General features: G+C 45.4%; 5 protein-coding genes across 7 annotated transcripts; 2 read left to right on the top strand and 3 right to left on the bottom strand.

Annotated features, from left to right (window-relative positions):
* Positions 1-2,249: 2,249 nt before the first annotated feature.
* On the bottom strand, positions 2,250-3,590 carry LOC105920616 (olfactory receptor 146-like). Its single transcript, XM_012856229.3, has 2 exons — positions 3,567-3,590; positions 2,250-3,455 (listed from the first exon to the last, which is right to left on the bottom strand). Exon 2 carries the CDS (start codon positions 3,449-3,451, stop codon positions 2,510-2,512), a length of 942 nt encoding a protein of 313 aa, XP_012711683.2. The 5' UTR covers positions 3,452-3,455; positions 3,567-3,590; the 3' UTR covers positions 2,250-2,509.
* Positions 3,591-7,635: 4,045 nt separating this feature from the next.
* Positions 7,636-35,249, top strand: slco2b1 (solute carrier organic anion transporter family, member 2B1). Of its 2 annotated transcripts, XM_021312727.2 has the most exons (17): positions 7,636-7,713; positions 9,161-9,335; positions 9,454-9,524; positions 12,568-12,674; positions 13,805-13,942; positions 14,532-14,694; positions 14,808-15,032; positions 18,254-18,352; positions 23,247-23,377; positions 29,728-29,818; positions 30,126-30,290; positions 30,887-31,076; positions 31,482-31,626; positions 32,090-32,250; positions 32,867-32,931; positions 33,128-33,248; positions 34,161-35,249. In XM_021312727.2, exons 4-17 carry the CDS (start codon positions 12,606-12,608, stop codon positions 34,339-34,341), a joined length of 1,944 nt encoding a protein of 647 aa, XP_021168402.2. In that variant the 5' UTR covers positions 7,636-7,713; positions 9,161-9,335; positions 9,454-9,524; positions 12,568-12,605; the 3' UTR covers positions 34,342-35,249. The 2 variants fall into 2 exon arrangements, with proteins under 2 accessions (XP_021168402.2, XP_012711684.2); XM_012856230.3 differs by lacking the exons at positions 7,636-7,713; positions 9,161-9,335; positions 9,454-9,524 and adding an exon at positions 9,669-9,750.
* Positions 35,250-41,651: 6,402 nt separating this feature from the next.
* serpinf1 (serpin peptidase inhibitor, clade F (alpha-2 antiplasmin, pigment epithelium derived factor), member 1) lies at positions 41,652-48,757 on the bottom strand. Its single transcript, XM_012856225.3, has 8 exons — positions 48,643-48,757; positions 47,376-47,436; positions 45,413-45,608; positions 45,040-45,195; positions 43,451-43,654; positions 43,092-43,231; positions 42,794-43,004; positions 41,652-41,902 (listed from the first exon to the last, which is right to left on the bottom strand). The coding sequence occupies exons 2-8, from the start codon at positions 47,433-47,435 to the stop codon at positions 41,652-41,654; spliced, it is 1,218 nt and encodes a 405-aa protein (XP_012711679.2). The 5' UTR covers position 47,436; positions 48,643-48,757.
* On the top strand, positions 45,672-47,369 carry LOC118564486 (A-kinase anchor protein 5-like). Of its 2 annotated transcripts, none has more exons than XM_036142645.1 (2): positions 45,672-46,012; positions 46,215-47,369. In XM_036142645.1, exons 1-2 carry the CDS (start codon positions 45,848-45,850, stop codon positions 46,947-46,949), a joined length of 900 nt encoding a protein of 299 aa, XP_035998538.1. In that variant the 5' UTR covers positions 45,672-45,847; the 3' UTR covers positions 46,950-47,369. The 2 variants fall into 2 exon arrangements, with proteins under 2 accessions (XP_035998538.1, XP_035998539.1); XM_036142646.1 differs by having other exon boundaries at positions 45,672-45,988.
* A 3,493-nt stretch (positions 48,758-52,250) lies between the features above and the next one.
* On the bottom strand, positions 52,251-60,031 carry serpinf2a (serpin peptidase inhibitor, clade F (alpha-2 antiplasmin, pigment epithelium derived factor), member 2a). Its single transcript, XM_012856231.3, has 9 exons — positions 59,896-60,031; positions 57,693-57,761; positions 57,385-57,607; positions 57,145-57,288; positions 57,012-57,054; positions 56,532-56,677; positions 56,037-56,179; positions 55,742-55,937; positions 52,251-53,255 (listed from the first exon to the last, which is right to left on the bottom strand). The coding sequence occupies exons 2-9, from the start codon at positions 57,744-57,746 to the stop codon at positions 52,753-52,755; spliced, it is 1,452 nt and encodes a 483-aa protein (XP_012711685.3). The 5' UTR covers positions 57,747-57,761; positions 59,896-60,031; the 3' UTR covers positions 52,251-52,752.
* Positions 60,032-63,571: the final 3,540 nt, after the last annotated feature.

Here is a 63,571-nt window from a genome sequence, read left to right on the forward strand (position 1 = left end):
AAAGAGAAGCTTTGTGTCCCTCAGAATGGAGGTCTTTTAACAGAGCAACAGTTTCTCTCTCACATTGCTCATTGTGGGACTAGAAAGAAGAATATTATCAACGTACTGAATAATGCAGTATCTGAAGACAGCTGCAACAAATCAAGACTAGCTTTCAGAGCAGCATTGTAGATTGTAGGGCTTTCACAATAACCCAGAGGTAGCAATAACGTGTTATTATCCGTTTTAACCCACTTTCACTTTCACTTTTTAACAAAAGTCAACGTCTCTATTTCCACTATTAGAAGGCTGGAAACAAGACGGAGCCGACTGGATCCGCTGCTTCAGCCCAAAGCGAGCTCCCAGCACGAGCTGTAGTTTCTGTCGGGGAGAAATAGTTTGGACCTGCCGACTCCTGGGTCCATGTGAGCCGCTTAATGAAACGCGTTCACACAACAGAAATTACAGCAAAGTTTTCAACTCAAGTTGCTAAAATGAAAAACAATCTTGGTTTCAAAATGGCAGCGGCACAGGGATCTGCAGCCGCCGAGGTGCTCCAGGCTTTTTTCTTTGATTTTATGTTTTCACTCGTGTTATCACAGCTCCAAGCTAAGCACCCTACTACCTCATTGTCTTTATTTGTGACTTTCCTGAAAGCTAATAAAAAAAGTAAAAGTGAGTTGTTTTGCCTTCATTATGTGTATTGTGAACCGGAGTAGCCAAAGAGACATTTTGCCGCAGTAACACGAGGTGACAAATGAAATATTCTTGATCTTGGTCTTGAATGCCTCAGCTCACTGATAACCTGGTAGCCACTGTGCCAGCGGCCAGTAGCAGCAGCCATGACAGCAGCAGGGCTTAGAGTCTATCTATGGAAGGCTCATCCTAACCAACCAGTAGGGAGCAGTTGTCAACTAAGACAAGCGCCCTCCTCATTTGGATAATGAGGCAGACATGCAAACAGAAATGGAAAAAAGGATGGGCAGAAATAAATCAGGTAAAAATACCAAGGAAAAATAAAACATTGACATTAATGCATTTAAAATATAGAATTAATGCATACATTTGAAAATTATAAAAGAAAATAAATAAATAGCTATGATAATTATTACAAAGGTGGAAAAAATATAAAAGCTAATTAAAAGAGAAATATATATTTATGTTTCATTGTATAATTCAATTACTGCCTATATTTAATTATTTTAGGCATTTAATTGTGTCTTTATTTATTGCACATTTATTTATTTCCGTCCTTATTTTTAAATATGTCAGAGTTGGTCTTCCATACAAGGGAGGACCGGCATCATTTGAAACCTTAAGGTTGAATGGGATCCTGTTCCTTTCTGTGAAAGCTAGTAACCCGACACTTTTGACTATGCTCTGTCTCTGCTGTCCCACCCTGAGCAGACCATAATCCTGCTGGTAAACACAAATAACATTCAGAGGACGGGAAATCAGAGGCGGAGTGAAGGGAGCTCATTGCCACTGACCCTCCAGACAACACTCTAGTGTGTAATGACCCAGATAAATGGGACTGTCTGTCTTTATTCAACACAGAGATATCATGTTTTACATCTGAATGTGAAAGAAGAGCTCCAGGAAGCATTCTTAACCGCATAAATGCAAACAGTATTCTAAGTTTAACTGACAAAACGCCGGGATAATTTGAACTCAAATCTTGGAGCTTTTGCCTAAACTCCTGATGGGTCATCACTGGGTTTTCAGCAGGACAAATAAGACTGTTCAGAGAATAGCACAATCCTCCTGTGAGCTAACATGTTATGTTATTTAGTTGCTCTTTTTAATCATACTTGTATTTACATATATATAAAATGATAACGGAATTAAAAACATGTTCATATTACATAAAGTTAAGATGAGCTCTGACTCCTCTAGTTTAAAGGTCAGTACAGGTAGTCCTTCATATTAAACCGTGGGGTCACAGTTGGTGACTCCTGCCTTAGATGAATGCTTCACTCTGCCTTTGAAATCTGTCCAATTCACAAAAAACTGAACAAACAAAAATTATATAATAACGATCTTAGCCAACAGATCCTGCCTCAAATATAAACTGAATAATGATTCGAGGATTCATGGCATTGTCTGGCAGCCCTGCTCCAAGGCAGCTGGGAATTTTCTTTGTATTCCTGAGATGTAAAACTAGCAAACAATGTGGAGACCAGAAAATGAGAAATATTGAAGCAAAGAAGTGAGTTATGAAATAAATTACCCTCATTAAGTTTCTGCCTAAAAATCAGCTTCCTTTTTTCTTGGTTTTTAAACGATTAACAAACAGGAACTTTATTCTAAGTCACATTTTCAACAATGTTTTCCATGTTTACTGAACAAAATGATTCATATTTAGAACTAATACATCACCTGAAATTATTATTCTTAAAGGCTTAAACATTTCTATCTATAAATAAGAATGACAACAGAAGATTATTGTGTTCCAGAACCCCCAAAATAAGGAGAATCTAAGGTTAGAGGAGTGAATGTTTGAAAGCAGAGAGGAAAGCTGTGTCCATCATTATGATGACAGAACCTTTCTGGACCAGAACAACTTTGACAGGAACCTTCTGATCTCGTTTGACTGGACTCCGTATATGATGGGGTTCAGGCTGCCGGGCACGATGTGAAACAGAATGGCAACCAGCTTCCTGTAGTCGATGAACTGAGGGAAGCGATGCAGAACGATGTGAAACTTCCCACAAACAAACATGATCATGTAGACAAAGAGGTGGGTGCTGCAGGTCTTCAGGGCTTTGCTGTTCAGAGACTTGTTCCTGCTGCTCAGACACACCAGGGTGATCCTGCTGTAGGTGAGGACGATGCTGAGGACGGACGATGTGAGCAGAACCACGGTGAAGGTCAGGCCGTAGATGTTATTGATGACCACGCTCTCACAGGACAGCTTGAACAGTGAGGCGTTGTCACAGTACGGGTTAGAGATCAGAGTCCTGCATCGGTTCAGCCTTACGGTCAGACCCAGCAGAATCCCGACCAGAACAAAGGCCACCCCCCAGGCAGAGACGGTCAGCTTCAGCACCATTCTGTTGCTCATTATTGCAGAGTAACGCAGAGGATTACAGATGGCCACGTATCGGTCAAAGGCCATGATCATGAGCACCGTGTGGGACGTGGTGCCGAACAGATGAGAAGTAAAAGCCTGAGCCACGCAGTCATAGTAACTGATGAGACGCTCAGAGGGAGGCAGCAAGATGTCCGACATCAGACGAGGCACCATGTACGAGTTACCAAGAATATCATTAATGGGCAGGTTACAGAACAGCAGGTACATGGGCTGATGGAGGCTATTATCAGCGATGATCAGGACTATAATGCCTACATTGGATATCATGATGAACAGGTAGATGAAAAGGAAGAAGAAAAAGAGAGGATACATTGAAGCTGGAGTGACATTAATACCTTCCATCTGCAGCATGAAGCTGTTGAAGGTGAAATTTTCCATCAGTCTGAAACAAAAGCATCAGATTAACAGATCCTCACTGACACAAAGATGTCTGAAATAAATCAAAGAAAATCTCAAAAAGTCTTTGCAACATTTCACAGCTGGTTAATGTTACCTGAGCTTTCTGGGTTCTTCTGGGTTTACTTTGTGGTGACAGACCTCCACCTCTCCAGCTTTATGAAGGCGTCATCCATCAGAGAGTTAGCAGCAACTTTATGGTCATGGCAACAGGCCACACAGGAAGGTTGCATCATTGCTCAACTTTAGTCATTTCATGGTAAACCGGTACAACGATTCATGAATGCAATGTGTGAAATGTGTGTTTTAATCATTCTGTGATCTTTATTGATCATATTGGTTCAGATTGTTAATCACTATTAGCTGGAGAGAAGGAATTTACCAGTTAACTGTTTTAACAGTTTTTTATATTTGTAAAATGAAATCATCCAACACAATCTGGAGCGCTGGCTTCACTTTTTAGAGATAATTTTGTCATTTCTGGCCGTTCTGGTTGAAAAGAGTTTCACAGTCTTTGGACTTTGAGGCTCAGCTCTGGGTTCTGGTTCTTCAAAGCTTACTTGTCCCGTTTTATAGCTTCTCAGAGACCAGATCCCCCTCAGCTGCATTCCATCAGGTAACAGGACTCACCTGGTTCAGACGCCATGCCCAGAGAGCGTGGGGGGGGGGGATGTGGAGCTTTGTGGCTTTATCCTGCAGCAGAAAAGTTCTAATAATCTGTGAACATTTGACTAGCAGCTGCTCAGACTGTCCTGTCCTCTTGGAGTCTGCAGACGGTGTCATGAAGGGGGGTTTGACCCTGGTACAAAGAAAGGGCAGAACAGTCTGTGGATCTGCACCTGCTGGTGGATCAGACCCAGCGGTGGGGGGGGGGGCTCCTGGACAGACCTGCTAAACCCAAATACCCAGCTCCATTCAATAGATTAGACTACTGTTGAAAAGTTCATTTGTTTCTGTAACACGTCGCCCAGTAAAACTTGTTATATAGATTTATTCAACACAGTCTGATGTTCCCATGCTTTTATTCTGTTAATGAGGATGTTCTGCTGACAGCTGAAGGAACCATGGACGTTCTGCTTGTGAGACAACGCCTCCTCCACTGCTAGCCATGGCTCAGTTCTCCAGGCTGCAGAAAAGAAGGTTCTGTCACGTTTTGAGTTTTTGCCTCAGTTTAAGTTTCTGTCACAGGTTTAGGTTTTATCTGCTTTAGTTTATCTGTTTTTTACCTGCCAGTCATTCAGATCACCTCTCATTAAACATTCTGTCTGTTTTCCTGCCACGCCCCTTCTCCAGTCACCAGCCAATCAGCTTCACATTCCTCCTCCTGATCAGCTCCACCCTATCTGGTAATTAGTTTCACTCTGTTCACCTGTTCACTCCTCTACTCATACCTGCCGCTGTCAAATCCTTGTCTTTCCATCCCTAAGGGTGAGTCTAGTCCAGCATTCCCTGGTTTCTGATTGTTCTGCCTGTTTCCTGACCGCACCGATCTTTGGATTGTTGAGTTAGCCTGTCCCCAGTTTTTGTAGATAGTTTCATCTGTGACTGTTTTTGTTATTTTTGGCTTGATGCCCGTTTTTGGTTTTTGCATTTAGTAAATAAATCATCTTTTACCTACCCTCTGCTTGTCTGGCTGAATACTGGGTCCATGGTGAGGTCCTCTGGAGTCCGATCTACAAATATATGAAGCCAAAATAGACAATTTTAATTTTGACCTTAAATGTAACATGTAGTTACTTTAAAAGCTTTTAGTTATTCTTTGAGCAATTTAATGCTGGTCAACAAAACAAAAGAAAGAGGAATATTTAATATAAGGTCAAACTGAATGTTGTTTTTAAAGCGGATTTCTCTTTTTAATTAAAACAGAAAATTGTGTCTGATCTTGTATCTATAGATGAAGTCCATAGAAGCAGGTTTCATTAACCTAGTCTGCTCATAAAACGTTCTGCCTCACCATGTGGTGGACCCTGATGTTCTGTGCTGCTCATTCAGGCCAAACCAAACCCTGCAACGTTTTCAATAATATCCGGCTTTGAATGTGAGGAGCTGATCCTTCTGGGTAATTATGTCATCCTGCAGTAGTCCATCCATCCATCCGTCATCTCCAGCAGCCAATGGGTGACATGTCACCAGTCCATCACAGAGACATGCAGGACAAACTAGGGCTGGACGATAATTAAATAACAATATTTATCATTCAATAGACGTATATCAATGATAGAAAAAGAGTCAAAAAGTTCAGCAGAATAACAGTTTTCCTTCCTTTTGCATTTTAACCACTGAAAATCCATCAGAGATGTTAGACCTTCTGTTTTATAGGAATAAATTTAAACGAACGTTAGAGTTGTTGATGCAACAGCGGCGTGCTCCTGTTACGCAGCTCTATCAGCGCGGTCTGCCTCACTCTGTGGTGATTTATGGCTCTTTGAGGGGTTTGTGTTGTTGCACCTTTTCACTGGTTTTTAATTGCATTTAAATATTGTTTTGTTTGCTTTTGGGGTTCATTTTTCTGGCTGGAATTTTCCTTATTAGTTCTTTACTTGAGGGGCTTCAGTTTTGGTCTCGCCATATCTGTTTATTTTCCGTGCTTTTATTTGTTAGTTGTTTTTTTCTGTTAGTGCATTCATTTTAGCTTCTAGCTATTCTTGTGTTCATTTCTACTTTGAGTTTTATGTTAGTATCCTTTACTTAGATTATGTTCTGACATCTATTTCAGGTTTATCTGCATCTTTTGTAGCACCTGTTCCTCTGCCTTTTTATGCAGGGCCTCCACAGTCAGCTAGCGCCAGTGAGTAGATGTCCAGCGTTCCTTGTCGTTTATGATCAGGTTCTTGTGTTCTGGATCTCCTTGTCTTGCTGATTTCTGGACGTCAGCCTTCTGCTGTGTTTCTGGACCAAACGCTTTTTTCAGCCCTCTGGACCTTTCTCTCATCTTCTTTGTGTTTTCCTACGATGGAGTGGCGACCCGTCCAGGCTGGACCGCGTCTGGCCCGATTAACACTAACATCCGTCAGCTTTGCCGACGGTACCACAGCTCCAGAATAACTGGCCTGAACTGACTCTCTGTGGAGGTTAACCAATAAATGTTGAGCTTTATTTCAATTATTTCATGGCTAAATGCAACACTGGGGATACAAAACAAAACAGATATAAGCTTTTAACACATACTGACTCTAACATCCATAATGGATGGATTTCACAATTAAATATATGTACAAAATTACTTTGTTAATTCATTATACTGTGGTGCTCTTGGCCCTCAATACAAAAATATAATAAAGTAACTCATTGTTCTAATTGAAATAAGTTTTAATAGGATATTAATGGGGGGAAGACATCATCTAAGCCTTATTTGGTTTGTTCATTACAGATTGAACACATCGAGCTTAAAATAACTTTATTCTGTTTTATAAAGATTTTGAAATTACAGTTTATAAAATGATAAACAGGATATCAGAATCTTTTTTTATTGGACAATGAATGTGTATTATGTGTATAGAGTTAAAGATTTGTCTGTCAGTAAATTTGACTACAGCTTATTTAGTAAAAAGCCTTAAATCCTGAACAGAAGTCCAGCCTGACATCTGATCTGGACGGTGGAGCCCCCTGCTGCTCACAGGAGACATAGCAGTCAGATCTCTAAAGTCTGAGCACTGCTGTCTGGTAGCGTCAGCAAAGTTCATTTCAACAATTAAATTACTATAAAGTTTGGGATTGTGAACATTTGTATTTATTTTTATATATATTTATATATTTCAGTACAAAAAGCAATTTTTTTTACCACATTTGGAACAAACTGTCAGATATGTAAAAATAATGTGATTCATTTTTAATCTGCAATGGATGACATAACAGTGTTACACTGTAGCGGGTCACTGACCCAGTGACCCAGTGACTCATAAAGACTTGAGTCAGTAAAATGAATCTAATTTCCCAACACTAATCTGGAACATCTAAAGGAGATTCACAAATGTTTCTCTTTCTTTTTCTTATTGTTGGTCTGTGGACAGATGATAAACTGATTCTGGTAATGTTGTGTCTTTCTTTAGGAAAGGGGTGAACTATTAAAGAAAATGTTTTTCATGAATTGGTTGTGGGGTGTTTTTTCTTTTACATGAAATGTTCACATCAGGGAGGAGTTCCTGCCTCAAGCCGAGGCGTTTAAGCATCTCGTGGACTTCAGGGGTGGAGAGCGTAGATGGAGATGGACGGACGGATCGGCGTTTGATGCGAACGCTGCACAGGTCCGTGAAGGTGAAGGGAGATGTGAGTGGAAAGGTGATGCTCTGGATTTAATTCAATTCAAATCAATTTTACTTCTATAGACCCAATTCATGAAACATGTCATCTCAAGGCTCTTTCCAAAGTCAAATTTAATCAGATTATAGAGATCTACGGACCGGTTTACGTTCCCACCTCCACCTGTGGTCCTGACCGAAAGAACGACATCCTGGATCCAAGCGGCTGAAGTGAGTTTACCCTGCAGTCGAGCCGCTGCTCCTCCACATGGAGAGGAGTCAGCTGAGGTGAGATGGTTCTGGACCGCTCCGTCTGGAGGCGTTCCAGCCATGTTCCACCAGGAGGAGGCCCAGGACATGCTGGAGAGACGTCTCTGGTTCCCCCCAGAGGAGGTGGAGGAGGCGTCCAGGGAGAAGGAAGTCCAGGCGTGTCCCCTGAGTCTGCTGCTCTGCTCTGGATAAGTTCTGGAGAACAAGTAAAGTCCAACGTTTAAATGTGGGAGCCAGGAGAGATAAAACTGGTTCTGATGTATCAGGGTTGGTGCAGGTCGGCTCTGGTAAAAGATGGGACCCATCAGGGATCAATTCAAACTGGTCCCTTATTATCCTTTAGAGACCAAGTCCTACATTATGAGCCCGATTGGGTTTGCTGATGCTGGTTCTGTTTAGTCAACTCAATGGGTCACATGTGAGAAACCGAACAGACCAGAACGATACAGGCAGGTTCTGTTGTCTGGCTTGGTTAGCTCTCATTGGTCCTCTTTAAGAACTGATGATGGGTCCGTTTACAGGAGTCTGCTGAAGGTGCCGACGGACCTCCATCAGTCAGGGAACCGGGCCATTAGGGCCGACGTCGCTCTGACACCAGATATCAGATGTCAGGAAACTGGCTGGGGCCGCTTTTAACTCTTAAAAGTGCAGTCTGGAGAAAAGGCCGACAGGAAAGAGAGGATGTCAGCAATCTAACAAAAGCAAACAGGAAGTGAATGTGGAGCAGATACTGTTCTGCTGAGGAAGAGCCCCGTTTCAGTCTCACCGCAGCATCAAAAAGAGCAAAAGCCTAAAAGTCCTGATAAGAAAAAGGTTTCTGGGAGGTTTGAGAGATGCAGGCCACACTTTTCAGATTTTCATATGTTGAGAGCCGTGAATCATTTCCCTCCCTTTTCACGGCCATGCAGGACTTTGTGTCTCATTGATGGGTGTGTTGGGACGGGAGAATATGAGAAGAAGGTGGTTCCTCTCTTGGTTCCTTTCTCTACCATTGATGTTCTCACCTGGTTCTATTTTCAGCAGATAAACCCTGCTGATCACCAGCAGTCAGTACATCTGTCCTCTCCTGGTTATCCCCTCCTTCTACTGCCAGATCATCGTGTTTTAAGGTTTAATCATGATCCAGAACTTTAGGTCAATATATTGAACTTTGTCTCCATCCTGAATCAGTTTTTCTCTCCAGTGGGAAAAGAAACAGGAAACCGGAGCAGCTTGATTCCAGCAGTGAAGCAGCAACATGAAGCCAGACTGCTCTGAAGGAGGAAGCTCCTGACAGTTAAACAGGTCCAACTGGACAGGATCAGGAATCTCTGATCAGCACTAAAAGGATTTCAAACCACAGATGTGTGTAACTGAAGGTCAGCAGCTCAGAAAAGCCGTAAAGTTAAAGTTCTGCAGACTCTAGCAGACACGTAAGGCTCTCCTTTAAACTCCTCAGCCCTGACTTCCTCCTCTCTCTCCCCTCCCCTCCTGCAGCTGGATGAGCTGGTTGCTTCACTCAGAGGAGCTCAGAGCCAGCTCCGCCGCCGCCGCTGACACAGATCACAGTAAGTCTCCTTCTGTTTCCCTCCGCTTCCCCACAGCTGCAGGTGTGGGTCTGCTGACCGGGGACCGGGGCTGGACGCCGGGGACCGGGGCTGGACTCCGGGGACCGGGGCTGGACTCCGGGGACCGGGGCTGGACCCTGGGGACCGGGGCTGGACGCCGCGGGACGTCCTGCCTGCAGCTCTGCTTCATGACACATGGACGCTCTGCTGCCTGTCAGACTGATCTGTAGGTCTGGGTTCTGCTGCTAGAAAACATCTGTTTGTGAGTTTTAGGGGAAAATGTAGACCAGAGTTCACTGAAAGGAAAGAGGAAACTTCAGTGTAGCAGCTTTCTGAGTCAGGGACCTGGAGGAGGTTTTTTCTGAGAAGCCTGAGGCTTCAGCTCAGCGCAGGCTGACATGTCAGCCTTTATTTCTGCTTTCACCGATGAATCAGATCCACATTCTTCTCTAATCATCTTTAATCATCAGCACCCAACAGCTCATCAGGGGAAAACGCTGACTGGCTTAATGGATTTATTACACAACCAGATTAACTAACTCTGGTTCTGATCCGCTGGACCTTTGGAGTCCGGCTGCAGATCATCTGGACGGAGGAACCAGATCTGCAGGCAGCTGGAATAAAGACGGCAGCGGGTTAGAAATATTTGCCACACCTGGTTGAAGGTCTGCTGTAAAACACCTGATATCAGCTGGAGTCCCGGTTACTGATTGATGCGAGCAGGCGGAGGTCCGGTACCAGCGGCACCAAACAGGGAAGGAAATGAGAAGAGGAAGATCTGTTGATTGATCGAGCTGATCCAGGATCAGTTTATTTTATGAAGAGTCATTACGCTCCAGACTTTAAGATTTAAAAAGCACCTTCTGGGACCCGTTTTAACCCGGCCGTCTGTCAGAACATGACAGAAAATCCAGTTTGATCTGAGAGATTAGACCAGAGAGTCCCCTGAGAGTAACAGACGTGTTCAAAGGAGAACGAGAAATTAACCAGAAACTACATAAAGAGAAATGAAAGGAGTCCAAAGAGAGGAGAGGTTTAAATCTTCAATTCCAGAAGCTTTTAAATTATTTTATTTTTTACCAGAGACAAAATTACACCCCGCTGGTTACTTTTATGTTCTGCTAACAGCATTTAATCTGACCTCAAAAGCAAAAAAATACAACCCAGAACCAGAACCTGATATGCTGATGCTCGTTATTGAACAGAGTAGAAGTCAGACGTAGAAAAGCTGCATGTGAAAAACCAAAGTTCACCCCTGTGGTCCAGAGGACTGCAGAACCTGCTTCAGGTCCGTTTTTATGCCATAATAAAAGGAAAGCAGTTAATCTGCAGATAAAACGCTTCTCAGAAATCAGGCTGATCCATTTGTTACAGTAAAAGCGCTGAGGTTCTGCTTTGTGGGCCCAGAGATGTCTCCATCAGCAGCGTTCTCCGGGTCCGGGATCTGATTACAGAACCGGGTGTGCGACCGAACGAGCATCTTATCTCTGAGGCGTGGATTCAATCTGTGGTCCATTCATGTGACGCCACCGTTACAGATTTAAATCCATGCTTTAATTAGACGACTGCGACACATTTTACTTTGAGCTTAGCAGAACCTTAGTGGCTCAGCTACAGCCGGTCCAAACAGCTGCTGCTTTTCACTGGTTCTAAAAGAACAAGAGCACATTTCTCCTGTTCCAGCAGTGAGTCATTAACTACCGGTTCCTGCTCAGATCGGTTTTAAATGTTTGGTTCTGCACCTCTTCAGGATTTCTGGAAGAAAGACCAACAAACCTGAAAAACCCCAAAAGGCTCCAGCTTTCTGAATATTCCTAATTAAAACATGCAGAGAAGATGCAGAGTAGTCAGAGGATGCGGTGGTGCTAGCATAGCTCACCACCGTCAGGGTGTGAACGACTGCAGTGTGAAGCAGACCAGTGAAAGCCATTTACCATTTAATAATACATTAAAGAAATATGAAAATCATCACTTAATCAAGGGACCACGTTTGGTGTAGAATGAACCCACAACCCATCATAGAACCAGACCAGAACCTGGTTCTTTGTGTCTGTAATACTTTATCTGCTGGTTCTGCTGTTCTTTATCTCTCTCTGCAGGTATAGAAGCAGAATCAGAGGATGTTCTATCACTCTCTCCTCTCCTCTTTCTCTTTCACCTTTTCTCCTTTTTAGCATTATGTTTCATCTGTTTCTTTCCAGGATGGTGCAGTGGGTAGCACTGCTGCCTTGCAGCAAGAAGGTTCTGGGTTGAAGTCCTAACCTTGCCCTGGGTCTCTCTGCATGTTCTCTCTGTGCATGTGTGGGTTCTCTCTGGGTACTCCAGCTTCCTCCCACAGTCCAGAAACATGTTAGGTTAATTGGTCTCTTTAAGTTCTCCTTAGGTGTGTGAATGGTTGTTTGTCTCTGTGTTGTCCTGACAGACTGGTTACCTGTCCAGGTGAACCCCGCCTCTCACCCACTGACAGCTGCAGATAGGCACCAGCAGCCCCTCATGACCCCAGCAGGGATAGATGTTTTTGATGTTTCTTTTCTTTTTCCTCTTCTACCTGTTTCTGTGTCCCTTTAACATGAAAAAGTCCCAGCATATAATCTAATAAAGCTTCTTACATATTTAAATCAAGCGGAGCTCTATGGAGAAGGCAGTTCTGCTCCACTTGTGAAAGTAAAACCTGTTGGGCTCTTATTGGCATTGAGACAATTCTTATTGCCACATTAGCAGACAGGACTCAGAAAACGGTCCCTTCAGTCCATCCCTTCGGTTCTAAAGGACATTCTTTATGGAAACACATGAAGCCCCCTTGTGTACGTTTGTCTCAGTGTTCTGCAGGGTTCTGCTCAGTATGTGTGCTGCAAGCAGCTCACTGGAGGTTCTGGAACATCCTGTTCTTTGTGCTCCTTTTGGCAGCAGGGAGCGATTGTTCCTTCGGTTTCCCAGCAGCTTTAACTTCTGCCTCACTCTGCAGAAATGTGATCTGTGAGCAGAGCAACAGTGAAAGGTCCAGATGTTAACGCTCCACTCCATCATTGTTTGTGTCTTCCAGGTTCTGCTCCTCTGTCTGGGTCCGGTTAAAGATAAAAGATGGTGGCTAACGTCAACATGAACCCCGCTGGGTCTGGCCGCCGGTGGAGCCCCTTCAGCAGTATCAAGGTCTGCTGCAGATCTTTAGTGGTTGTTGGTGCTTCTGAAAATGGGTCGTGTCAGATTGTGATTAAAGAAACATTCACTATTTAAAAAGAGGAACCTAGTTGTTAAGCTGTTGAACTCTAAACTGGACTCCACGCCTGTGATTGGTCGGTATCAGGAGAGAGGGCTCTATGGGAGCAGCTCCAGGCTCAGTTCGCTGTACAGCAAAGTGAAACATCCTCCTGTGTGGCTGTTTAGCTGCTGAGTAAATTTACATAAATAGATTTAAAGGAAGAAATGGGAACTAATTTACATACGCAGCAGGTTTCCATTTATGTAAATGACTTGTTTCCATTTTTGTTTTGTTTTTACTTTTGATTCACTCCTACTGTCAGTATATGGTGGAGTAAAGGTTGCCAGATCCACAGTGTTATGATACCTCAGGACAGGTGATGTTACCTGATCATCTAATGAAGGTTCAACACCTGCTTCACAGTCCAGGAGAGCTTTAAAGCAGTCAAATAATAATTAGACAGGTCAGAATCATGCCATGATGAGCGAATCTTCATCAGCGCAAACAGAGTGTCTGCAGAGCGTATAAAGAGATAATATAATCGTTTAATTTCTGTTTTTGGTATGTGCAGTTAATACCATGCCTAAAATGTTTGAGCCTGAGTTAAACAGAGATAAAATGACACATGGAGCAGCATCAGATACACAGGAACAGTTATTTACCTGAAGTGACGTTTCTTCCTGTGATACTGAAGCACAGGGCTGATGGTGGCCTGAAAACCTTTCTGCTGCTTTCTAAGACCTAACGGGGATTAATGAAATAGTTCTGAGCTTCATCTAGTGACTGTTCTCATCATGTCATGTCAAAGTTTCAGATAAAAGACCCTGATGAGCTCTGTGCATTTTGTACTTGTTTTCATGCTCAGACTCCTGATCCAGTCGTCATCCTTTCTATTTATCCTCCAAGCTGCTAGACTTTCATGTTCTCCAGATGTTCTGAAGGTTTTCCAGAGGCAGGAGGGAAAATATAAAGCTATGAGGACTGGATCATTTAAGCTCTTCTGTTGGAAGAGACGATGATCAGTGCAGAATAAACGCTGCCGTGCTGATTCCTCAGTTCTTCCTGCTGTCTGTCTCTGCAGGTCTTCGTGTTCTGCCACAGTTTGCTGCAGCTGGCTCAGCTTTTAGTGTCAGGCTACATGAAGAGCTCCATCTCCACCATCGAGAGGCGCTACGGCCTCTCCAGCCAGAAGTCTGGCATCCTGGCTGCCTTCAACGAGGTCGGTCCAGCAGCTGGGAGACCAGTCATGTCGACGTTAACTGAGATTTTCTAGTAATCTGAACTGAAACATATCTTCTGACTTCACTTATTAAACAACCAATAATGCCTCACCATGCAGCAAGAGGTCCATCCAGGAACGTCCTCTTGAACTGCTTACATCATTACAAAGTTAATTTAAATCTAATTTCTGAATCTGAGGCAGGTCAAAGTGCTCTTCCACATTTTGTGCTTTTCTAACAATAAACATCAGTGAATTTTATCTGGCCAGCATTGCAGTAAGAAGCTGATAAATCAGTTTAAACTTTCATAAAAACAGGATTTTCTATCTGTTACATCTAGATAAAGTCTTTTCTAAAATATGTATTTATCTGTGGGATATTACCTGGATAAACGAAGGTAAAATTAATAAAACGTTTTATAAATTCAGCCTCTATACTCTTACACAAATTCGTGCCACTCTTTGCTTTAAACCTTCCAGTTCCCTCATCTCTGGGCTGGTCTGTCGAATAAATCACAGAAACTGAAAAGATGAAACCAAATGTACGGATGGTGGCTGTTACTCATTGTTCCTGTGTTCTCCTGTCCAGGTGGGGAACACTGTTCTCATTGTCTTTGTGAGTTTCTTTGGGAGTCGTGTCCACCGGCCGCGGTGCATCGGCGGCGGAGCTCTGCTGGCGTGTTTAGCCTCGCTGCTGATGGCGGTGCCTCACTTCCTGAGCGGAAAGTACCAGTACACGGGCCAGATCAGCTGTAAGACGTCCTGCTGCGCCCCACATGCTGCCAGCCGCCTCTTATCTGGGCTGAAGCTGAACTAGATTAGATTGGTTTGCTGCTTTAAGATAAACTCACCTGTTTCTCAACAGCCTCCAGTGACAACAGCTCAGGTCTCTGCCTCTCCTCCTCCTCCTCCTCCTCCTCTTTCTCCAACCAGAGCTGCCAGCAGCAGGGAAGCGCCGCCCAGCAGGTGGTCTACCCTCTGCTGCTGCTGGGGCAGCTGCTGCTGGGCATCGGAGCCGTTCCCATCCAGCCCTACGGCATCTCCTACATCGACGACTACGCCAGCAGGAAAAACTCTCCGCTCTACCTCGGTAGGAGACAGAGCATCAGTCGGCAGAGTTTAAACTCAATCATGTGAACTTTAAATGCCGAGAAGCTTAAAAAAGTGCAGAAAACTTTATGAAGCATGAGCCTCACTGTTGATTTAAGCCAGCAGGTCACAGCTGTCACTAGAAACATTAGGGCTGGACCATATTTAAAAGAAAGCATATAGATAAAATAGAAATCATATTTATCGATAATTATCAACAAATTCAAAACATTTATTTTAAGTGCGGGCCTGGCTATTTTATGCTGTTGCTTAGCAACATGTTTTTAGATAGAGACAATGAATTCAAACTAAACTCTTTGTTCAACCAACAGGTTTTTAAAAAAGAAAAATTAATGTGTGCGCTCTGAACTCTTTGAAGGGGGCGGAGCTTGGTTGCTGGGTCTGCGTTGTGATTGGCTGGGAGGATTTAATAACTGTAATATTAACCTACATGGCTAGAATGCAAAAGGAAGGAAAACTGTTATTCTGTTGAACTTTTATTTACCTTTTTTCTTTCGATCGATATATATTTCTACGTAATTATCGTCCAGTCGGCTCAAACCAGAGAAGCTTTGGTCAGGCAGGCAGGAAGTTTCCAGCAGATCTGAGTTAATCTGACAGCAGATTCAACCCAAACACAGCAGCTGCAGGTTCTCTATGAAAAGTGCCATAAAACACCCCCAGAGTCAGACTCTGCAGAGCAGACCTGGTCAAAACTGGGAAATCAACAAACCTTCAGCATCCATGAAGCACAGGTGAATCTGACTGGGAACTGAATGAAAGACGCCCGGTCCAATCAGCTTTCACCTCCGTTAGAAAACCACTGCAGTCAAAACCACCAGAAAGTTCATCAGTTTGCTCACCGTTAATGTTCGCTCCTGTTTGCTCCTAAACGGCTCGCTATGACCGCGGCCTTAGACGACCGCCTGAGGTTTGGTCTTTTTGTGGCTCAGCAGGAAAAGTAGTCTTCAATCAGAAGGTTGCAGGTTTCTCATGTCTTAAACAAGCATGATGCTGAGCGGATGATTGAAAACTGGAAGGATGGTGGAAGAAATGTGGTCAGAAAAAGTCTTGGATTATTGGACTGAGCAGAAAAACAGAAGAAGTCACAGCAATAGTGGTTCACTAGTGACAGTAAAAGCATTTCTACACCCACAGCGTGAAAACGCCTCAAGCAATTGGGACTAAACAGAACTTAGCTGTAAAAAAAAACACTGATCCGTTGAGTTTCAGTTTGCTAAGAGCCATAAAAAACTGGACTCTATGCAACAGAAGAAGGCCCAGATTCAACGTGTTTCAAAGTGATGGGAGCGCGGGGTTAGCAGGGAGGAGCATGAGGTGACGCCGCCGTCAGGCCTGGTCCCTGTGGACGCCCAGATTACAGCATCAAACACAAAACATGTGGTCAGCCAGAAGATCCTGAATGACCAGGTGGGTCCCTCCCTGTGTTCCTGCTGATCCGAGCGAGTTTCAGCACGACAGTGACGGCACTCACTGGGTTCAAACTGTGCAAGAGTGAGACGTGGATTAGAAACCAGCGTTCAGACCTTAATCCCTACCAGAGCTTTAGGGACGTAACGGAGAACAATTTACTCAACTGTCCAACTTTCCCATCGTCTCTGAGAGCTCAGGGGAAAATGAATACAACACTGGACAACAAACATATGAGAGATTTCAGAAGTTTATTGAAGCGATGCTACAGCAAATGTTTGCTGTGATCTAAAGTAAAATGTTGGAGTGTGAGGACACGGACTGTAGATTTTAGGTTATTGGTATAAACGTCGGTCCCTCTGTAAAGATAACCTTGGTGTTATTGACTAGTGCTCTGGGATTTAAGGACTATTCATATTACCACATATTGCTAACATACCAGAGGGCCAGACATCATTATCTATTTGATCACCAAGGTGTTGCTTCAGTTATTGTGTTTCACAATACGTCCTGCGAGGATCCTGGTCCACCCCAACACGCCTGAATGAAGGCAGGAAACTGAGGGAGCGGGAGCGAAATGAGCAGAGAGGGAGCAAACATGGGAAGAAATGCCAAAATTATTCAAAAAGAACAGAAAGAATCCATTAACTCAGGCCAGAAAGTAGAAATAAAGGATAATAATCCAGGAACTAAAAGAACTGGTCCACAACAGACACATAGAGAAACTTTATGGACCACAGATTTTATATCACACTGCGAAAAGGGAACCAAACGGACGGAAGGTTTTCTTGAAATGAGTGTATTTGTCCGTGATTTGAGCAGCTAAATAAGATTATCTGCCAATGGAAAGAGTATTTTACCCTTAGAATAAGATAATTAGATCTACTGCACTTCAGTTGTTCCTATTTTAAGTGTTGCTGCAACCTGAAAGACTGAACTCACTGAAACTCCAGGCTGCAGCCGCTCTGCTTATATAACTGACCTACTTTAGCTGGTTTCCTGGAAATACGTCTTATTCTCAAGAGAAACTATGAAAACTGCAGCTCACCAGTTTTTTGTCTGCTCAAAAGCAGCTGAATAAAAGTCCATTTGCTGTTCATAACAGCTCGGCTGTTTTAATCCTGTTTAAAGTTGGAGGACATTAAAACACTCACGATCTGAACACTTTACTGGTTTTTAGTTGTGAGATTTGGATAACATGCCATGTCGGTATTTACCACATATAGGCTAGAAATACCTCCTGATGAAATTTGGAAGGTAAAATGTTCTTTTTTCCGTTTCATATATATCTACTGCTTAAAATACTAAGAAGGAAAAGAGTGAAGAGTTTTAGCAAAAATATGCTAAGAAAAGTTATTATTTATTATTGCTTCCATGTGTGACATCCTGGGCAAAATCAACAGATAGATGTCAGGAGGAGGTCCTCCATCAGTCTGGTTCATGTGTTCATCTGCTAAAACCATTATATGCAACTATGAGTACCATGGGTTATCATGCTGTAATAAGGGAGACGGGTTCTGTTCAGAAATGTTTGAATTGACCGCAGAACAACAGGCCTTGTAAAGACACTGGCTGAAGCTGATAAGAGAGGATGTCAGTATCCTGTACAAACATGAGCTGAAGGGCCACTCAGACAGGAAGAAGCCTGATGTATTTCTGTGAGAGTCAGTTTTTATTCTGATTGATTCTAAACAACAAAAGGAGATTTGTGGTATTTAGGTTATATCAGCAATAGTTGAGATCACTGCCATCTGTTTTTTGTCAGGTTTAAATGTTTATCCACTCCTTCAGGCATCCTCCTCGCCGTGACCTCCATCGGCCCGGCGTTCGGCTTCGTCACTGGTTCCTTCATGCTGCGCTTCTTTGTGGACTTTGACAAACTGACCAAAGGTGAGCAAACACTCTGTAAACGGGTCCCAGCTGGACTAAAGCACTCATCATTAAAGAGGAGGAAGGACTTCCTGTTTGAAACAGGAGAACAAAGGGAAAACAGTGAAAGGCTGCTTGATGGGGGCCACTTCCTTAAAAACCAGCTAAACTTAGATGATTCAAAGAAAGATGTATCCCCTTTAGTCAAGGTTTTCTTCAGAGTTAAAGGGAAATTCTCTGGGTTTTCTATTTCTGCAGAAAAATTATCATGTCTCTTATGACTACCAAAGGAGTGGAGAGAAAATATGAGATCTATGCTGAAATGAAACAAAAAGTTTCTCAGTTTGAGTTCATCTCAGTTAAAGAGGATCTACATACCAGAGTGATAAAATAGCCGCGACTTATTTTCTGGAAATTTGATCCTGCGGTTCCCATGAAAGCGTCCCACAAAAGGGACGTTTTTTGTTCAAGCTACCTTAGAGACACAAACCAGCAGAGCTGAGCCCTATGAGTGGCAAGGTGAGTTAGAGAAATAAAGTCAGAATAGATAATATAAACCTTACAGATCTGTTTTACAGCGACTGAGTTACTGGTCTATCAGTGACAAACTGCTGAACATTAACAATACTCCTGTGATTAGATACCAGGAGCAAAGATGGCTGACATTTAACATCCTGACAGGAAATTGCTGGTTGTTGGTGCAGGGAGTAAAAGATACCGATCTTTAGGTCACTTGGCAGGATGTCTATCATTAAGGATGTCACAAAAGGGTCTGTGATTCTTTAACCCAATTCAAATTTATCATTCATCAAATGTACAAACAAGTAAATGTTCCTTCAGTATCTAGCTAAAAAAAAAAATCATGAAATGCATAAAAAAAATTATCTAAAACTACTGTCCCCTCACAAAAAAACACAAATAAATGAAACCATGTTCTCAGAGAATCTGATGACATAAAAACCATAAGTTGCTATTGTTTCGGTAGATTTTAAGTAAGTAGATATTCCCATTCCTTTAGATCTCGCTGAAACACATAGATCAATTCAATTTTATTTTATCTAAATAGCGCCAATTCATGAAACATGTCATCTCGAGGCACTTTACAAAGTCAAATTCATTCATATTATACAGATTGGTCAAAAATGTCCTATATAAGGGAACCCAGATGATTGCATCAAGTCTCTCCAAGCAGCATTCACTCCTGGAGAACCGTAGAGCCACAGGAAGAGTCATCTGCATTGTACATGGCTTTGCTGCAATCCCTCATACTGAGCATGCATGAAGCGACAGTGGAGAGGAAAACTCCCCTTTAACAGGGAGGAGAACCTCCAGCAGAACCAGAACCAGGCTCAGTGTGAACGCTCATCTGCCTCCACCCACTGGGGCTTAGAGAAGACAGAGCAGAGACACAGAAAGCTCAGAAGCTCACATTGACCCAGGAGTACTTTCTATGTTAGAGAAGACAGAGCAGAGACACAGAAAGCACAGAAGCTCACATTGACCCAGGAGTACTTTCTATGTTAGATGGTAATAGAGGATGATCTGCCTCCCCTGATGATGTCACAGCTAACAGAACGCCAGACCAGGTGTACCTTCTATGATCAGAAAAATGACACTTTTCTTTCTTTCACTTTGTATTGTCTTGTACTGAATTGGGCTATATAAATAAATTTGCCTTGCCTTGCCTTGCCTTGACAGAGACCAAAAAGTTAAAAGCTGAAATAACAACAAACAATGCAGAACAGGAGAGCAGTAGGAGAACTCAGCAGAGTGAGAGAAATAGACCCTGATATCCTCCAGCAGCCTAAGCCTATAGCAGCATAACTATAGAGGTAGCTCAGGGTAACATGAGCCACTCTGACTAGAAGCTTTGTCACAAAGGAAAGTTTTAAGATTAGTCTTAAAAGTAGACGGGGTGTCTGCCTCACGGACCAAAACCGGGAGTTGGTTCCACAGGAGAGGAGCCTGATAGCTAAAGGATCTGCCTCCCATTCTACTTTTAGAGACTCTAGGAACCACCAGCAGACCTGCAGTCTGAGAGCGAAGTGCTCTGTTAGGAACATATGGGGTAATCAGAGCTCTGATACATGATGGAGCTTGATTATTAAGGGCTTTATACGTTAGAAGAAGAAATTTATATTCTATTCTTGATTTAACAGGAAGCCAATGAAGGGAAGCTAAAATTGGAGAAATATGATCCCTCTGGTTGATTTTCATCAGAACTCTTATTGCAAAGAAACCTCTGTTCTCTCTGACCACGAACGAGTCTGAATGAGATCATTCAGACGTTCAGACAGGCGTTCCTTCAGTTTGACGTCCTCAAGATTAACGGATTTCCAGTGTTTTTGCTAACCTGTTTAAACCAAAGCCTGTTTCCTCACATCGGATGGGTGTGTTTGAGGAGGAGGGTGCAAAGTGCTGCTCCATGCAGAACATCTCAGACATAACCTGTACAGCTCCCTGCAGTTCAAAGGTTTTATGAACTGAGCCATAAAATAATCTGGTCAGTAAATCTCAAAACAAGGAAAACAAATCTACATCAACCCATGAATGATTACACATTGTATATTAAACAGTAAGATTGTAGTTTATTTGTTTTTTACTTCTTAATTTATCCAAAAAAACTGAAATTATCTCTGCTAAAGGCTTTGTTCCCATATTAGTGGTATGATCAATATTTACACAATCTGGGCCACGCCAAGAAACAGAACAAACTTTATTTTGAACTTTGAACCAATAAAGAATCAAACAACTTTCCTTAATGTTTATCTCAAGTTAAATATATTCACATACCCACCCGTGTTAAAACAAGTTTAAGAACCTGAACTTCCACTTTGAAGGTTAGGACACATTGAATTATTAAGCCATTGTCTTGTAATCATTTATATTTATTAACATGCTGTTTAGCAGTGGGGTCTTATGTTGGACTAACTTCATCTTTCCTGAATATTTCTTTGACTTTTTATGTTAAATTTTAAAATTTAATAATGAATGTCCTCATAATGCAGTTATTAGCACAGGTCCCTGTAAGCACACAATGACAAGCGCGTGTGTGACACAATGCTTTCTGATTGGATTAAAGGATCATCTTGTTTTTCAGCTTTGTTGTGTCTGTAGACCAGAAATTATCGTTAAGACTTTCAGCTGCTGAGATTCAGTTTGTCAGTTCAGTCAAACACTGGCAGCCAAGCAGGTGGACTCTGGTTCTGGTTCCGGTTCTGGTGTTTTGTTCTAGAGTCATGGCAGAAGGCAGCAGCTCATTGATGGCTAAAATTTATTTGTTACACCAGAACAGTTTGGTATTTTTTTTTTATTTCAATTTGGTCCCTTAAAGGGCAAATAATGCCTTTCACTACAACGGAACAAAAAAATATGTGGTCTAGTAAGACAAAAAAACAGGTAAAAACATGACAGTCTCAGATGCATAAGTGAATATTTTCATTGCTTTTTTAGTTTTATATCTAATAGAACAAATAATTGACTGTTATACTGGTCCAAGAACCAACCACTGAGGATTGCTTCCCATTTTTAAATAGAAACAGGTTTCATAAAGAGTACTTTGCATTGCAAATCTCTAAAGAGCTTAAATAGTTTTACCTGAATGAAACTACGCAGCTCAGCTCACAGTATTCACAAAACAAGAAATGTTATGTTATGTTAAAAGTTCAACTTCAGGAAATTAGGGACTATGTGTGCTTTGAGATTACTGTATTTTTCACACTATAACTTGCTCGGTGAATGTAAATTGCATCAGTAAAAAAATGTGTCATAAAGAGAAAAAAACATATATAAATGACACCGGACTATACTCATTTACTTAATCTAGTAAGCAAACACAATTACAATGCAGCTGTGTAAAATGCATCCACAACCGGCTGAATAATATGGAACATACCAGGGAGGATGGATGGAGTTAATTAGCATAACAATCCAGCAAAAACCGGAAAGGTTCTCACCTGCACATTTCAGCTCACCTCTCGTTACTCTGAAAGTTGTCAAAATTACGCTGAAATCAGACCATGAGCCTAAAGGTGCTCCGTGCTAAGCTAACAGTACGACACGGATGGTTCAGAGCAACATAAGGCTCACGTATATCGGTTAAGTTGTAACCCACGCGGACAACAGAGCTGTAAGCTAACGCTAGCTGCTGTTAGCTCATGGACAGCCCAGTAACGGTTCTGTCACGGTCTGATTCCTTAGCGCTGCACCTTACAACGCTTCACTGCATGAATACAGACCGGAACAGTGAAACAACACATGTACGTGTGTCAGTCTTTGTCGTCTATAAGTTCATGTTTCAATAAATTTTTAAGTGGTACAAGAACAGCATATAGTTTTCACAAGTCTAGAGCGCCCTCTTGCAGCTACAGACGGTAATGTTTACTCCTTAGTTCATGTTGGTCAGTGTGATTTACCATTTAAAATTAATATATAAGTCAGACCTGACTATATGTCGCAGGATCACCACACTTTGAAAAAAGTGCGACTTATAGTCAGAAAAAAAAAAAAAATGTGTGCTCTTCTATTAGATTGAAAGTTGTAAAAACCCATGAGAAGAAATCTCAAACTTCTGTAGACACACAAAACCCTGGGAAAGTAAAACCAGGAGGATGAGTTTGGACACGTTCAGCCACCGGGTTAGGTTCCCATCAAGAGTGGGTAGTGATGCGACGCCGGCATTGTTTACAAGTATAGCTCATCATTTTTACTCAGATCTTTCTCTGAGACTGACTGTATCAGAGGAGATAATAAATTAAAACTGTTTATATGCATTTATAAATGCTATGTAATAGCTAACATGTTTAAATATGTACTGTTGTAGATGCTAACATATGGCCACCAAGTGCTCCAGAGACCAAATAATCCCTTAGAAGATGTTAAAATTAAACGTAATTGTATTCTCTTTGCTGTTTAGAGGAAATTGAGCTGGATGAGAAAGACCCTCGGTGGGTTGGGGCCTGGTGGCTCGGCTTCCTGGTGGCCTCCAGCCTCCTCTTCCTCGCAGCTCTGCCGTACCTGTTCTTTCCCAGAGAGATGCCCAAGGAGGTGAGTAAGGATTATTAGATGTCAGAAGCGTCGTGTGGCTGCAGTTTAACTAACAGCTAACATATGTATGCAGGGGAAAACAGGTTTGGCTTGTAGCAAAGATAACACAATAACCTTTGTTGTTACATAAAAAACTTACGTGACACCATATTTGTTGGTATTTGAGCTTCATAAAAGTAAGAGGAAGAACAAGCTTTTCAGGAAAGGGTTTTTGATTTTGACTAAAGAGTAAAAACTTTCTGTTTCTGTTTTCCTGTACTGCAAGTCTCAGTACATGCTAGCTAGTTGAGCTCTGTCTTTGCCTAATTTGCTGTGGATGTGAGTGTGTGTTGTCCTGTGATGGACTGGGATCTGTCCAGAACTGACCCCACCCTACCCCCATCACCAGCAGACTGTTGTAGACTCTACCTCCAAGGGTTTGGTTAAGGAGAATGGATCCTTCCATCCAGCCAGCTGCTCACATAACATGCCCAGCTGAGAAACTCAGAGATATGTAGCCCTTCAGCAAGTCCTTGGTCCGCTTCCACTGGGACGTGTCTGTAATACCTCCAGACCTTTCTAGATGCAGAGGACCAGCAACCTCCTCATCTTATCCCTGCATCTGAGGGCTCAGACTTAGAGGAGCTAATCAATGAAAACACCAACAGAACCACATCATCTGCAAAAAGCCACAAATGCAACCCAGAGGTTCTCAGTCCAGACAGACCCCTCTCCATCCGGTGACAAGGGGCAGTCCAGGTGGAGTCCAGCATGCTCTGGAAACAGGCTTTACACCAGGACAACCCCCCCCCCCCCCCCCCCCCCCCCCCCACAACACAACACACGAGGAGTGGGCAAACAAACCCAAATGGTCTGATCTGTCGTGTTCTCCCGGTCTTTCATGTGACACTAAAGAGGCGTGTTAACCAACGTAGGCCATCATTGTCTGTAAGATTCAGCAGATCAATGAGAATCGGGTTCATCTGGTTCCACTTCCTCTCTAACATAATAGTTCACAATGAACACTAGCACTCTGGAGCTCCTCGAGCAGTAAAATGTTCCCTCTGACGTTTAAAGCGTGTGATTAAAATATTTGTGGCCAAATGTAGCTGCTGCAGATGTGAGCCTGTGGAGGTGGATGGAGGCCCCCAGTTATGTGTGGTGGCAGGAAAGTCTTCACAGCTGTGGGAGGTTTTCCTTCTAAAAACATTCCAAAGGAAGCATTTTCCATAATGACAGCTTATCTCAGTAGACCATCCTTGGATGATAATGATCTGCTGAGGTCCGTGGAACGGCTGAAGTAAGGTTCAGGCTTGTTGACAGAAGGAAATGAATGATATTTTACCGTCAGAGCTGACAGAAACAACAAGGCTTATGCAGACATGAAGTGACAAGAGGCCATTAGATCTGCTAAAGACTTTACCCTCCTGCATGTTTGTGAAGCTCATTCATGTTGCAGCTTGTTAAGGTGAAGGAAGTTCAGTGTGCTTTGGCTCCAAGACAATTAACAAGACAAAACAGGAACGCTTCGCACGTTTTATCAGTTAAATGTCGTGGGTGTGCACAAGATTGCTCAACAGCATTCAAGTGTAACCTTTTAAGCAAAGAAAACAAACAGCAGCCAAACGTTACGGCTGTGGAGGAAAGTTAAGCAACAGCCTTTCTTTGCTTCTGCAACATGTTGAAAAATCAGTTTTCATTTAAACAAAATAAACTATTGGGGGGGCAGCAGAGGAAGAACCCTGCGAACCCTGACTCCAGGTCAGCAGGACGTGATTATGAACGATGGACATCATAACTTCTCTCTACACTGACTACAACATTTGTCTTTATGTCTGGAAAATCAAAACAGCTGAAGCAGCTGTTATGCATCTGTTGTTGTGGATCAGAACCAACTTAATTCCTTAGCTTAGAAAGAATAAAAAGATAGTTTATCAAATTTTAACTTCTATAAATGATCGAAGGCAGCTGGTTTTGGAGATCATTGGTTATTTTGAGAAGAAATGAAGGAGAGATTCTGTTCACTGTGGGTAATTAACCTCAGTTTTAAAGCAGAAAGCACCAACTTTCTGTTCTCCAGAGTTGCTGCAGCTTCCCTCAGGCGCTCTCAGGTTTCCCTTCCTGAGGGAAACTGATGAAAGCAGCTGCAACTCTGGATTGGGTCTTTGCTCCACTTGGCATCATCACAAAGTCCTGGCTGAGATGATCGCAACAAACCCACCGGTGCGTTTCTAGCCCACTCCCACATAATCTTGATAAAATCACCTTTAGGGACTTGGGGGCAAAGTGGAAGGAGAATTGCACCTTCCAACTCTAAATGGGATGGTGAGACCAATCATGTAAAGTTCTGGCATGTGCCCCTCTCCTTTCACTTCGTGCCCCTTGATGGACAAGGGGGGTGCATGGAGTGGAGGAGGGCAACACTTTGGTGGGTGTGCAGAGAAAAATCAACAAAAGTATTGAGAAGTGCCCTTCTCCTTCCACTTACAAGCATCCTCACGAATGTGCCCTTGGTCCACTAAACAGCCCTTCCCTCTGTTGGCCGTGGTCATATGGCCAGAACTACGGATGGCGACAGCTCGGTTCCCCCGGGCAACACGGACGCAGAGTCTTGGAGAACGGGTATAGGAGGCTGAGACGGTACCGCCCAAAGCCCCTCGGACCGACGGGGGAAAAGTAGGGATGTCCCGATCAGCAAAGTAAAAAGAAAAACACAGACTTGGTACAGTATTATTAAAAAGAAAGTGCTATGCAAGATCCACTTTCAGCTTATAAGTCATAGACTGCCATAAAGTCAATAAAACATAAAGTGCACTGACCACTGAGCAAATTTAAAAATGCCCTTGCTCATCTTAAATGTGGTGTAAACAGATTGACAAATAGTCACACTTCAGTAAATGAATTTGAAACATCTCAATCCAACTTAAAAAGTAAGTAAACAGAATTCAATCAAATGAATTCAAAACTTTAGGGCTGCAACTTAAAAGTAGCACAATCACTGAAACATGATCAAAATCACCAAGACCATTCTTCAGTCATGAACAAACACGTACATAGCCCTAAAAACAACTAAACAACCAAATCTGAATACTTAGTTATAATAACCAAAAAGCTCTTTCCAGTTATGCCTCACTCACATTTCTTAATTCAGTCACTTCTAAGTGAAATTAAGATTCTTGTTAAGGAACACCAGCTTCTCTACCCTGTCAGCTGACAGACTGTTTCTCTTTTCGTCCATTATGTAGGCAACTGTTGCTCTTCTGGCACATCACTGCTGGCTTTCTTTATCTCCTCCATCTTCTCCACCTCTCTAATGAGAGCGTCTTTGGCAGGCCTCAAGCTATTAGGATCTGGAAAGAATCTGAAAAGATACTTTGCAGTTTGAAACAAGTCATGATTTTGATTCTGCAACAAAATATTCAAAATATACGTTTAAGGGTCTTGCCTATCTTTGTATCTTGGATCCACCAATGAGGCCACAGAATCCAGTGGATCACATTCAACGTGGCTGAAACGTCGTTCCACTGCCTCCAATAGGGTCCTTTTCATAGTCTTAACTCCTTCATCGGTGGTCTGCTCTCTGGAAAGAACACGCTTCAGGGCTGCAGTTGCAGGAATCACGTCAGCTGTAGTGGCTGTTTCAGCGCTGACAGATCTTGTTAACTCCTCGAATGGAGCTAAGATTTCAACCGCCCTCTCCATCAGTCCCCACTGGTTCAATGTTAGAGTAGCTGGGAGGTTGTTCTCTGCAGTATAAAAGCTCAGGGTGCGCTTTTAGCTGAGGAGGCTCTGCATCATGTAGAGTGTACTATTCCATCTTACTTGGACATCTTGCTGTAAGCGCTTTACAGGTACTTTCATCTCAATTTGGATGTCTTGTAGTTTTGAGTATGCCAAAGTTGAGTGCTTGAAATGACCAATGATTTTTCTGCTGTTGGCAAGTTTTGTTAATATGCTACGTTGTGAGAGCAAACCCTCATGCACAGCCAGCTGGAGTGAGTGAGCAACACAGCCCAGACTTGGCACGCCCAATTCATCCATTGCCTTCTTCATGTTCCTCGCGTTGTCACGTAAAATGACATGCACATGTTGTTTGTCTATTCGCCACGCATTCAGCATCTCCGAAATGGCTTGGCTGACATGTTCTGCTGTATGAGCCCCGTGGAACTGATGAGCATGCAGTTTCTGGATCAACCCAGTGTGCCGTGAGGCTCAGGAGGGACATCGGGCAAACATCTGCGCTCCAAATATCCGTAGTGAAACTTACAACAGCGTTCTGGTTCAATTGACTATGTATGGTTTCTTTCACTTTGCTGTACAGCTGTGGTATTGCTGTGTCGGCACTGTAGTGTCTGGATGGCAGAACGTAGCGCGGGTTCATGAAGACGAGTCAGTCCGACATTTTCAACTACTGAGATGGGCTGGTTGTCAAGAGCAATAAATTCAACCAACCTTTCTGTGATCTTCTTTGCTCTATTATTTTTGTGGGAGTATTTGTCTCTCCTCATAACGTCCAGCGTTTGTTGCTTTGCTTTAGCAACCTTTCCGTCTGCAGCTTTACAAAACGCTTCATACATGTTGTCATGTTTTGTCCTCAGATGACGAATCAAGTTTGTGGTGTTAAATGTAGCTCTGCTGCTACCTCCTCTTCAAATTGCCATGTTGCAGACATTTCAAGTAGCTTAAGGACAGTCTTCACTTGCGAGAGTAAAATACTTCCACACTTCTGACATACTTGCTTTGCACCGCCACGGAGGTTTGTAATGCGCAACTACCGTCAACCATAACTAGCGGGTACTTTACGCCAGTTGCCGTAAAGATCGGCGCGACTAGTCAGGTAATGTAGCCGAGCTCCGATCACAGGAAAATAGGAAAAGATCGGGTCGATCCGATCTCGGGATCGGGACATCCCTAGGCAAAAGTGAGGGGGGTATTGGCCCCATTCTAGGGTATGGCTGGATGCCCTATACCTCTTCCATGAAATGCCCTTCACCCCTCGTCTGAGTACTCCGGTTCCATCAGGTTCAATCAGGCACTTCTGTTCCCCATCATGAGGAACAACATGAACACATGATCTGTGCTGTAAAACCAGAGGCATCAGGTACCGACAACATTAAATGTGGCGGATCAGGACCGGTCTTGGAAAGTCTCGACCTGGACGTTGCTGTCCAGGTGTCTTCTGATCAAACTCAGAAAACTCAGCAGAAAAGTTCAGAGTTAAACCAGCAACCTTTTAGAATCCGTCTGCTGTTAATGAGAAAAACTCAGACAGCTGCAGAGATTTATTCTGTCTGAAATCTGACCGGCTTTTAAAATGGAAAGTCAAACAAGTTTCAGCATCGCTCAGCAGCTCGGTGATCCGGTGGACTTTGGTTGGTTTGCTGTTTTATAACATGGTACTCTGACAGAGATCCAGTTTGTTGTTCAGAACCGGCTGCAGTGAAATCTATCTGACTAGTGCTCATGATACCAGCCGCTGTACAAGACAAACGGGTCCAGTTCACTTCCAGAGATAAAGTTACAGACTTATGGACGTTGACTAAAGTCCAGGCATGAAATTTCTTTCCTGTCAGCCAGAAAATAGCAACAACAGCAACTCAGCTACTGGAACAACAGGACTTTTCTGAATGCTCTGTGTCAAGTTTAAGGTTTGGTGGAAGGACGATTATGGTATGGGTCTGTTTTTAAAAGATTTAGGCTCAGCGTCTTAGAATCAGTCAAAGATGCTGCAGAAGACATTTTGTTGTGATCCCGACTTTATAGGAACCGTTGGCCACTTCCTGTTTCTACATGATTGAGCCCCGGTGAACAAAGTAAGGACATTAAAGAAAACCCATGGCCTGCACAAAGTCCTGACCTCCTCCTGATAGAACTTCTTTGGGATGAGAGCCAGGCCTCCTCGTCCAGCATCAGTGTCTGACCTCACAAATGGGCTTCTTGAAGATTGATCAATAGACCCAGATACACCAAAAACCTTTAGAAAAGCTTTCCAGGAAAGGCTGAAGCTGTTATTGTTGCACCACAGTAGACCCTCTGGGTTAAGACTGGGATGTTGGTCATGTGTGTCTCTGAAGGCAGAAGGGTGAATACTTTTAGCAGCGTGACAACAGTCTGCCTTGTGGGCATCTATACCTCAGCGCTCTTTATAAACCATCTGTTGGGTTTCGGCAACTCAGGAAGTCAAACAGGAAAGCTGACGGCGAGGGACTGAGGGAGCTGAATCTGCACAGCCAGACCAAAAGAATCTGCACCTTTCCCAGAAGCAGCAGCTCAGACTAGGAGATAACAAGGGTTTGTTAAACCAGCGGCTGCAGGAAGATCCTGCAGACCAAAGCTGCTGCATCTTGTGATGTTCCTCTCTGTTTGTGCAGGACGGAGCAGACGAGGTGGAGTCCATTCCAGACAGCAAGCAGCAGCAGGCGGACCCGATGAGGTCTCTCTCCCTCGTTCAGTTCCTTAAAAGTAAGAGTCTGTTTTCCTGCGTCTGTTTCCTGACGGGCCCGAGGCAACTCTGGGTCAGCGGCGCTCCTCAGGAGTCAGCCACTGATTCGTTCTGCTGAGCTCCTGTTTTCATAAAGTCGGTAGCTGGGAAAGAATCTACCTTCGTCAGGTCCGGTTTGGTTGAGTGCCGATAAACGCTAACAACCACAGCTGGAGCACATCTGCTGAGGCTGATGGGAAAACAACATTTTCTAGACAAAAGGCCTAGAAATGAAATCAAGTGTTTGCACGTCTCAGCAGGAAGGAAACTAACAATGTGATTCTTTAGGTTTCCCCCGAATCGCTCTGCGGACGCTGCGCGGCCCCATCTACCTGCTGGTGGTTCTGGGACAGGTCAACCTGGCGGCGCTGCTGTCCGGCCTCGCCACCTTCATGCCCAAGTTCATCGAGAAGCAGTTCAGTCAGACCATCTCCTTCTCCAACATGATGATAGGTGAGGACTCTGAAATAAGCACATTTCAAAGGGAATTGAGCTGTTTGCACAGATTGTTCTGCAGTGATACGATGACGGTAAATTCACCAGGAGGAGCTTCATTACCTTAAACTCTTTACTCTCTAAGGGAAACAGTTGTCAGGGTTTGTTGTCTAAAGTGACGGCTGAACTTCCTGGCTGCTCACATGAAGCTGTGAAGCAGTCCTGCAGAACTTGCTCCACAGGTCCAATCAGCACACTGGTTCCGATTAAAGAGAAGCATAAAGCTGGACCGCTGTATCTCTAACTAACTGAGGTCCAACAGACTGGGGTCCAGTCCAAGCGCTGTGAAGATGAGAGGTCTTCATCAGTCAGGGTGGTCCTGAAGGTCCGACCAGCAGGTCAGAGACCGACTGGAGGGAGGAGGGGGGCTGGACATCCTGACCCTGATGGAGTTCCTCATAAAAACTTAAGAAATGTTCTACAGCAATAACAGCATCTGTGTCGCTGTTACAAATATAAATTTAAATCTTCAGACCTTCAGAGCTGCCATGACTGATAACCTCCTGGCGTTCCAGCTGGGATGAGGTGTAACTGGATCTGTGGTTCTGTTGCAGGAGGCGTTGGGATCCCGCTGGCGGTGCTGGGCATCGTCCTGGGTGGAGTTCTGATGCGCAGGTTCAACGTGTCGGTCCGCGGCGCCAGCAAGCTGTGCTCTGCAGTCATCCTGCTCTGCCTGCTCTCCGCCCTGCCCATGATCTTCATGGGCTGCTCCTCTCAGAACGTCTCTGGGGTCTTTCCTCACAGGTAGCTGCACCATCAGTGTCCAAGAACCTGCCTGATCCAGGAACCTAAACGGGTTCTTTCCGTGTTTAGAACTTAGAAACCGGAAGAAAACAACAAGAAAAGCTCCGCTGCTGACTGTTTGCTTTCCTTTGATCAGGCCTGAAACGGCTTCTCTGTCAGAAATCACCTGATTTCAGAAAGAAATGTAATCAACTGAAGTAAATTCACACAGATCAGGCCTAATGTAGCCGCACACGCTGGAACCCCAACAGAAACTGCATCAGGATTCAGGCCCGTTTGGGCGATTCTGTTGTCTTAGTCTTTCCTGCAGGGTTTAAAGTTCCTGTTCTGCCATCTGAAAACGTTGAATGTGCAGCTGTGGTTCCTGTTGAATGTGGAACGGTCTCTGTGTCTTTCTGTGTTCAGGTCCAGTTCCTTGCCCTGCATGTCTAACTGCAGCTGTCCTCCAGATGCGTTTAATCCCGTCTGCGGTTCCAACGGCGTTGAGTTCAGGTCTCCCTGCCATGCCGGCTGTTTGTCCAGACAAACGAACGCCAGCACCAAAGAAACGGTGAGATGTAGCTGAGACATCGGTCAGTGTGTCAAATATAACTCTAGCTTTGCACCGGGCCAACAGAACTATCAGAACATGGTTCTTCCTGCTAACCTCCACCGACTCTCTGCATGTCAGCAACACGTTACCGCGGCCCAGAACCAGAGGGGACAGAACCTTGAGGAACCTGGTTCAGAAAAGGTTTTTGTTTAAAGGTGTTGATCTGAACGCTGTGATGCTAACAGCTTCTAGCTGAGAAGGTCAGCAGTGGTCAGTGGTCCAAAACCAGCTGCAACGAGAACTTTGGAGTGGAAAACGGGTCACACGTCTGCGGCGCTGATTCTGATTTACAAAAGTCAAACATGGACTTCTGAGAAAACTGTTTTATTCAGAAGTTTCTACTGATGATGACACCATGGAGAGGTATGCTAACTCAATGCTAACGCTATGCTAACGCTATCCCGGCTGTTTGTTTCCATAGAACTTCACCGACTGCCGGTGCATCGATGGTTCTGGTTCTGCCCGTTCCGGGTCCTGCGGCAGCAACTGTTCTCACCTCCTGTTGCCCTTCGTGGCCTTGCTGGGTCTCACCAGCTTCGTCACGTCCTTCTCCCAAACGCCATCCTACATGATGATCCTCAGGTAGGAGAACACGGAGCTCACTTCCTGTTTCCTGTTCACCGCCGCCGTCATGTTTCAGCCGAGGGAAAGTTTAGCTTTTTAATCCCAGAAAAGTGTTTTTATTGTTGAAACCATCAGTTGATGAAGAGTCTGAAAAGGTTAGCGATGCTCCACCTTCATCCTCCGCCCACCTGAAGAAGCTCCAGTCATAAACACCAGGAGACGTAGTCCCTTCCCTGGTTCTGGACTGAAAAGGTCAAATGTAGATGGACCGTTAGATCCGGGCTTCAGCCCCTCATCGCTGACCCGGCTAGCAGCTCATCGGTCCCCCTGTTTGGTGAAAAGCTGCAGGAAACAGTTTCTGCACATCTCAGGTTTTCAGACAGTTTGTTCCAGAGCCGAGAAGCAGAGGAACTAAATGCTGCCTCATCTTGCTTGGTTCTGGTTCTGGGAACGCTCGGTAAGCGGGTCTTTGCAGGACTGTAGCTAAAGTCAACATGCCTTAAACTCTGGACCCAATGAACCTTAACCTGCTTTGCTTTGAGTGAATTTAGTTTCTCTTGTGTGTTTTCAAAGTGAAATGAAACCGAGGTTCATGTTCCGTGATCCGTTCTGCTTGTTGCTGTTTGTGCTGCAGGACGGTACCGGCTGAAGATAAGTCCTTCGCAGTGGGAGTTCAGTACATGCTGTTCCGGGTCCTCGGTGAGTCAGACGCTCCTCACGTAGATCTGTTGCACAGTTGGTTCTGAAGGTTCATCCCACGGCGAAAGTGGGTCAGCTCTGAAGGAAACCGGCTGGAACCAGAACTTTGTGGATGCTCATCTTCATCGTCCGCCTGGTTCATGTGAACTTTGGAGCCGCCAACAGAACCAAGTGTCTGACGGTTCTCTTTGTGCAGCGTTCCTGCCCGGCCCGGTTCTGTACGGCAGCGTCATCGACACCACCTGCATCCTGTGGGGTCAGAAGTGCCAGAAGAAGACTTCCTGTCTGTACTACGACCTGGACCGCTTCAGACACAGGTACCGTGCTCCATGATGCTGGTAATTACAGGAGAACCTGAAGGGGTTCTGTGGGGCGGATGTCAGACGTCAGTATCCTACAGGCCCAGAATTATTCATACCCCTTCAGCCGATACGTTTGATTCTGATAAGATGAGATGAGATGGACGTCTCTCAAAACATTTCATAACAATAGAAAAACTTAAATATATGATTTTATTTATATTTTAACAACTCAAATTTATGTTAACCCTTCTCTAATAAGGAAAATAATCTTCTTCCTGCTGCGCAGCTTTTGCCATGTTTCTGATGAGCTCCAAGAGTTTGAGGGTGGCAGGCCTGTGTGCCATCACCCTAATCTTTGACTCCCTCAGATCTATGTTAAATACTAAATTAACTAAATTTGTTCATGTTCATCGTTCATCACCTAAAAATTCACTGCAGTTCACAGCAAAGTTCTCCAGAAAGTTACAGCAGAACGCTGCAGAACATCGTTCTCTCCACAGCTTGTGGTTCTGCGGGTTCACCTGAGGAACTTGAGCTCCAGCGATTAATAATAAGTGAGATTTTCTCACGCTGCTTTCAAACTGCACATGGAAAGCTCCTCCCCTTCCTTTGGTTTCCTAGCAACCAGCACAGTGGAGCAAAGGTGCAATATGGAGGTGTGTGCCATTCACCAGGGCTCAGTCTTGGACCGGCCATGAGCCCAGCTAACACTGACTCCTGTTAGCTGTTCAGAAAAAGATTTAATCCTCATAAAAAGTCAGTATTTCAAATACCAAGGAGGGTCTGACCTCTTCTGTGAAGTAGGGCGGGGGGGACATGTAGGACTCTCTGTGCCTTCAACACTTTAACCTGAGAGTTATGAGTTATGCTCCTGAGGAATGTGAAAAGATGACGTGTCTGAAGAGCAGAACCTTTGTGTGTCTCCAGGTTTCTGGGTCTGATGGTGGTCTTCGTCTGTGGAGCGCTGCTCTGCTTCGTGCTGACCATCATCGTCCTGAAGAGAAGACCCGCGACTTATAAGCCGCCGCCGCCGGGGAGCAAAGGAGGCTATGAGCTGGTGGCAGACAAGAAAGCTCCAGAAAAAGAGGAGAAGAAGGAGAAGGCCTGAGGAGAGAAGCTGGAGCACGCAGGAGAACAGCGAGGTGGAACGTTAGGTTGTTCTTGCTGGAAGCTGCTCAGTGATGCTCCTGCTGTTGGAATAAAGAAGCAGTCCATCACAGTAAAGAGCCAGTCAGTCACTCTTATGTTTCCACATTCAGTACTCTACGTCCTCTGCTAACATGCCCTGTGAATATTTGTACATAAGATGTTTTTTTTTACAAATGTGATGGTGACACAGAACCCTGCAGAGCTTTTTACTCCAGACCCCTCCTGCAGGAACCTCAGGTTGTTCTGCAGCCCGGTGCAGGACACAAGGAAAGTCAGAAAACTGGTCTTCATAAGGACTTTATGGGCCTTTTCTCACTGAACGTCCAAAGTGAACAGGAAAGATGCGTCTATAAAACCGTGAACTGCAGTCCAGAGGTGAACCCTGGCTGAACAGCTGCTCCAGTTCCTTCAGGAACAAAGTTCTCCACCCAAACCTGCAGCGGATCGCCTGAGAACCGCTGCAGTCAGAGAGGAATCAGAACCAAGTCAGCTCACAGATTTCCTCACAGTGCTCCAAAACACTGAACTTTTTACACTTTTTATATGATGCTTCCCAGATCTGCCGCTGGGCTTTCAGATGCTGCAGTTCTGCTAGCCTCCACTAGATGCTGCTCAAAGCGACCGAGAGCTTTAAACTGCGAGGAAGAAGCGAAGAGAGGAAGAATAATGTGAACTCTTCAGCGTCTTGTGCCATGACTGTAAACGTTGAAACTGTTTCTGCTGCAGCTTCATATTTTCAGGAGCTGAAGCAGTTTTAGGGTCAAAGTTTCTATTTTTATATGTATGAGTTTATTTTTCTACATAAACCTCTGAGCCAAAATCAGCAGCTTGATCACCAGATTAAAGGAAAAACCTGTAAAACACGAAGTTTGTTTCAAGATGTTTTTATTGAGATCAAAACTGGTTTTTATTTGCTTCACACCAGAACAAAAGATTCTAAAGAAAAAAAAGATTTCTGTTCGGACCGGTACCGGTCGGTCCGTTTTCTGCTGATTTAACTCTTTTACCTCCAGCTGAACTGAACTGGATCTTTAGGAGGTAACCTCGGATCCAGTTCTTCATCATCAGGAGCCTGGCCCTCCTCTTCTCTGGCCCATCACCATGGTAACATGGAAATGTTGCCTCAGAACCGCTCACCGCTCCGCTGCTCTTTGAGCGACACGACTAACTGAAAATTAGACCCAAAAACTGGCCTGCAGCTCCAAACTCTGTTCGGCCATATTTAAATAAAATGTGATGCAGCGTTCAGGTCAAAACCGTCTGTTTTTATTAAACTTTATGCAAATCATAGACACAGAGAAAAAAATTCCATCTGCTGAGAGCTGCAGCAGAAGACAAGAAGGTAAAGGTGATCCCAGAACGGATCTTCTCTGTCAGTCACATCCGCTGATTATTCAGCTGATCAAATAAATAGTCCCTAAATTCTCAAACCCAAACCGATGGTGGTGGAACGTTCCAGCAGATGCTTCACTAGCAGAACCACAGCAGGGTTCTCTCAGAGAAACACTGTCTGCATTAGTGGAACCAGCTTCATGGATCCACCGCAGGAACAAAATGTGCTGAACCAAGCAGCAGATGTCCCTGCTGAAGGTGGAGGACCTGCAGCAGACCTCCACAGCGAGGCCTGACGCTGTCTCCAGGCTGTAGATCATCTCAGCTGTTTCCTGGGACAGAGTCCATCTGCAGGGAGCGAGCTCAGAGGGAAGCGCTGAAGAACCTCCAAGGTCCAAAGTTGGGTTCATCTGGCCTGATCATCGATTCTTCCACTGGGACAGAAGTGTGGAGCTAAAAGTTTGTCAAAAAGAAAAAAATTTGAACCTGAAAAATATTTTGAACCTCCCCAAAGAATGTTAAACTTGAAAAAAGTTTTGCAACTGAAGAAAAGATGTGAAATGGGAAAAATGCTTAAAAAAAAATTATAAACCACTTTTCAGATTTAAGCTTTTTTCGCACTTTATTTTTTCGGCTTCAAACTTCTGGCCCTCTTTTGGCATGGGGGCGGGGCCTCAGACTATGGGGCGGGGCCTCAGACTGTGGGGCGGGGCCTCAGACTGTGGGGCGGGGCCTCATGGCTGAACGACTAAGGCTACGTTCACACTGCAGGTCTTGATGCTCAATTCCGATTTTTTTGTGAAATCAGATTTTTTTGCTTTGTCGTTCACATTTCCAAATATATGCGACTTGTATGTGATCTCCTGTGTGAACTGAATGTGTTCAACCTGAGTGTCCCGCATGCGCAGTGGAGGACGTGATGACGTCACACGTAGCAAAGCGTCCTCAGTGTTTGGGGAAGTAAACATGGATTATAATGCTGGCGCGCATTTTGTGGTCATTAATTTATTTTCTAACCGAAGCTTTCCCTCCACTGACTGCTCTTTTCATTGTAGTCCGCTATGGTTGTCGTCTTTATTCCCTCTTCTGCATAGCAGGATGCAGAATAGTGACGTTTGTCGAGTATCAGTGACGTACAGGACAGATTAATGCGACCCGGCCGTACAGACACAGGTCACATCTGAAAAGATCAGATACGTATCGGATTCAGGACCACATGTCCAAGCGGCCTGGGTCGCATTTAAAAAATCTGATCTGTGTCGTTCAGACTGTCATAAAAAGATCAGATCCAGGTCACATATGGGCAAAAAAGTCAGAATTGGGTCACTTCAGGCTGCAGTGTGAATGTAGCCTTATTCCCAGCTGTTGCATTCAGGGACGGTGGGAACCGGAGTTATCTGTAACACATCGTTGACGTTCTATATGCATGATTGGTTTTGAAAGATAATCTCACCGATAGAAGCAGTTTATGCAAACAAACGACACGAATCCCAGAGGAGAAAGTATGATCTTTTACACAGAATAGTTTTGGTATTCAGTCACATTTATGGGGAGGTTAAATAAAAATGTTTTTTATTTTGAACAAACTTTATGGCCCCAATTTAGCTCCAGACAGAACCGTTCACTTCCACAGTGATGGATGGAAAATGTGAAGTTGAGTCAAAAATAAAATAAAATGAAAACGTTCTGCAGAACCCTGCAGAGTGGGATTAGTCTGGATCAGGTCCGCTGGTTCTGGTGGCCTCCTGGAGGTTCTCCTGCAGGAACATCTCACACGGCCTGAAATCTGCTAGAGTACCACCGGAGTCTACAGCATCCGGCCCAAACAGTGGGAACCATTCCCTGGACATGTTGGGCCTGCTGGTTCTGAAGCTGCTGGAAGGTCTTCTGTTGACAGATAAACGGGTCGGTTCCTCGCAGCGTGACGTCAGAACATTCCTGAGACGGGTTCAGGCACAAACCGGGTCAGAGTTAAAAGGAAAAACATTCTGCAGGTTCAGACCTGCCAGCTTCTCCTCAGGTAAGGCTCACCTGTCAGGTTGCTCACGGCAACGGATCGGTTACGCAGAACCTTGCTCATGGAAATTATGACCAAGCCTGAAAATGCAGGTTTTAAAACTCCTGTCAACAAATCATGGTTCGGGTCCGACCCGCGACACGGATCACTTTCCCCGTGTTCCTGATTTGGACTCTTTGAAGATCACAATCTTTTAAATCTTTTAAATGTTTTAAATGTTTTAAAGTTGTTTTTTCAGAATTTTGCTTCTGTTGTAGTTTTTCCATATTTGGGTGGGAAGGACAGCAATTTATCATTAGAACTGTAGAACCTTTAACACCCTGTAGAACCTTCAGCACCCCACAGAACCTTCAGCACCCCACAGAACCTTCAGCACCCTGTAGAACCTTCAGCACCCTGTAGAACCTTCAGCACCCTGTAGAACCTTCAGCACCCCACAGAACCATCAGCACCCTGTAGAACCTTCAGCACCCTACAGAACCTTCAGCACCCCACAGAACCATCAGCACCCTGTAGAACCTTCAGCACCCTGTAGAACCTTCAGCACCCCACAGAACCATCAGCACCCTGTAGAACCTTCAGCACCCTACAGAACCTTCAGCACCCTGTAGAACCTTCAGCACCCCACAGAACCATCAGCACCCTGTAGAACCTTCAGCACCCTACAGAACCTTCAGCACCCCACAGACCCATCAGCACCCTGTAGAACCTTCAGCACCCTGTAGAACCTTCAGCACCCCACAGAACCATCAGCACCCTGTAGAACCTTCAGCACCCTGTAGAACCTTCAGCACCCCACAGAACCATCAGCACCCTGTAGAACCTTCAGCACCCTGTAGAACCTTCAGCACCCCACAGAACCATCAGCACCCTGTAGAACCTTCAGCACCCTACAGAACCTTCAGCACCCTGTAGAACCTTCAGCACCCTGTAGAACCTTCAGCACCCCACAGAACCATCAGCACCCTGTAGAACCTTCAGCACCCTGTAGAACCTTCAGCACCCCACAGAACCATCAGCACCCTGTAGAACCTTCAGCACCCTACAGAACCTTCAGCACCCCACAGACCCATCAGCACCCTGTAGAACCTTCAGCACCCTACAGAACCTTCAGCACCCTGTAGAACCTTCAGCACCCTGTAGAACCTTCAGCACCCCACAGAACCATCAGCACCCTGTAGAACCTTCAGCACCCTACAGAACCTTCAGCACCCCACAGACCCATCAGCACCCTGTAGAACCTTCAGCACCCCACAGAACCTTTAGTACCCCACAGACCCATCAGCACCCTGTAGAACCTTCAGCACCCTACAGAACCATCAGCACCCTGTAGAACCTTCAGCACCCCACAGAACCTTTAGTACCCCACAGAACCTTCAGCACCCTGTAGAACCTTCAGCACCCTATAGAACCTTCAGCACCCCACAGAACCTTCAGCACCCCACAGACCCATCAGCACCCTGTAGAACCTTCAGCACCCTACAGAACCATCAGCACCCTGTAGAACCTTCAGCACCCCACAGAACCTTCAGCACCCCACAGAACCTTCAGCACCCTGTAGAACCTTCAGCACCCTGTAGAACCTCCTCCAGCAGCAGTAACTGGGTTCTCTGCCTGGTTCTCTCACATCTTTGGGGAAGAGGTGGTCTACTCAGTTCTCTCAAGCCATTTTCATCAGCTTCCGGTCTGAACTTTGACTAGGCCACTGGTGTACCTTGATTCTATCCTTTTTCAGCCATTCTGTTCTAGATCTGCTGCTCCGCTTGGGGTCATGGTTCTGCTGATGACTCCAGAACACTTTGGAAAACAGGAGATCGGGGTCCACTCAGCACTGCCCGGTTCTGAGGTTCTGTGGCAGCAGGACCAGCCCAGACCTTCTCCCCTCCACCACCGGGCTGACGGTTTGTGTTGTTCTGGTGTCGCTGGTTCCTGCAGAGTCTAATGAAGCAGAACCGTGGAGCAGTGCTGGAGCTCCCTGCGTTCTTCAGAAGGTTCCTGTCCTGGGATGACGTCTAGAAGCAGGAGTCCTAAAGCTGTTGCTCAAACACAGGAAGCAGGGTTTCAGTCTAAAGGTCACTTTCATCACAGACATGCCAGTCAGCTGCAACAACAGGAAGTGAGTTTTCCTCTGACCGACGTCTCGCACCAGGAGGAAGACAGCAGGTCTGACCATGAAGGTTCTCTCCTGGTCTGGTGGGTTCTGCAGGATCTCACCCTGCAGCACCTGCTGAGCTTCAGGGCTGCTTCAGCAGAGCACAACTTAGAGATCCAGGAGGAAAACGGGGCTTTTCTGAGCAACTTTTATCCTTTGTGAGGTTTTTATGAGAAGACAGAGTCAAACCTGGACCGGCCACGGCGAGGACCAAGGCCTCTGTACATGGGTCATGTGCGCTAAACACTGCGAAACACCCCCGAAGCACGCCACATTTTATCATTTTCTGGGTTATAACGGTTCTGTGGGGTGCTATTTTAATGGCCTAAGGAGAACATGTCAGGAGAACATGTCAGGAGAACATTATGTTAGGATAACACTGGAGGAACTCAGGAGGCTAAACTGTGCTGGATGATGCAGGAAAAGCAGGAATTGTCCGTTGAATGGTCTCTTCTGCTTCCAGATTTGTTACGTCTGTTTGTATAAAAACCTAAATCTTTTAGGGTTTATGGGTATTTTAATGACCCTAAATGATGTTTAAACTTCTAGGGTCTGGAAACTTTTCTTCCTTTTTCTTCTGTTTTAACGCTTAGGTTTTATTAGCTTGATGCAGGTTTTTTTTTTTTTTGCGCGTATAAAACTTTCAGAAAATATTTCGTTTTTAAACACAATACAACCGCAGATATTCTCTTAGATTTCTATTATTTTAGCAGCACATAAAACATGAAGGTAGAGAAAACCCTAAACAGGAAGTGAGTTTCCTGTGGGTTAGTCGCCCTCTGGTGGACGCTGAGGTGTATTACAGAGAGGAAACTCAGTTTTATTTAATTATACCCAGAAACTGAGTCTGGGCAGAACTACAGGGAGCAGAAGCTGTTTTGCAGGTTTTTTCCTTCTTGTAAATAAATATACATGAAGATGTTTTACATTTTTTATCTGCTCTAGATGCACTTTTCTCTTAATCTGATTGTAATTTTTATTTACTGTACATCGTTATTTATGGTATAAACGTGCCCTTACTGTAAAATCTCTTTTTCTTCTGTTTTGTTTTTATATTTCTACCTCTGTGTGTTTCTGCATCGTTCACTTTAAAGGAGATTTCTATTCTGCAGGCTCTTGGGTTCTGTTATGCACCGTCTCACCTGGTGGAGAGGCCACTGCAGCCAAACCTTGTGAGCCGCGGTTGTTCTGGCTCACAGCAGGATCTGCAGGCAGTGTTGGGGGAGCGCTCGCTCTCGAGACGCTGGGATTGTTCTCCCAAATCCTCCGTTGTTGAGATATTGAAACACAACAAGGAGCCCGAAGCATTAAAGCTGTTCCCAGATTCCACTTCTCCAGCTCAGAATACCGAGAGCGTCTGCTGAAGATTTTCAGGTGAATTGTTGCTCAGAATCCGGTAAAAATAAAGAAATCTGGGTTTTTGTAAAAGACACGAAGGGAAAAGAGATCCTGACACACTCAGGAAACACAACAGGAATGTTTTACTGTCATCTTTATTGTGAATAAAACAAATGACGATATTTGATTTCTTGCTAAACTTTTCTGGATTATTCTGTCAGATTAGCACGATGCAGCTGAGTTTCAACATGAAAAATAAAATCCAACAACCTCACAGCTTCCTGCCATCGCAGACAGCTGCCCCCCCCCCCCCCCCCGGACCTGTGGGTGTGTGTGTGTGTGTGTGTGTGTGTGTGTGTGTGTGTGTGTGTGTGTGTGTGTGTGTGTGTGTGTGTGTGTGTGTGTGTGTGTGTGTGTGTGTGTGTGTGTGTTATATTGTCAGGTCTTTGGGGTTGACCACCTTCCCGATGAAGAGCAGCGCTCCTGACGGTTCGTCTCGGATCAGGTAGACGAAGGGCCGGTCCACGCGGTACGTCAGGTGAGACGGTGCCGAGGCGGCGCCGGGGTACTGGGTTCCTTCGGGCGCCGTCTCCATGACAACCTTATGATTGACGCTGGTCAGTTTGGCGGCCTGAGCAGAGATCTTCTCCAGCTCCTGGTTGTCCAGCCACTCAGAGAGGCCTGCAGGGAGAAAGGGGGCGGGATCGGTGACATGGCTGCTTCACTGCTCTGCAGCAAAGACCATGCAGATGTTTCCATGAGTTCACAACAAGAGTCCCAACAGGAAAAACAGATCATAACCAGGCTGAGAATGTAGGACACTTGAAATATACAATCCTGCCCTCCCTGGTGTCCAAGCAGGCCTTTGGGATATCAGACTCTCTGAAACTGCGACGAGGATTGTGGCTTGAGATGTTCTGCATCTCTGGTTCTGATGGCTCTCATGTATAAAACTAAAAGTCTACGTACGGCAAAATAATTCTGATTCATAAATCCATGCAGGCAGCCACCATCATGCAGTTTCCCTTTCTGGATCCCTGCTGCAGCTGAACGTCTGGTACCAGCTTCCTCCTCAGGTTCACGTTCCACCATAACAGGTCCATGCAAAGCACCTGGACGCTGACGTGGATCTAAACGAGTCAGCTGATGGTTTTAGTTTCCATAGCAACCAGGGAGAAGAGGCAAAGGCGTCGTGAAAGACTTTACCAGAGTGGCGTTTATTAAACGTGTAAATCAGAGGGAAAACTCAGATTTTATCCCCATTAAAAAAACTGGTTATAAAGTGAACCTGATGCTGTTTTAAACGTCTGATGAAAGCCTCACCGAGGCTCCGAGCTGAAACTCCTCTGAGGATCCACATTCTGAGGATCCACATTCTGAGGATCCACATTCTGAGGATCCACATTCTGAGGATCCTCATTCTGAGGAGGCCTCTGACCATTGTCCTCTGGATGGTGAGTGATTATTTCACATCAGAACCACTCCTGGTGCAAATGTCTGCCTACGCAATGGGAACCCCTGAAGAAGACCACACTTTGGCACGGAGAACCACTTTAGCCTTCATGAACTCACCGAGGTCGCCCAGCAGAGGCAGCAGGTCCGTGGAGAAGCTGAGCCTCAGGACGGGCAGAGTCAGGGACACCTGGGCAGGTTGGAGCGCCATGGAGAGGTCCTGGACAAACTCAGCCGTCAGACTCTCCTCCAGCAGAGTGGTGTTGCTCGTCACGCCGTCGGGTAAGAAGATGAACATGCTGACGTCGTTCTGCATCTGGATCTGAGCGATCTGCAGGAGGGGAAGCCAGGACATCCCTCAGACCTGAGAAGAACACTCCTCTGGCTGGTTGGTCACAACCAGAACCACCAGACTCACAGTGCAGCTCAGGTCTGAGTCCACCCCCATCTTTACAGGGTAATTATCCTGGTGCATCATGGGAACAAGGACTGGAGCCCCGTTTTCCACCTGGAAGCTTTCCTGAGCTCTACTCTGACTGAAGCGGGTCAGCCACCCCCCTGTGGAGAGAAAACTGAGACTTCACTGAGGTTAGATGAACCCAACACCCCCACTGGTCCAGTTTGGATCTGAGCAGTTCTACTGACAGACGGACCGGTGCTGAGCTTCTTCTGCTAGTCACAATCTCTATAGGCTCGTAGGCTCAGCTGTAGCGGGGGGGGGGGGGGCTGTGTCACGCTGACATCAACACAAACCGAGCTTTGATGAACAGACGGTACCTTTGAAGTAGGCGGCGCTGACGGCGTTAACACCGGCGGCTCGGGGCAGAGCTTTGGTCAGGAACTGCTGGACCTTCCTGCCGGTCTGCTGGGACACCCAGTCGTTGACCTCCTTCAGGTCTTTGGCTCCTCCAAGCAACGCTTTGGGTCGATCCCCAAACTGCTGCTCCACCAGCTTGAAGAAGTCCTGCTTCAGACGAAGTCCTGAAAACCAAGAACTGATGGATCAGCTCCACTTTCACCCAGAGCGTCCCAGAACAAAATTCATTTAGCAAACATTAGAAAATAAGTTTCATGGCACAGAACTTTGTCAATCAATGAAAAGCAGCAACAATCACAACATTATGACCAGGGACAGGCAGGGTAACAAGCACTGATGGTATGAGAATCAGGGCACTGGGACCGTTTGGACTTCTTTAACCAAACGGTGATGGTTGGACCAGAACATCTCCACAGCTGTGGTTCTGTAGGGTATCAGTGGCCTGCAGGGGTCAGGAGGTTCTATAAATAATCCAAAACTCAGAGAACCAGAGACAAGGACCAATAATGTCTGAGGATGGGGGGGGGGGGGTACTGAACCCATTCCAGCTGGTTCTGGTAGGACGGTGTGTCTGGGTCCATGCTTTGCTGACAGATGCCATGAACCAATGTAGTGGCCTCCTCTAATTGGTCTGGGCGCTTCTCCTACTTGGAGCAGACACTGTACCAGGATGCATTGTGGGAAAGAACCTTGGGCCAGCACCAACCCAAACATTGGTGCTGATGGGTCCAGCATTGATGGAACCAGTGTTTCCTGAAGGTAGCAGCAGGACGAGCCAAACGTCACTGCGGAACAGCTTCCAGAACGGTTCCAAGAACACGTTCTCCAGATCTCAGTCCAGCTGAGCATCTGGAGAACGTTCAGGACCAAAACGTCAGAACCACGCAGTCTGTCCACTATAAACACGGTGTTTAAACTCTGCCTCTAAACACATAAAGACATTTTCTCTAATTGGCTCACAAGAAGCTTTAATGTTTCCAAAAATCCCCAATTTGTTTTCACTCAAATACTTTTATTTTTACAGCTTTTTAAACAGACCTGATGAGATTTAAAAGTCCTCTAAACATGGCGGATGTTTAAAAAAACATAAAACCTCAGGGAGCTCAAACCACCGGCGTCCGGTATCACGAGAGAACCCATCACTTGGAGTTTTCTAAAGTTTGAGGGATAAATGTTGACCAAAGACTGTTTATATGCAGGAATCCTACAACAGAAATCAGCGTCTTCTATTAATGAGGTGATGAACAAATCTGGCTAAGTTGTGCCACCATCCCGGCTCCGCCTGCTCACCACAACCTGTGTGGAAGAAACGTCCTTCAGTTGATTTAGCTGGAGTTCTGGTCAACATGTGGATCTATAAAATCTGATGCTTCTCCTGTTTTCTAATGTTTATTTAGAAAAGAAATGTGCAATCAGGCAGAAAAACTGCAGCAACAGTATTCTTTTATGTCTAACACTGACAACAAATGTTTGCTTTTATACTTTATAATTAAGGAGCTGTGATTGATTTTGATTGGGTAAAAGTTTTTAGCTGTAAGGATGAACTCACGTCGTGTAACGTAGAGCCGTGCCGCGGTCTTCAGGCCTTTCTCTGAGGCCTTCACTGAAGCCAGCAGGTCCTTCAGGGTGTTCAGCAGCTGAGGGTCCTGCAGACTGTGGTACCTGAGAGCGCGGTACAACTGCCTCTGGGCGTTCTCAGAGCCCCCTGCAGGACAGGGAGGGAAGTGCAGGCTGCTGGTTATGACGTCAGCTTCTGCTGAGGACAGACTCATGATGTGGACTCTGGGCTCCACAACAGCAGACGGTGGTGGAGGTCGTTGGTATCAACGTCATCGTAGCGTTTTATGTGAAACCGTCGCTGGACTCAGAGAGGAACAACATCTCTGAGACTGTCCCAGCAGCCAGAACCAGAACACACTCACCCATGGACAGCTGGGTCAGGACCGCAGAGACGCTGATGGGAGACAGGAAGAGGTTGGCCGAAGCTTCGCGGCTCGCCAGAGCCCGGAAAAGGTTGTAGCCGAAGTCCGAGGTGGCAGCGGCCATCTTGGTGGTGGGAGTGGTGAAGAGCTCCACATGTTCCTCCTCCACCGCCGCCTCCTCAGCTCCTGAGTCTGACTGAAGAGAAGCCCACAGAGAACTGGTGAAACGGACCGGCATCGGTCAGGACAGCAGCATCTCTGACTTCAGCTCTGACTTCAGCTCTGACTTCAGCTCCTCTGGAGAGGAACCTGCTGAGGAATCAGGAGAAGCTCAGAGACGATGCTGTAAAAGCAGGAAAGACCCTCTACCCCTAACCCCCCCGGCCTCTAGAGACCTTCTGGGAGGTTTACGTTCACTCCAGGCACAGAGGCCAGATGTGGCCAGATGTGGACCAGGCACAGAGGCCAGATGTGGACCAGGCACAGAGGCCAGATGTGAACCAGGCACAGAGGCCAGATGTGAACCAGGCACAGAGGCCAGATGTGAACCAGGCACAGAGGCCAGATGTGGACCAGGCACAGAGGCCAGATGTGGACCAGGCAGAGAGGCCAGATGTGAACCAGGTACAGAGGCCAGATGTGAACCAGACACAGAGGCCAGATGTGGACCAGGCACAGAGGCCAGATGTGGACCAGGCAGAGAGGCCAGATGTGAACCAGGTACAGAGGCCAGATGTGGACCAGCCACAGAGGCCAGATGTGAACCAGACACAGAGGCCAGATGTGGCCAGATGTGGACCAGGCACAGAGGCCAGATGTGGACCAGGCACAGAGGCCAGATGTGAACCAGGCACAGAGGCCAGATGTGAACCAGGCACAGAGGCCAGATGTGGACCAGGCACAGAGGCCAGATGTGGACCAGGCACAGAGGCCAGATGTGGACCAGGCAGAGAGGCCAGATGTGAACCAGGTACAGAGGCCAGATGTGAACCAGACACAGAGGCCAGATGTGGACCAGGCACAGAGACCAGATGTGGACCAGCCACAGAGGCCAGATGTGAACCAGACACAGAGGCCAGATGTGGACCAGCCACAGAGGCCAGATGTTGACCAGACACAGAGGCCAGATGTTGACCAGACACAGAGGCCAGATGTGGACCAGGTACAGAGGCCAGATGTGAACCAGGTACAGAGGCCAGATGTGAACCAGGCACAATGCCAGATGTGGACCAGGCACAGAGGCCAGATGTGGACCAGGCACAATGCCAGATGTGGACCAGGCACAGAGGCCAGATGTGGACCAGACACAGAGGCCAGATGTGGACCAGGCACAATGCCAGATGTGGACCAGACACAGAGGCCAGATGTGGACCAGGCACAGAGGCCAGATGTGGACCAGGCAGAGAGGCCAGATGTGAACCAGGTACAGAGGCCAGATGTGAACCAGACACAGAGGCCAGATGTGGACCAGCCACAGAGGCCAGATGTGGACCAGGCACAATGCCAGATGTGGACCAGACACAGAGGCCAGATGTGAACCAGTCGAGCTCAGAGTAGAACTAGCAGCCGTAGAGTTTGGGCCATTAGCTCTCGGCTCTCCAGGGTCGGTACCGGGTTCTGCGGGTTCTGCGGGTTCTGCGGGTTCTGCTGGTACTGGTGCTGGGGTCACAGGGGAAGATTGGTTCCTCTGTCTGGTCATCAGGAGGGACAGGGGAACCTTCCTCTAAGGGAGGCAGAACATGCACGTTTTGGGTCTGTAGCAGGGAGTACCCAGAGAGAACCCACTCATGCAGGCGGAGAACATGCAGACTCCAGGTGGAAGAACCCCAGACTGAGACCTGAACCCCACGGTGCCGCCCACATCAGAACCATGAGCTGAGCAGAGGTTCTGCTCCATAACCTTGTTAGATTAGGAAGCAGGAGCCTGTAGAAGCTCCAGAAACACGGGGAGAAGTTGTGTTACCTGAGCCCAGCAGACGCTGAGGACGACTGCAAACACCAGCAGGGAAGTTGTTCTCTTCATCCTGAAAGACAAGCAGAAACGTGTCACTGCCGCCGCTCTGGAGCCAGGCAGCGTCTGCTGCCGTTAAATCTGAACAGATGTTTCAGCAGCTGGACCAGAAACAGAGAAAGCAGCTGAAGCCCACGGCGTCCAGACTCCAGAGCCACGACCACAGGAACGTCTCCAAGTTATATAAGCAGACAGATCCTCCTGGGAGCCGTGGTTACAGCTCAGCCTGCCAGAACACAATGGCTGCTTTCTTCTCCACATCTGGATCTTCTTGTGGCTTCGCAGGAAAACATCAGCAGCTCAGACCACACACACGGGAATGATGGGAAACCCAGACGGTGCCGCCAGCAGCTTTTTCCCTTTAACACTCTGGAAGCTCAGCAACAAAAACATCAGCAGTGAAGGAAAAATGACTCTGAGGTTCTGAGTCGGTTTTATCGGACCGCCAACAGAAAAAGGCTCTGATCCGATTTCACCTTTCCAGACCAGCTTTTTTCTCCTGGAGGTTTACGGCCCAGTCTTCTCCTGGTGTCCCTCTGCTGCACAGAGCAGGTCATGGTCCATTCAGTGGCTACAAGGTGACCCGGTTCTGGGCCTGCAGAACCAGCCGTGATTGTTTGTGTGGAGTTTGGTTCGGTCCAAGGAGACGTTTGGGTTTCTGCTCTCCTGGATTCTTCCTGTGAAGCACAAACATCTGGTGGGACACTCCCTGTCTGGTTCTGGTTCTGGTTCTGGTTCTGGTTCTGTGCGGACTCTCCAGAACTCCAGCTCTCCCCCTGAACGTGTCCCCAGAAATGACTAAATCCTTCTGGTTCTGATGCTGAAAGTCCGAACCGCTCTTCCTCTCAGAGACATTATGTAAACGTTTGGAGTGGGAAAATACCGCTGCTGGCACCGCGCCGCACCGCACCGCGCCGCACCGCACCGCGCCGCACCGCACCGCGCCGCACCGCACCGCACCGAGATGGAACTGGGTTTTCAGAGGGACTCTCAGAAGAAATAAGACTTTAACGGATCTGGGTCCGGGTTGTATCGGTTCGCCTTCAGAGGTAAAAAGTGAATCAAAGCGGCCCAAACGTCTCCTGACAGCTGCGGGACACTGGGCCGCCCGAACCGTCGCTGCGCTCAGACGGAACCGACCCGCGGTGCCTGGAGCCCAGTCTGCGTTTTTCCAAGCGGCTGCTGACCAAACGCTAAAGAGAGGCAGCGGTTCACTCACCTCTCCGGTCCGGACGGTCCACGTCGCTCCTGCGCGGTCTGGCTGCTCCAGAAACTGTTGGACTGGGTCCGCGCACAGCGGCGCGCAAACAGGCGGGGGCGCGCAGGACGGCCCGCAGCTGCTGGGCTAAAAAAAAGTTAAAACCGTTTAAAGTTCTTTTTCTGTCTTTCTTCTCGCCTTTAACGACTCTGCTGCTGCGCCTCAGACCGTTTTCTAGGAAGTTAAACCCCGCAGTGCAATTTATGACCTAACTACTTTTATTAATGAGGTTTTTATGAAAAATCTAATTAATTTGGTCTGGTTTGATTGTTCTAGTAGATGGATTGTGCCAGAAACATTTTAAAAATAAAGTTAATAAAGTTGGAATATGTGAAGTCACATTGTCACAATCACTTCAAAGAAGAGGTGGAGAACACCTGAATCTAACTTCCTGGGTGTGAAGCTAACACCTGACGCACCTGACCAGAATCCAGCCCAGAAACCAGCTGAGGGGTTCTGGTGCTGCTGGACCCAAACCCAAGGAGGGGATGGGAGGCACGCCGGATTTAATGAGCACCAGAACTGGACAGAGGGCCTGACAGCCAGTGTGGCACAGGTGAGTGGATGAACAGGTGAGGAACAGGTGAGGGTAAAACCGGCCTGAGGGGAACTATGGAGTCCTGAGTTTCTATATTTTAAATCACACAGCTGCATTTTCATCTGAGTATGCTCGCTTTAATAACTTACAGTATTATGATTCTAATGTTGGAATTTTCCATATCTCCACAGTCTCCTGTAATCAGTTTTAGTTCTGATATATTTTGACCCTTGTGTGAAAAATCTGATGATGATGATGATGATGATGATGATGATGATGGTGATGATGATGATGATGATGATGATGATGATGATGATGATGATGATGGTGATGATGATGGTGATGATGATGATGATGGTGATGATGACGATGATGATGATGATGATGATGATGATGATGATGGCGATGATGATGATGATGATGATGATGATGATGATAATGATGATGATGATAAAGGTGATGATGATGATGATGATGATGGTGATGATGATGATGATGATGATGATGATGATGATGATGATGATGATGATGATGATGATGATTTTCTCCTATTTTGTAAATCTGCTCCTTGCTGCAGGTGCAGCCGGCTCACCTCGCTGCCACAAACAAAGGATCTTTTTATTTAATCCAGTAGATCTTCAGATGAGTCGACTGGCAGACCATGGGGATCACCAGGAGGAGGCAAGCAGCACAGGAGGAACCAGGAACCCAGGAAAGACAGAACTGTGTGAAGAACAAAGGAACCCTGCTGCAGGACACCAGGAGATGAAGCTCTGGCACCATGATGGCTGGAGCAGGTAACAGGTGAGGGTAATCAGCTCAGTGGGAGAACAACGGGAAATAACACGATCATAGAAACAGAATCCAGCAGAAAACAAAAGCTATGCATAAAATACAAGATTAACCAGATGAACAACGGTTGAGTGTGTCCACCAACTGGAGAAGGAACTGAAGACTGCAGTGAAAGCAACCGAGCGCCGATGGCGGTCCTCTGGATTAGTTGTATTTCTCCAGACCTGGAGCTCGGACCTCTTTTCAACACCTCATGTCCTCAGTCAAGGCGATGTACTTCTCTGATTCTTATTCAATACCGTGTCACAACCAGTTGGGACTAAACCAAGTACCAAGCGTACAAACCTGACAGCTCGTGACTTTTTAACAGCTTTTAGAGACAGAGATGTTGTAGGTTATGTCCACTAATGTCCACTATTAATCTGTTTGAGCCATTTCAGTCGGCTTTTAGGTCTAACCACCCCGCAGAAACGGCTCTAACCAAAGTCACTAACGATCTCCTGGTGAATGTTGACAACGACCACACCTCTGTTCTATCACTCCTAAGTGCTGCATTCGACACCGTGGAACCTGGTGGTTTTCTGGTTGGGCTAGAAAACTTTACTGGAGTCATGGTGAGGTACTGTCACAGCGCAGATCTTACCTGTCAGACACAGCTCAGTATGTTAGCTGTCTCTGTGTCTTGTGCTGTGAGGCATGGCGTCCCTCAAGGATCTGTCCTTGGTCCACTGCTATTTTCTCTGTCTTCTTCCTCTTGGTCCTCTGGTCCCTTCATTTAAAGTTACCTTTCACTGTTCTGCTGACGTTCTGCAGCTATACATACCATTTACTGTTGACAACTCTGCAGACTTGTCACATTTAGAGGCCTGTCTATCAGCCATTAGGGCTGGTTGTCTAATACTTTCCTGCTTCTTGACACAGACAAGACAGACTTAACGGTTATCGGACCTCAGAAACGGCTACACTCACTTCTAAATCTTACCCTTAAGATTGACGACCACGTGATAAAATGTAGGGATAGGATTAAGAACGTGGTAGTGTGGTTTAGAAGAAGAACAAATCTTTATTTGTCATTGCAATGAAAGCATTCACTCCCCCTGAAAGAGCGTAGAGCCACAGTGGACAGTCGTCTGCATTGTTGATGGCTTTGCAGCAATCCCTCATACTGAGCATGCATGAAGCGACAGTGGAGAGGAAAACTCCCCTTTAACAGGGAGGAGAACCTCCAGCAGAACCAGAACCAGGCTCAGTGTGAACGCTCATCTGCCTCCACCCACTGGGGCTTAGAGAAGACAGAGCAGAGACACAGAAAGCTCAGAAGCTCACATTGACCCAGGAGTACTTTCTATGTTAGATGGTAATAGAGGATGATCTGCTTCCCCTGATGATGTCACAGCTAACAGAACGCCAGGCCAGGTGTACCTTCTATGAAGAGAAGAATTACTGAATTTTTGTATGTAGTTTGGTATTCGTATGTCCCTTCTGGAGCTCTCAGTGTCACTAGCTTTCCAAAAATCTCTGAAGCGTGAAGAGAAACTGGTGACCCACCTTCTCTGTTCGTGTCTCCTCCTTCAGGACATCAGGCAGGTTCTGTTGGTGTTTTTATAGTTAAACACCCACAGGTTTACTCTGTCCTACTAAAAGTACATTCTGTTAGTTTATCTGTTATTATCTATTTTATCTGAAGTATTCTTATTTGTCTTTTATCACCTTGCAATTGTTCAGCGCTTTGTATGAAAGGGCTTTATAAGTAAAGTTATTATTATTATTATTTAGGGATGTTTGAGGGTTGGAGACGAATGTGTTGCTCATTGTCTGTTAAAAGCAATTAAAACCAGACATCATGATTTAAAATCGCAACGTAATAATTAGAGGTTTGGTATTTTTAATGTGATAAAATGTTAAATAATGTTGCTGCACGGCTCTGGAATTCTGGACTCAATGCAAAAGTTCTGATGCTACATTTAACCAGAACGTCTTACATTCAACCAGACATAGTCCGGCTCAGCCGGTACTGAGAGTCATCTGGTTGACCAAATAAAACCAAATCTTATTCAGTTATAAAACCATTTAATGTGTTTGACTAATGGGTGAAAATGCGACCAATCAGCTGCCAGATCATTTTCAGGTATTAGTTCTGCTTTACGTGACGGTTGGTGGATCCTGAGCCTTTTTCTGTGTTTCTGTGTAATTAGATCCTGAAAGCTGCCACCTAGACAGAGGAATTTATCCAAACTTCTTTACAACAGTAAAGTCTTTTATTTGCCAGGTATTGGTAATCCAGTTAAAGTCTGAACATGTTGATAAAACCTCAGCAGTTCAAATAAAACCTGCTGCACAACAATGTTTCTCTCAGGTGCTGATTTTACTCACTGGAAGATTTTTCTGCGGTTTTATTAAGAACAAACTTTGTATTTAATACAAACAGAAAAAGTAAATGATAAAAACATCAGCTGACTGACCGTCTGACAGCAGGATGTTTTTAGCTAAACTACAAGATGTTTGGACCGGCGATTGTCCCGTCTGACAGAGAGAGGTGAAACAAATGTACAGAAGTGCTAAAACGTTAAATTCAGAGAGTTCTCAGGGTGGAAATTGTTGTCCAGCCTTTATTTAGGCGCAGTGGCTGAGCAGCTGCTGGTGGTAATGACCTGGAAATGTGACGCTGGGGTCAGAGTCCTCCTCTAACTCAGCGAAGAGCTTCATCTGAAGAGATGGCGACTGGTTTCTTTATGAGGATCTCAGGCCGGTACGAAGCTGTCTGCTTTGGAGCACGGTTCATCTGCTTGTGTCTGACGGCTGCCGTCTTGTTCCCCGGCCGGCTGCGACTGCTCCTTCCCACCAGCGGGGGCGCTGCAGGACTGAGGCGTGCTGCCCTCTGCTGGCAGCCTGTTGTGCTCAGCATTCAGCTCTGTTTTCCTGGCTGCCTCGGCTGCAGGCTGGTCGTTCATGGTGCTGTTGCTGTGGGGGTCGTCGTTGGGCATGGGGTCGTTGTTGGGGGCCGGGTTGGTGACGATGCCCAGGAAGAGGGGGGCCAGGGAGACGTCATCGACGAGGGCAAACAGGAAAGGGGAGTTCACAGAGAAGAGGGAGATGGAGCGCATAGCAGTCACAACAGTGGTGGCGGCCGCCTCCACGCCTTCTTCGGTGAGCTCCACGGTGGTGGCGTGGCGGACGCTGGACACCCGGAGGGGCTGGTCGGAAATCCCAGAGAGGTCCGGATCCGAGAACAGGGAGCCGAGACCTAACCGAGACACAGCAGGAGAAAACTCTCAGTGGGAACCAGACAACAGCAGACTGTCAATATTCAGAGACTGTAGCAGTATTTTCCTCCTTCATACACCCTCCACCGATAAGGCATAACATTATGACCACCTGCCTAGTCTTTGCCTGCAACACCATCAGTTCTTTCCTCCAGACCCCTGGAGGTGTGCAGAGGTTCCTGGCAGCAGATCCTTTATCTTCTGTTGGAAATGCTTGACAAACTTTCTGTCAAGCATTTCCAACATATTCTTGATTATCAAGTTGGGAGGCAAGGCCAGTACTAGAAATGGGTTCTTGTCGTCCTCCAACCGCTCCAGAAGCCTTTTTGCCTCCATGTCAGGATGAATTATTCTGCCATGGAGGCCACAGCCAAACTGCTTCCATCATAAGCCTGACATGGACTGCAGAAATGTTCAGCAAAGGAATGAAGATCCTTTGGGATCAACAGTTACCCCAAAATCTGAGAGGCGGGGTCTGAAACCTGAGCCAGGCCATGCCTCCCTGGCTTGCCTCCTTCTCACAGAGCATCCTGTGCCAGGAGTCGTTCCGGCAGCAGCACACATGAACCGTCGTCATGAAGAGTCAGCAGACACCTTCCTCCGTCGCTCCATGGTCTCTGCTGCCCATTCCTTTAGCAGAGGACGGCGTTCTGCACCTTGCTGCATCATAAACGATTGCATCGCCTGTTCTGATACCTTCCATAGCTCACCTCTTGGCCCACATGGGGCCACATGGGCCCCAGCTGGTCCACCGCACCTCGCTGTTTTTAGATCCTGACCAGTGCAAACCGGGATCACCTCACAGGTTATGCAGGTTTTTAGGAGCTCTGATCCAGGCATCACAGCTTGGACCTTGTTAAATTCGCTCAAATCTTTAAGCTGCTCGTTTTTCCTGCTTCTGACACATCAGCAGAACAAAATATTCACTTGCTGCCTGATTTCTGCTGACCGTCAGCCTGATGAAAACGTATCCATCTGTCAGGGGTCGTAATGTTATGCCTGATCAATGTATCGTCCTGCTCGTCCCAGACGTGTCCCGGCTCTGTGACTAAGTTCTACAGAAGCCCAGGAATGGTCCCTTCATTCAAAACACCTGAAACCTGCAGAACAGCAGACCTTCAGGACCAGAACTGGACCTCAGTGTCTTGGTACTAAATCTGGACATTTACACAATCAAACATGGAGTCCGCAGTAAACGTTAACGCTCCAACTTTCACTCAGCAAAGGAGGAGAAGCACGAGCATCGGCGTCTGGTCGGTTAATTTCCTGCTGCAGTGCTGCAGATGTTCCTGCTCAGGGACAAATTAAAGCGTCAGGCTGGCTCCTCAGACTCTTCAGAGGTGATCCTGCTGTGTGTGGTGAGTTAAGAGTGATCTGCTCAGTAGAACGTCAGGACCGCTCTGACCTCACATGGGGGACATTTAGCATGTTGGATTGTCCTGATGTCCTAGCGTGTGTGCTGTCCCCGAGCATAAACCAGCAGGCAGCCTGTTGAATGTGACGTCAGCCAATCAGAAAGCCAGGTGAGGGAAACCCCACAGAAAGAAAAACATCTCCCTGATGTCTGCATGATCCTGAGTGAAATCTGATGGTGTGTCTGACCGGACGCCACACGCTGTACGAGCAAACGTACGATTTTTATCGTTACGCGTGATGTCTCTCAGGCTTTGAAAATCGGCTATTTTAAAATCTGCCATGTGAACCAGCCTTAAGGGATGAATTGTTTCAGAGCTAAAAAAAAAACATGCATTGTATACACTCCAAAAACGGAACTAAAAGTGAGTAAAGTTTTCTTGAAATGAGAGTATTTGTCCTTTATGTGAGCAGGAAAATAAAGCCAATGGAATGAGTATTTTGACCCCTAAAATAAGAGAATTAGATATGCTGCGATTGAAATAAGATGATGGAGATGAGCTGTTCCTGAAGTTATTCTGTTTGCGCATGTACAAAGAAGCTAATGGTACAGATCAGGGAGTGATAATCCCGTTAGCTTAGCGGTTAGCTTAGCGGTTAGCTGAGAGTCACAAGAAGAGAACTGTGTTCATGTTTATGAGAAGAAGAGGAAGATCTCAGTAGAAAGAAATAATACCAGAGAGGATTTAGGAGATTTTTTGTACGCGATCCCCCTGAGGAGCAGAAGAGCAGGTAAGACGGTCTAACGCAGTTAATTAAAAAAGGGACCTGGGGAAACTTACGGAAAAAAGGCAGACCCTAGCTTTTAGTTCAGAAATCTTATTCCATTAGCAGATCATTTTAACTTGCCTGCTCAACTCAAGGACAAATAAACTCATTTCAGGTGAATTTGACTAACTTTTAGTTGCCTTTTTGCAGTGTATTATAGCATATTATGAGGTTTCCAGTCCTTTAAACACCTCTGCTGAACAGGAGACCTCCAGTCAAGGCTGAGAGGTTTCAACGGTTTGTCCTTCTAACCAAAAAAGGCAGCCATGAGGCTTTCAACCCTCACCCATGCTGGTCAACGCCTCCTCGAGGTCCTGCCGATATTGGAGCTTCATCTTGGGCAAGTTGACTAGCATGGATTTTTCTTGAGGTAGACGACTGTAGAGGTCAGAGATGTTTAGTCTGGGGAGCACGGACGACACGTTTCCTCTGGGAAGGACGACTAGGAAGCTGGTGTTTCCTTTGAAGGGAAAGCTGCCAACCTGGTGAGACACAGAGACTCTTTCTGATTTTGTTTGGATCTTTTTCACAGAATCAGATTTGAGTGAAATCCAAGGTTCTTCGTGGCTAAAGGGGGTTACCTGTGCCTGCAGCTCAGGGTCGTCCATCAGGCGTAGAGGATAATGGACAGACTTCATCATGTCCACTAAAACTGAATTCTGGCTGTCGAGGTAAAACGCTCTCTTTGAGGTCTCCTGGGGGTCAAACTGGGTCTTCCATTCACCTGACAATCAAACATGGAGGAACTTAAAAAACAAAGTTTGAATTAAGATCAAGTTGCAGAACGATCCCTAACTTGGTTCTTTCTTGTTTTTCTTAAAGCTGCAGTAGGGAACTCTAATATAAATGTATTTTTAAGTTATTAGTATTTGATAAAACTGTCACTATGTCCTGACAGTAAAATATGAGACATCTAGCCGTACTGGCGCCTCAGTGGTCCTACTGCCATCTGCAGAAAACCAAAGCTCCCGCTCAGAACCAACCAATCAGAGCCAGGAGGAATGTCTGCCTCTGATTGGTTGTTAGCAGTGTCAGTCACTCTTGTGTATGGACGGTTGTTTGGTGGAATGGTTCACCTTTGAAGTAAACCCCATTGAGGAGCATTAACACCACGTCGTGGGGAATGCTTTCCAGGAAGTTGGGGATGTGGCCCTGGGTGACGTTCTCCACCCACTGGTTGACCTCGTCCACAGAGACCAGAGGGAAAGGCCGGGACCGGTACCTGGAAGGGACAACAGTCACCACAAGATTGTCCATGTTTGTAAATGTAACAAAGACTCTGTTTGCTGTTAAGGACATTTAAGGATAGATGAGGTTTGGAGCAGGCAACCGAGAACATGAGCGTCTGTTTACGGTAATAAGGACGGACTGAAAACGTAATACTTCCCAGGGCATCAAACCAGACATCACAATGACTGGTGTGACATATAATGTCTGATGAACAGGATATATTTACTGGCACAGACTGATCCAGTTTGTCTAATCCTTGAAAAATACCCCCACACAGGAGCAGGACAGCGTTGGTATTAAGGTGGTCTGGGTTTGTTTCCCCATACCTGGCCAGAGATTCCTCGACAAACGACAACTTCACGTCAAATCCTGAGGTGAGGAACAGGAAAGAAAAACACAAAAGTCAGAACGTGTGAGACTTCTGCTGACACGGCAGTCCAGCTTGTAAAGGTCGTTCACCTGGCCGCAGGTACATGCGTGCCGCCACCTCCAGAGACGTGTGGCTGAAATGCAGCAGAAGGCTTCCCAGGACATGATGGAAGCAGGGCAGCTTGTGGGCATCAAGGCTCTGCAGGAGAAGAGTCTCTGTTTCGTTGCGGGAACCTTGAAGGGAAATGAAGCATGTTAGCATGTTAGCAACATAATCCAGTTTAAATCTGATGAAATCATTGATGAATGTGGAAAATCAAGCTGATGAACCCAGGGTGAGGTGAGCGAGGGCGAACGCCAGGCTGAGGGGGGAGAGGATGACGTTGGGCTGCTGCGGGCTGATGGGAAGCTTCTCCAGGATCTTCAGCCCCAGCTGCTCTATGGCGCCCCCTATCACCCTGTGTTCCTCATGGCTGAATGTTCTCCCACAGTTCCTGACATGTTCCTCCTCTGCTTCATCTGTGACTAACGGAGCTGCTGTGGCGGTCTCCTCCTGAACAAACATTCACAGACGGTTCAGACACACGGACCAGCAGAAGTTAACCAGACAAAGGTCCTGAGATGGAGAGTCTCCTTACTGTCAGCCCCGGGCGGCTCAGACACAGCAGCAGCAGAACAAGACGCAGCTTCATTTCCAGCGGGCCAGCCTGAAAACAGAGACACCAGCCTGGGTCAACGCGGTTCTGACGGTTCTGACCACAGCAGCCGGGGAAACTAACATGTTCATCAGACTAGCTGCTGCTTCACAGGTCCGGATATCATAAAAACTCTTTATTTAGGTGATCCACAACGTCAAACTCGTACAGATCCGTTCACTGAAGGCTTTATTTCTGTTGATTCTGCTGATTCGGACTTTCAGAAAATTCTGATCCTCATAAAATCAGAACAATACAAAACATTTTAAATCCATGAATTCAGGCATACTGATGAGTATAAGCATGTCCTGTTCAGTACAGATGAAGTCCAGTGAGCGGTTCTGTCTCGTCCAGGATGTGTGGTCATGGCAGGAAGTGACGTAGCGCGCTCATCCCTGACGTCTCAGCGAGTTCTTACAGTAAATCCTCCAACCAGCTGGTCGCTCCACGGCCTTCAGGTCGGGTCGTCCACCTCAGCATGGTCCACTCGGCGTCTCAGAGGCGTAACAAAGGCTGGTTGAGTTCAACCCCCCCCCATGCCGTCTTGTCAGACTGGCTCACCCAGTCTGACAAAACCCAGACTGGGTGAGAATATGTCTAAATCTGACCTTAAGAATTTTATGAAAGAGGCAGTTTGAGAAAACTGAATCAGGAGCAAATGGACTTCTTGTAATTCTTGATGATGTTTCCACCTGGGGAGTAGCCAGGTATCTGAGCTCCTGGGTTTAATTCATACGCAGAAGTATTAATTGTGTATGATTGTGTATTTTAATCAGGCGTTCCCACTATCTATCTAAAAACTCCCCTGGATGTTATGGCGAGATGGCCCAGAACTATCTCAAACTGTATCCTTTAAATAGGATAAAGTGTGATATATGTGTTTTCCTCTCCCTTCCTAGTGTGGCCTCTATCTGTCCACAGAGTAATGGCAGCGCCCTGTGGGCACCGTGTAGGCGGTTCCTCTGCAGCATGGCCTCAGTAAATCATCTCCCCCTGAAATCTTTGTTATGGCGGTTGTACTGAAACATTAATTTCACTCTGGCATTATTAAAATATGTCTGATTCTGATCTGATTCTGAGAATCGCTGTGCGGCTCCTGCCTCTGCATGTTATCGCTACTTCAGGACTGGTTTGTGTGACAGCTGGAGCTCATGTCCTGGTTCTGAATGTGGAAGGTTGAAGCTCTGACTCCAGCTGTCGTCCACACCTTGTGAATCTCAACTCTTGAATGAATTAAACTTCGTAATCTACTCAAAGCTTGATTATCTCTGTTTATTGTGCGCTTTTTCTACCAGTTTTTCCTTCCACTAAACTTTTCTTTCTCGTGCTTGGATACGGCACTCTGTGACCAACCTGCTTCTTTAGTAACGACTTTGTGTGGCTTCGCCTCCCTGTGGAGAGAACCGTCTGCTGGACCCGTCAGGTCAGCTGTCCTCTCCAGAACACGGGACAAGTAGAATCCTTCTTTATGTAATGTTCTGACTTTCTGAGAAACTGTATTTTGGTATTTCATTAGCTGGAAACCTTCACTATCATCGACATTAGCAGGACTAAACTCTTGATCAGGGTGTGCAACAAATTTATTCCCATGTGGGCAACAACTATGCACCAATGAGAACCGCCAGGTTAAATGTTTTGGGTCCACACAACAGTCCACCCTAATTTATTCTTTAAAACTCTCTTGTGTAATATATTAGATTTTAGCAACCAGGGTGTTTCCAAACATCCTGTTTTCACCAAGCTGTTTATCAAACTCAGCCACAGCATTTAGAACCACTGATTGTGTAAATACCCATTTTGTCCCCAGCCTAGCTGAGCGGGTCCAGGTTGGAACCAGTGGGTGGTTCAGCTGTGGCTGCAGTGTTTACCAGGAGACTAAAGGTTACTGTTTCAGAGCATTTTTGGCTGAACTGTAATAGGCTGAATAAACACAGAACTGAGCACGAACACACAAACACTTAATAACAGTTAAGGTTCGCCTCAACAATCAGAATCTGCCCTTAGAGATCCGTGCATATTCTGCTTGACTAAATTTATAACACTCTCCATTAATATTTAGAAACAAGACTTTAATAGCACAACTAATTTCTCCCCAAACAACAAACCAGACAAAGTTCTGATGAAATTAGAGCAGATCCAAACTCACCTGGACGTTGCTTGAAACAGTGAAAAACAGAGCGTAATGAAAGTAAATCCAGATGTGGTCAAGCTTGTGCAGGCAGTGGACCCAACTGCGTGGACCCAACAACTGCCATCCCCATGTTAGTGGGTTAATAATCAACCCTGAGCGGATTGTAGCTGAGCCTCTCTCTGCTATACGTTAAAATCAAAGGAACAGTGTAAAGTTAAAATGCTGCTTTATGGTCCAAATCATCTTAAGGGAGAAAACGGATCTAATTAAATTCAGCCATTTATTCTCAAAATACTATCTTTGTTGTTGCAAATCTTTTATAGAGCAGTCAGTCAGAATACAATCTGAACTCTTCTGGTTTGATAACTTTAGCTGAATTTAGCATAACAGGAACCCTCAGGATGTATAAACTGCTCATCAGTAACACAGAATGCCTCAGAGTGGAAAATATATCCATAAATAAAACTAAAGCTAAAATAAATAACAGCATGTTTAATGAAAGTAGGCAACGCTATGTTTATATTGGTAGGAAAAGATAAGCGTTAAAATCAGAAACGTTCAGTAAATTTCAACAATTTTGATTAAAAGCATAACTACAATAAACATATTAGCAAAGGTCTGAACTTGATTCTGAAAGACAGAACAAATAATGTTTTAAAAGAACCTCACAGATCGGAGCAACCAGAACTGGAACCAGGTCTCACCCAACGTACCTGTCCCAGTTAGTCAGAACTGGTCGTTAGCCTGCATAGCAACCAGGCTAACTACCCGTACACACTGGTTATCTGTTTCCCTGCATATCTTGTGTTCAAACAATAACATTTAACATATTTATTTAACATTGTGTGTCAAATTTAATGATACAAACTGTAAAAAAAAATACGTTTTTACACTCAGTATGTTTAAAGGCCTATGTACAGCAGACATACTGTGTTGGAGAGATAACCACTGATCATCCAGCAGCATGGACCATGCTGGAAATCCAACCTTAGAGACAGTTTTCTGACTGAGAACTCAGAACCCCAAACTTCCATTAAAAGATGGAACGTACCATGTTCCAGCTTTACCAACGGGCTAAGCATGCTATGTAAGCTAAAACAAACAAGCTAAGCATGCTAGGTAAGCTATAGCAAACAAGCTAAGCATGCTATGTAAGCTAAAACAAACAAGCTAAGCATGCTAGGTAAGCTATAGCAAACAAGCTAAGCATGCTAGGTAAGCCAAAGCAAACAAGCTAATCATGCTATGTAAGCTAAAACAAACAAGCTAAGCTAAGCATGCTAGGTAAGCTAAAACAAACAAGCTAAGCTAAGCATGCTAGGTAAGCTAAAACATACAAGCTAAGCATGCTAGGTAAGCTATAGCAAACAATATTCATTTAAAAAGTAAAGCTAGGGTTAGGCATACCAGAGTTTTCTAAAACTTACATGAGCCTAAAATAATTAGCTAATGTCGCAAATTTAAAAACAGAGAGATAAAGTCAAGATATCAGTTCAGCTTGCCTAAAAATGCTAAGTTTGACCATTTCAACTATGGTAAAGACACAAAACACAGAAAACTCACCAGAATTTAGAGCAAAGTGCGGATGAATCATCTGATAATGAAAGTAGCAACAAGTAGAGCAAAGCTCAGTTTACAGTTAAACATATTTCCATGATTTTAAAAACTATATATTTTTAAAAGTTAACTTGATTCAGGTTTGACAGCAAAACTAAATAACAAAAAGAATACACAGGAAAAGAACAAAGATAAAATAAAGGCTCCACAGATTCTCTTTATTTGTCCAGCAAAAGGAAAGTAATGGGTGATGTTGAGGTAAAAGTGGTTTATGTAACACATGAACTTTCTAAAACGTTTCCACTTAAGAAGATGAATGACCCCAGCGGGAGGAATGCCGTCACGGATCCCTCAGCAGACACAACCTTTTTTGCTCTTAGCTGTGCTCTGTTGGCGCACCATTGTGCTTTTCACATACATTCAGAGCACAGAGAGTGGGCGGATGTTTGTCCTGTTCTGACCGCCCTGTTCCAGCTAAACGCCCCCACAAAGCAGCTCTGTGACAAACAGCGTCCTCCTTCTGCAGTTCTCCGCTGCAATCGCTCAGGAAACCCCAAAACGCTGAAGAACATCAAACCAAAGCAATGCAGAGGAACCGGACGTCTGAAGAAAGGTGAAAATCTAGAGGAGCTGGACCACAGCAGCACAGACTGCTGACCTGAACATGAGCACCCTGAACTATTGAGCTTCTTCATGTTCAAATGAAAAGTCGACACTGAAAACATTTCAGCAGGAGAACCCAACAGCTAATTGCTTAGTTTTTATCTGCAGATCTTTTCCTCAAACATTCAGATTCAGTAAAGTCCACAACTCACGGCTTGCTGAGAATTAGTCAGAAATCAGAGGTTTAAACATCTAAAATAAATGTTCTCTGGTAACCCTCTTTAGATGAGCTAGATAGTAAAGTTTATTCAGAATTCTCTTCTCATAGATAAGAAATCACAAAGTTCTTCACACCACAGGAATAAAAGCAATGAGCGATTTAAAATTGAACGGGTAACCAGGCAGGCCCAACCGTGGACGTATTGAGGCTCTAACCCTGATCTGTTCAGATTAAACCAAACAATATATCAGCAGCAGAACCGTGGAGCTCTGAAAATCTGGTCCATCCTTTGGTCCAACCCCCAGAGGCCTGGAGGTTCGACGTTCATCTGTTTAAACAGCGACATGCAACTATAAACCACCATCAGATGGTTCAGCAAGGTCTCCCAGAGGTGGACGAGTTCTGGTGTTAAACGTGGGACTCAGCCTCAGAACCAAAGACCTGGTGCAGATGCTGCTGAAGCTGGCAGACATTATTCCAGAGAAGCAGGTGCTGTATGAGCTGGGCTGAAAGGCCACTCAGAGAGGAAGAAGCCATCGTTCCAAAAGCAGCAGGAAAAGCCTGACTCAGCAAATGTCCACTGAGACAAAGACCTTAATGATTGGAGACATGTCCTGTGGTCCGAAACTAAAACATAAGAACAATTGATCCATTTGGAGAAATATTTATCAGAACACCATCCTAACTGTGAAGTACAGAGGTGGCAGCATCATGATGTGGAAGTTTCCTCTGCTGCAGGAGGGACTGGTGCACTACAGCATAGATGGAAACACTGAAGCAACATCTCAACCGTCCACCGCTGAAGAGCAAAGTCCATGTTCTGGAGTGTCCAGCACAAAGTTCTGATCTCAGTCCAGGATAACATTGGTGAGCGGAGCTGAAAGTTCTGACCCAGTTCCACCGGTTCTGTTGGGAGGAATGGGCCACAACTCCAGCAGAGCCAGAGGAACCCAGAACATCTGACCCAAGTCAGACAGGTTCAACAAATATTACAGAAATGTCTCAAAACATTTGAATTGGAAGAACATTTTTTTAAATCTCTCATTATTCTGATATTTAGCAAATAAAACCCATTTATTAATCCTTATGGAGATAAAACAGGAAAGGTTCAGTTGATTTAATGTCACACAGTGAGAAGGAAATAGTTCTGTCATTTAATAAAATTATCTAATAAACCTTTGGAAGAAATACAGAAACAAGCAATGATGATTTTAGCACTTAATGAATCCAAATACAAGAAGTTTAAAAGACCAAAATCTAAAACTTGTCTGCATGTTGTTGTTCTGTTAAAGTTCATGCTGCCACTTATGC

This window comes from Fundulus heteroclitus, chromosome 11, assembly GCF_011125445.2.
Source record: "Fundulus heteroclitus isolate FHET01 chromosome 11, MU-UCD_Fhet_4.1, whole genome shotgun sequence".
Lineage (NCBI taxonomy): Eukaryota > Metazoa > Chordata > Actinopteri > Cyprinodontiformes > Fundulidae > Fundulus > Fundulus heteroclitus.

Bases quoted from the DNA above. Each gene is read 5' to 3' on its own strand.
- LOC105920616 (XM_012856229.3), bottom strand. From the start codon at position 3,451: ATGGAAAATTTCACCTTCAACAGCTTCATGCTGCAGATGGAAGGTATT.
- slco2b1 (XM_021312727.2), top strand. From the start codon at position 12,606: ATGGTGGCTAACGTCAACATGAACCCCGCTGGGTCTGGCCGCCGGTGG. The intron at 29,819-30,125 runs GTAAGAGTCTGT...GTGATTCTTTAG, and splicing joins CCTCGTTCAGTTCCTTAAAA to GTTTCCCCCGAATCGCTCTG. The intron at 32,932-33,127 runs GTGAGTCAGACG...CTCTTTGTGCAG, and splicing joins CATGCTGTTCCGGGTCCTCG to CGTTCCTGCCCGGCCCGGTT.
- LOC118564486 (XM_036142645.1), top strand. From the start codon at position 45,848: ATGTGGCCAGATGTGGACCAGGCACAGAGGCCAGATGTGGACCAGGCA. The intron at 46,013-46,214 runs GCAGAGAGGCCA...GATGTGGACCAG, and splicing joins AGAGGCCAGATGTGGACCAG to GCACAGAGGCCAGATGTGGA.
- serpinf1 (XM_012856225.3), bottom strand. From the start codon at position 47,435: ATGAAGAGAACAACTTCCCTGCTGGTGTTTGCAGTCGTCCTCAGCGTC. The intron at 43,005-43,091 runs GTGAGTCTGGTG...CCCCTCCTGCAG, and splicing joins ACTCAGACCTGAGCTGCACT to ATCGCTCAGATCCAGATGCA. The intron at 41,903-42,793 runs GTGAGTTCATGA...TTCTCCCTGCAG, and splicing joins GCCTCTGCTGGGCGACCTCG to GCCTCTCTGAGTGGCTGGAC.
- serpinf2a (XM_012856231.3), bottom strand. From the start codon at position 57,746: ATGAAGCTGCGTCTTGTTCTGCTGCTGCTGTGTCTGAGCCGCCCGGGG. The intron at 57,608-57,692 runs GTAAGGAGACTC...ATGTTTGTTCAG, and splicing joins TGAGCCGCCCGGGGCTGACA to GAGGAGACCGCCACAGCAGC. The intron at 57,055-57,144 runs GTGAACGACCTT...TCCTCACCTCAG, and splicing joins ACGCATGTACCTGCGGCCAG to GATTTGACGTGAAGTTGTCG.